Here is a 72089-nt window from a genome sequence, read left to right as displayed (position 1 = left end):
TGCAGGGGAGTTAAAATAATCACGAAGGTGATCTCGTTGAGGCTTTCGAGCCATGGTTCCTCTCTGATAGGTTGGGGAGTTAAAGTTTCGTCAAACCTCCAGTGACCAGGTATGGCCTCATGTGTCACCAAGTGGAAGAGAAATGGAAAATATTGATTTAATTATGAGGTGGTATACGAAAGGTATTTCGTGTGAAATACGTATTATCACTGTAGAAATGAAATGGTATAAAAAGGGTGTTTCATATTAAGAAGCTTTTAAACAAGCAAACCAAATAAAGACAGTATAATATTTGTGAACAATATCTACCTGTTTGCTATATGCCAAAGGCATTCTCCGCAGTACGTCTTGCCCTGTTCAGTCGGTAATTAAAGATGCGCTCGTTATGCTGTCAGATTTCATGCAGGGTATGCTTTCATCATGTAATCCCGCAGAGCGAAGGCGTCATCTCCAAGGAAGAAATAGGAGACTGCAGGTTTTGTTTCTTTTCAGTCTCGTTTGGCAGTCTTTCAGGGGCAGGCAGATTGGCTTCATTCCTATCAGTCATTTGACAGCCAAGACACCACCATCAGACTCTGAACCTGTGGCACTTACATCGACGTAAATGAACTTGTAGTTAGCGTCAACAACTCCTTAAAAATGGCTGAGTAGAATTTCTTCTAGTTTAAGTAATGAGTTCCTCCTTTCGCTGGGTTCTGGATTCTGACATGTTTCCAATCTACTGCTCCAAGGGCGTGTGGGAAATTCCAGCGTTCTTCAAAACCACGAGCTACTTCCTTCCTTTGCTATTGGGTCATGGGTAACTACACGACCTCATCTCCATACGCAGTCACTATGGCGCAGATTGTATTGGAAGCTACTCGGAACTGGAATGCCAGACTTGTAGGATTCTTCAGTTGCAAGGATGCGCAGGCCTGGCTCAATGGGTCTTCTCCAGAATGTAAGTTCATTCGTGATATGGGGTGAGAGCTTTTCTATTATCCTGGTCAAGTTCCGGTACAGTCCTGGAGTTTCACTCGCCAAGTCTCGCATCAGGTTGTTGTAGTAATCTTTCTTCTCTCTTCTTTTTTAAGTAGGGCAACATCTAGCATCTCCTGCTTCGTTTCTTTTGCTTCTTGCGCTTTCGTTCCTGCCGTATTTTCATTATTCTTAACTTCAAGATGGCATAGTAATGATCCACCATGGCCAGTGCAAGTTCACGATCATCATTTAGTGTCTAGTATCAAGTCCAGATATTGCCTAGTCTTCACAACTTCCTGTTTGTCCATCTTGTGCCTCTGTCAGTAGCGCCTGGAATGGGAATGAGTGCAAGCTCTCATCAACGCGGTTTTATATACATTGCAACACGTTCACGAGACAGTTTACGTACGTCGCATATGTCTGATTCTGCATTACGTATGGCATAATTGATTTACGACAGACGAAATTGCATTTACGTCAGTCGCCATCCCCAAATAACCGTTAAAAGTGGGTGTGGCCTAAGTCAACGGCGACATACGCGTTACTGTACCCATTTTTAGCTATATCAGTTTTGTAAATATTTTTTTCTCAACTTTATTTTAAAATAGTTTGGTGTGAATTTTAACGATTTTTATATTACAGTTACAGATTGAAGATGTACAGAACACATGTGCAGAACGTTTCATGTTAATAAACTATGAACTTTTTGATGATGATGTTCGTGGACCCTGCTGTAAGCCCTTTATATATATAATATATATATATATATATATATATATATATATATATATATATATATATATATATATTATCACTTAGACAATTGTTCTGTGCAATATTAGTACAATTGCTAACAGGACCTCATTGAAAGCAGATGGTATCAAGCGGAGATATTAAAATAAAGTTACAAGCTTTCCTGGACTAACAGTCTTCATAGCATATACATATGCACATATGTGCAGAAGCTAGGTACTATGTCGTACCTCTTAAGTAAATGGGGATATAATCTTATCCCCATATACGTACATAAATATACATACATACCGTGGACCCCCAGTATTCGCCGGGGACGCGTACCAGACACCCCTCCCCCCTCCCCCAGGGGATAGCTTTAAAAATGCTTATAACTGTCTATCTTGAAAGTTCAAACACCTTAGTATCCCTAAAAGTACCATCCTACATCAAGTATATATTAAACTATTATCCTATTACTGTATTAATCTTAGAAATAATATTATTAATATTATTTCAAAGTAAATCATGGTAGATCCAAGCCGGTATTCTGCGGCGGGCTGGACTATGGCAGTTGACGTTTTTTATAGTTAAAAATGTATGCATACGCACTGTATGACTTAGTTATGTACGTGTGAAAATAATCCAGTATCCCCTTAAGTATTCAGCCATGCACATTTTCTTTCATACAATTACTATGCAACCTGACCCGTTTTCTTTTTACAGGGGGCAACATTTGTATGTATACATAAATCACAAGAAAAAGAGAGAACAAAAATATGTATGAAGATTAAAAAAAATTGTATACATACTAGCACAACATACGTAAATAGGGTACTCACAAGTGGTAAATGTCGCTTATAGCTTGCTGTCAGTGGACCTCATGCGGTGCACTGTAGGCATTACTTAAGGTTCTTTGCAGCATGCCTTCGGCCCCTAACTGCAACCACTTTCGTTCCTTTTACTGTACTTTCTTTCATAGTCTCTTCATCATGTTAAAGGAAAAAGTTTTGTTGCGGTTTAAAAAAAAAAAAAAAGTTTAGTTGTGGTTAGCCGCCACTTTAATGCAAAATGAGAGCAAGGTGAGATACATTAAGAAGAAGGGAAACGAAATAAGAGTGTAGGCATGAGCTACATACTTTTTTTTTAAAGTTAATTCGTGGGAACCAGCCTGAGAAAAGCCTTTTTTAGGCTCAGTGGTTTGGTTAAACTAATCTTTTATCCTCTCCTATCTTGTCGTAAATCAATATTCTGTTATTTTCATATGTACTGTATAATATGTAACATTAAATATTACTTTTCACCCTCTCCTAATAGTACTTGATTCTTAGGGCAACTGCGAGGTTTTCCTCCTGTTACACCTTTCAAACCTTTTACTGTCAATTTCCATTTCACCGCTGAATGATCTCATTGGTCCCAGTGCTTGCCCTTTGGCCTGAATTCTATATTCAATTCAGTTTGGTGAATTAGCTGGCAGTCCGATGAATGGTGATGAAGATGACTGCACTTCGGGGGAGGGACAACTGAGGCGTTTTGGGAGGCACTTCTTCAGGGGATTCAAGAGGCACTACGTCAGAGGTTTATGGAGGCTTTGGAGGGTCCTTCTTCGTACGTGTGATGAACATCGTAATTGGCAGCTGCTGTCGTTGCTTCTTTATTGTAGTGAGGGCTTGATTATAGGGCTCTAATGCCGTATCAAGGGTATTGAAAACTAAGGAGTGTTCCAATAAGGATCCCATGTTGAAACAAACTTCTGCATATCCTTGATCATTCTCCTAATATGGGACAGACGTTCCAAAGTCAGGCCCTCCTCTTCTTCCTCTCCTGAACCTGGAGTGTCCTCTTCCCTGCTGGCAGATGTCGTCAGGTCTTCCAAATCCTGGTCTATCAGGGGGTCAGAGTGGGCATCAATGATGGTGCTGACTTCATCGTCAGTGAAGTCATCAAAGCCTTCACCAAGAATCCTCACCAACTGGACTGCCTTATTAATGCCGAATGTTGAATTTCCTGAGAGAAGCCTTTATAATTATGCACACAACTTACTCTCGCATGCGTTCAGGGTCTCTTTCTTCATGTCCTTCAGCGACCGGTCGATTACGGACAGACATGTGGTAGTCGTGAATTTACGGTGATAGTCTTTCAGTGTAAATTCACTGTTATGGTCCATTGCATCAAGGTGCTCGAGGGAGTTCCCGGTGTAGCATTCAAGGCACAGCTCATGCCCTGGTCCATAGGCTGGAAGGGAGAGTTGGTGTTGGGAATGGAGGAGCTCGAGCTGGACTCCCTTGTAATAAAGATCGAGAGGGTGGCTATCAGCATTATCCATAATCAGCAACACCTTGAACTCCATGTCTAAGTTGCCCAGGTATTGCCTAACTTGAGAGATGAAGCTTTCATGGAACCAGTACTCATTATGGACTTTGGTGATCCAGGCCTTGGGATTATATGCATCCAGAACACAGGCTGCAGTGCCTTGTTCTTATTCTTGAGTGCCCGAGGGTTTGCAGCCTTGTAAATGAGGCCTGGTTTCAGCATAAAGAAAGCCGCATTAGGAGGGTAACCTTATTCTTTTGTGCCTTGAATCCAAAGGCTTTAGATTCACCCTTCATTAAGTATGTCTGGGAGGGTATCTTCTTCCAGAACAGGCAGTCTCATCCATACTGAACACCTGTTCCGGATGGTAGCCCTTCTCCTGCAGAATCTTCTTGAAGGTCTCGAGATATTTCGTGGCCACCTCTGTGTCGGCAGATGTTGCTTCTTCATGTAGAGAAACAGGCTTTGGGTGGAACCACTTCTGGAATATGTGGAACCATCCTTTGCTCACCTGAAAACCTTCAGGTGCTAATGATGGTCCCGGTTGTGGCTCTTCCTCCACTTCTTCAGGCACAGGTTCATCAGAGCCCAAGAATTCTAATTCCCCTTCTTCATCACCTTCCTGTGCCTCTAAATTGCGGCCTTCCTGTACCTCTATGTCGTCACCTTCCGTAGCAGTCGATAACTGGTGATGAGTTGTCGGACTTTCTTGCGAATGCTGTTGGAACCAAAGGGCATGTTCTTCTTCCAGCAGTTTTTTTTTTATCTAGTACGTCAGCACAGATTCCATACTCATGATTGTTTTATCTCACACTGTCGACACTTCATGGTACCAAAGTATGTAGCTCATGCCTACACTCGTTCTTGTTTCATTTCCCTTCTTCTTAATATATCTCACAATGCTCTCATTTTGCATTGAAATGGCGGCCAACCGCAATAAAACTTTTGTCCTCCTTTAACATATCAATTAAGAACATTCACCTTCTCATCAAGCTTCAGGACTAACCACTTTCTTTTAGGCTTTATGCTAGAAGCCTTAAAAGGAGCAGAGCAATTTTTAGGAGTTCAATTCACACAGATATTTGAGGATACGTAAAACACATCTGTGTAATATCAGTAACTCGCTACGCAGTGAGGCTGATGAAGGAGGGATGCGTTGTACCCACAATCCATCTTCGTGAGATGAGACAGGTTTCAACCAATCAACGCCAAGTGTACAGCCAATGAGTGCCAAGGAAAATTAATTTTGCTCCTGGATCGGCTGCTTTGCAGATGACAGCCAATAGCATTTCGAGTATCATTTCATCTGGGTACTGCGTACTTATATCATCCAAAAATACTTTATGTACGTACTTATATTTAAAAATCATCTTAAAACAAAACACTTAATAAAATGTACAGTATACAGAATATCAATGTACGTATACACATGCGCAATTTATACCCAATTGACCTAATGCCATTCAATGTTCTCTCGTTTGAGTGCACATTATATACTACGAACTAAGAATATTCTTTGAAATCATCCACTAAAATTTCCTCTAAACACTCTGATTCTCCTATGGCTTCTTGCAGAGCCTAAGTGCCAGAGGACCTTACAGTTGAGGACACATGAGGAGAAAGTAGACATGATAGTTATGTTAAGAAAGGGCAAAAGTCATGGAGAAGTAGCAGCCCATTATGTTGTAACCAAAAGCGCAGTTGCCTACATAAAAAACGAGTATGAACAGGTTAAAATATTTGGGGAGGTCATTCTTGGATAACTCACGGCCCTCTTTGCTATCCCACCAACGGACCAGGATTTTGGACAATTTCATGGTCTGTGCAAATTGATCAGGAAAGTAAGGCAGATACAGACAATGATAAATGCATGGGAAAAGAATGAAAAAAGGACCAAAAATTTTACCAATAGTTAATGAGCTTATGCAGCCCTACCATACCACCTTTGTTAACATGTTCAGTTACCTCAAGAAGTTGGTGCCTCCCGAAACCCCTGACAAAGCGCCACCTGAAGAAGGTGAAGAAGCACCCTCAGAGGAGATGTAACTCCTCTACTTTGCTGTGCAGTCATATCTTCATTGTTACTCATCGGACTGCTCAACTAATTCATCATCATCATCTATAATCAACATTCATCACCAATGAGTACCCATATTATTATTATAATATTTAATGTTACACATTATACAGTACATATGAAAGTAACAGAATATTGATTTACGGCATGATAGGATAGGATAAAAGATTAGTTTAACCAGACCTCTGAGCCTTAAAAAGGCTCTTCTCAGGCTGGTTTCCAGGAATTAACTTAAAAAAAAAATACTGGACAAAAAACTAACTTTACTTAGGAACATGATAATTTTGTTAAGTGAGAAATCCACGCCCTCAGCGATAATTCCTGACATTGTTTTATCTCGAAAAAAAAACGTGCCTATGCTGATTCCAATTTGGGCATTCAACGAGTAAGTGCTGTAGAGTCATGGGAACTTGGCCTCCATTACATTTCATTGGGCAAGAATGTGGGGTTGTCATTAGATGACCTTGAGAACAAATTTGCATCCACAAATAGTGGGGACCCACAAATATTTTTAGATACATTCCATGGAAAAACCCACGACTGAGTGAGTCTTCCTGTGAATAATTTTTAGACATGTTCCACAGAAAAAACTGACAATAGGCAAGTCCGCAAATCTTGAGAACATGAATATGGGGGTCCACTGTATATATATATATATGTGTGTGCAACATCGAGTTGATCGTTTTGCTTATAGGTGTTGTTCTATGGGTTAATAAATTGCCCAGGACAAATTGGCTACATGACAACTTAGCCCCTCCACCACTCTACTAGAACAATAGGATAAGTGTCTCAGCTCCTGATTATGCGGTTGGGTGCCTGGCAAACTATTTGTTGCATACGTGGATGATCGCTTTTATGCTTACGAGCACTCTGTTTTGTTTATTTTTGGGGATCAGAGTCATGTCTTAAGGAGTACACTAAGCATGATGATATGAGAGTCACAGTCTCATGAAATTGGGTTAAAAGCCGCTAAATAGTGAAGCAGACCGGCATGAAGTGCCAAACTGTCCAAAGTATCCATTAGTCCAAAACATGTAAAAACTGAATATATTAATTTTGTTGCTTATATTTATCTACAATTTTTTTCATTATGAAGGCATCAAGTTTAAATAAACCAAAACTTAAATTTAGAAAATTTCCATTATTTGACTTGATATTCCTTTTAACTGTGTCATTACATAGGATTAAGGCTCTTGCTTGACTCCAGTTAATAGGATGATCTAAATCTCATATGTACGAATAATGCACTTGATATTTGCCCAGTTCTCACAGAATATTGGTGCTGTTTGAGACGCTGTGAAAGAGATTTACCGGTTTGTCCGTAATAGACTTTATCACACTTTTTGCAAGGAATTTCATATATGCAGACTGGAAGATTATTTTTTTCGGAAAAATTTAATTGTAATCTATGCCCTGAGTATATCAATATTTGTAAGGGTATTGTGTATGGTGCTATGAGCAAGCCTTCTCCCCCTAATGTACCTGTAAGATTTCTCCAGGCTTATAAGAAAATTAAAAAAGACGAAACAGTGCAAGTAACAAAGGCAGATAAGTCTAATGCAGTGGTAATAATGAATAAAAGTGACTATGTAAGTAAAATAATGGCATTGCTAAATGATACTGGTACTTACACGAAACTGAGGTCTGTTCCTACACAGACAGTGAACTCCCATTTTAATAAACAAATTAAATTCATTCTAAAGGGCTTGGACCATTTAATCAAACAGTTTACACCGCAATGCACCGCCCTACCTTATATGTGTAACATAAAGAGGGGGATTTGCTATAATATGTTTTAAATAATATATGATGTGATATGCTATGACGTTTCTTAGAATGTAGAGAATCAGCAATTTAACTTCCCTGGAGACAGAGTGTTCGAGTGACAGCTTAGGAATGCTGACATGTCCTTTTGAGGTGCTGTCTTAAGCAAATCAGTGCCTCGTCCTGTTGCCATGAGAGCTTGATGTGGAGGTGACTTTGAATTACCGAGGGTTATCCAAGTTATTTGGACTTTGAGTTAACATTTCATTTAATCATTCTGTTAAGAATCTGAGTTATTCAGTTAATACTTTGCTTTCAAATATTTTTGAAAATTCACGACTCTGATTTGATGACCTAGATAATGGAGGGGAGGTATGTCGAGAGAGAGAGAGAGAGAGAGAGAGAGAGAGTGTTGTTACCAGTATTGAGAGAGAGAAAGAGAGAGAGAAAGAGAGAGAGAGAGAGAATGAGTTGCCAATTACCAGTTGTCTGCCACTCTGACCTATCGCTACCAAAATGATAAAGAGATTGACGATCTCATTATATGTATGGTTTAGTCAAGACACACAAAATCAATAACCCTATCAGACCAGTCATTAGTTCAGTATACTAAATGGCTTGTAAAAACTCTTACACCTTAGGTAGGAAAAATTTCTAGCACAAATGTAAAAAGCAATGCTGATTTTATAAACAAAGTTTAAATTTGAATTTTGATTTTAATATGGTTAGTTTTGATGTTGTCTCTTTATTTACAAATGTGCCTGTAGATGATCTACTTGAATTTTTAGAGGATGAATTAGAACGTCATTATATTCCCTTAGCTGTAGAAATGTATCAAAGATAGTAAATTTTGTTTTAATGGGGAATTTTTTGTACAAAAGTTTGGCATGGCTATGGGTAATCCCATATCTCCTGTCCTTAGCAATATTTACATGGAATTTTTTTAGACAAAACTCTTACCAAGAATTTTGCCCCAAAAAGTTATATGGTTTAGGTATGTGGATGATATTGTATGTATTTGGCCTGTTCACGAAAATCTCCTGGAATTCCTTAATAATCTCAATAATTTAGTCCCTTCTATAAAATTTACTGTAGAGGAAGAAAGAAATTGTAATTTTAATTTTCTTGATGTAACTGTCCATAGAAATGATAGAAACTTCACCTTTTCAGTCTTTTGGAAATCAGCTAACATTGCCTCTTTGTTCATTACTACTCCAATCACCATCAACATGTTAAATTCTCTGTTTTTTTCTGGGATGTTCCTGAGGGCTTTATGTGTCTGTAGCCCGTAGTTTATTGACGCTGAGATTAAAACTATTTATTATCTTGCATTGAAACTTAAAATACCCAAGGACTTTTGTAGATGTGGCATGGAAAAGAGCTAGAAAACATTTTATTCAGCTGACAAACCTGAATTTAGTAAGCATAACATACTAAAATTACCCTATGATGGAAGGTTTTTAGAAATTCCTAGAATTTTAAAGCTTTTTAACATGAATGTTTTCAGTAATATTAATGTCAAGAGTTTAGTAATAAAAAATTCTTCTGAAGATCTTCCAGGGTGCATATATGAAATTCCTTTCAAAAAGTGTGATAAAAGTCTATTACATACAAACCAGGAAATCTCTTTCACAATGTCTCAAACAACACCAATATTCTGAGAACTGGGCAAATAACGAATGCATTATTTGCACATATGAGAGATTTAGATCATCCTATTAACTGGAGTCAAGCAAGAGCCTTAATCCCATGTAATGACACAGTTAAAAGGAATATCATTGAATCTTGTTTCATCAAGTCAAATAATGGAAATGTTCTAAATATAAGTCTTAGTTTATTTAAACTTGATGCCTTCATAATGAAAAAAGTTGTAGATAAATATAAGCAAAAAAAATTAATATATTCAATTTTTACATGTTTTGGACTATACAGATTACTTTGTAGTTTCTGTTAGGGTTAAATCTATGTTTAGGTTTGTGACCATGTGATATCCGATAGCCCTGGATTATCTCTTCAATTTTTACCTTTTTGACAATTAACCATCTGGTATTCTTGATCTTTTTGTTTACCTGATAACTTTCTCTCCAACTGTATTTCATTTGTTCCTTGACAATGCCATTAGTAAAGACGAAAGTGCTTCGATTTCTGACTATCATTTTCCTGTGTTATTCGCTTATTTAATAAAGTCACATGCATCTACTGTGATTTTTAAACATATATACATATATACTATATATATATATACAAATATACTAAATATAAACACATATGTACTTATATAAATAAGTAAATATAAAGGGCACACATTTTACCTGTATTGTTTAGTACGTAAATATTGATTTCTTTTTCTCGCCTTCCTCCGTCAATCCACCTCAAGTGGGTTATCTAGCCTTCAAGTGAGCCTGTGGATCATACCCAGACTAATAAGCAGCTCCCTTTTCCCTTCCACCCCAATTCCCATCATCTAATGCATCACTGTTCAGGAATAGATGAGTGGAAGAGTAGATATGTAGATTCAATAACTAAATAATTATATCATTATCGGCAATAGTAAATTACATCAGTTTGTTATCATGTGTATGTATATTAAAGGTAAACAGTATAATGATTCAATTCAAAGAAAAAGAAACTAGCAGTAATTAGAATTGTGTATATGTGCTGTAACACAAACTGCACTCCAATGGTCAAAGTCGTCTAGAGCAGTTGCCTTATTGTATATTTTTACTTTTTGCTAACAAACTTAGCTGAATGCTGGGTCCAGTAATACTGGTTAATGGGTTAAAATAATTATTCATATCTGGCCAATTAGCACCCGGAGTGCAACAGTCACTGAAAGAGCAATCCTCGCTCCATCTCGTGCACAGGTCATGACTGTCAGGGTAAGAAATAAAGACAGGTGTTACACTCTCTTACCTTACACAGCCAATGTTTTGTCATTATGCTCCTGAGTAAACATTCTACTTGGTTTTGTTTTTATCAAAATCAAATCCAAAAAAAAAATCTATCCAAATCAGCTAAAAACCGTGTCAACAACACTCCCATTTGTCCTTGCAGACTGTCAAGAGACAAAACTAAATGGAAAACAAGAGAATAGAATATAGAATTTAGGACAAAGGCCAAGTGCTGGGACCTATGAAGACATTCAGCGCTGAAACTGAAAATAACGAGGTTTGAAAGGTGTAACAGGAAGAAACCTCACAGTTCCACTAAGAAACAATACTGTTAGGAGAGGGTGGAAAGTATGATGGAAGACAGACATGAACGGAGGTACAATAATAGGAATGAAAGGGGTTGCAGCTAGGGAACGACAGACATTTAAACCAGCAGTTTGCACCTTTGGTGTTGGGAAGGGAGCTATTACAATAGAGGCGAGATTCATTTCATAAACTAAAAATGTACAATTAACAGTAAAATTCTAACAAACTTAACCATATTTGGAGTATTCCTGAACTCTTTGAATATGAGACAAGCCTTTGATTCAAGTAGCTTGCCAAGCTTAGAACACAATTACATGCCAGAAATATAGCACAGATTACTATAGTTCCTTTGTGCAATTGATTTACCAGGAAATTACTTAAATCACCATCTAAATTCTTGGTATATGGCAAAATATCAGGTTTATAAAAATTCATCTCACATAAATCACCACTTAAATTCTTGGTATATGGCAAAATATCAGGTTTACCAAAATTCATCTCACATAAATCACCATCTAAATTCTTGGTATATGGCAAAATATCAGGTTTATCAAAATTCATCTCAAGTAGTAATAGCAGTTACTCTTACCTAGAAGGACATAAAACCACTGAACCCTTTCCACAAAATTTTAATAAATGTTCATTATTTTTATATTATACAGCCTACAATCTGAACGCCAAGTGTTTTGAAGTTCAGAAAAATACTTGGCAATTGCTTTAACAATAATTCCAGTCGCCCATTCTAACTGTTCTAAATAGAAACGGACCTGAACTTTGAAACAGTTTATATGAACACCTAATCTGTTTGGACCTACTCAGCACCACAGTGCCGTGAATGAACCAGTGAAATGAAAAATAATGGTCTCTCTAAAATCACAGCACTGACACTATTTTTAAGTTCTTTGGGGGGAAAGCTGTTTTACTGCATACCAAACAAGAAGTGCAGTAAACTGTTCATAGACTTAAAAAAGAGACAACAGCTGAAGAAAACATTCCTTGCTTTAGTTTGATTTTAGAATTAATTTCTGTCACACACCAAGACATGTAATCTTCATTACAATTAGGCAGGCCACTGAAAAGAAAACTGCCAAAACCAATGAAGATCAAGAAAAAAATAGTATTTAAAAAAGATAAGAGCTTCTACATACAGTTTTAATGATAAAAACAAGAGGTAGACCACATTATACAAATTAAGAAGAAAAAAGCAGGCTAAGATAGAGGTAGCCAAGGTTTGAGAGCCAACTGAAGCCATTGCTATAAAGATGAGTTTAATAGGTTCTTTGAAAAGGCCCAGCATCTCCAGTGCTAATTAAGCAGCATTCACTGAAGAAAAGTTAATTTTTTTTATCCTAAACTCTTGTTAAAAATATACTACTGAGACTAACCACAAAGCTCAAAATGGCAACTTATGTCACACTGGGAAGAGAAGCACAGGGGAAATTCTATCATACTCCACAAACAGCTCAAGGAAGACCAGAGGGTTACTTTAAGAGGAGGTCCAATATAGTACTGTAAACCTATAATTTTGTAAACCCCCTAAAATCACCAAATGATTATAATACCACTACAGAGTACTGCCAAACTATTAAATTCATTTGTAACATTTCTCAAAGTTTATAACCCCCAATCTGCGATCATAAAGGATGTACAGGCAAAAATCTTGTTTGATATCCAAAAGGAATTTAATTTCTAAAAAATTGGATCTTCTGAAGAACACCTAATTGCTTAAAATTCAAAGCACTAAATATAAAACCTGACTAATATCGAGCAAACAGTTTTATCACTTGCTTGTCTTCTAAATCTTAGTGCCTTGAAACAAATGAAATCACTGCACTGTACAATTTAACATACCTAAATCCTCCAAAGGCCTCATATCACAATCCAAATACATTCATACAGAGCTAACAGTTCCATCTGGTTCTAAGCTCCAAATTCCTTCAGTCATTCAATTCATTTTACTATGCTATCTACCTGAGCTACTAAACAATCAATGACTCTAGCATAACACTTCACCTTCTCTTATAATGTTTCCCAACCTATACCCTTACGTAATACTATAACAGCATTCAAATCTACTTATGACTTCGACTTCCTTCATAAAAATACCTTTCAGTTGAAACAAAGTAACAACTACAGAACACTTGCTGTCTAAAAGATTAGATTGTCTTGACCAATGGTGTATATAAACAGAGCAGAAGTTCATTTTAATGTGTACAGCCATAGTATAAAAGGAGTACTTCGTGCAAAAAGAAGCTTCCAATCTCTACTGTATTATTGAGCATACATACCTTGGTGGCACAGCCTGACAACAGCCACTTAGTATTGGCTTCATACCTTACAAAAATCCATTCTCTGGTCAGAAACACATTTATACATATAAACTTACATTAGACAAGAACGAAATTAAAATGTACACCCAGCAATTAATAGAGTCATGCTCTATCTCTCAGAGCTGTCACTTACAATATAGGAACCATCAGCTATTTCAGGTTAATTTAGTTATCACAAAAATTAAACAGCAGTGGTACCACACAAGAAACATCCTATGTAGATCTATCCTTACTCACAGGGGTAAGTGAAAACTTCAAATGAACACTGGGTTTATTCTCATCATACAGTAGAGATTTCTTGAATTACTGGCTGTACACTTTGATCCAGTTCCGTACAACGACACCTGTGAGTTGTTTAGATTTTCAAGGCAAACTCTATACAAGGTATCATGTATGTATTTCTATTACATTTTATGCATAGGTTAAGTGTTCATAAAGCAGTTCACTAGAAAATAGGCACTATATTAAAAAAATAAAACTGCTTTGGGAATATCTTTACAAAGGTCTCCTTTGAAAAAGTAAGTATGGATGTTAAATGCCTAATCTACCCAACTCAATTAAGGTAATGTACGGAACAAGATCACTAATACAGTAATAAGGAAAATTTGCCAAACCAGTATTTACATCTCCAACCTAAAGAATAATTATTTGTCAATAATGAATTACCAAGCCTTACCAGAGGCAAACTATTTCCAGCAGGATTACAATATACTGTAAGTAAAAATTTTACGAGGCTTTCTCGCTTTTGCTACAGTACACTAAAAAGACAAAATTGCACACCTAGCTGTCTGTTCCAATTTAGGATTTATGGTGAAACTTTGATTATGCCATGTAAAATTAAAATAATGAATCTGTCCTTCAGATTAATCTATCTAAAGCACAAGTTCTTTTTTTATTTAGTGCTAGTGGACCATGTGGAAAATGAAATCATATGGTCAAGCTTTTAGCAACCTGCCTATAAAATTGTTTATATTCTCTTCACACTCACAAATTGACCAATATACAATACAGTTTTGTAAACACTACAAACATGAAATAAATAGATGGCCTTTAGATTTCCACTTTTCAAATCAAATTAAATGTACCAGGTGAGTTAGCCAAGTGCATAATAGAAAATCTGCACAAAAAGAACTGTTCTTAGTAAATAGAAATTCATCCTACAGACTTAGCATTTCTTTTTATTTTCACTGGTTTTAAAAACACTGACAAGTGTAGTAGCATTGTATGTGTCCACAGATTTGCACAAATCAAATTTATTGGGAAGTTAGTAGTATACAGACGTTCTCCCTTTGATGGAATACCATAATATTCAAGTGGAAGGTTGTCAATCTATCCTTATGATCTAGAAAATCATATTTTAAGTTGGTACTTTTCCAATTGCACTAACCACACCCTTTTTCATAGTTCATATTGTCCCTTAGAAAATATAGTAAATATGAGAAATTCCATTTCAAACTATGGGACGTGCCTCAAAGCCAACTTATGTACTGATATAGTCTAAGTTAAGGCCCCTCAGCTGTTGTCACTCAAAGCATCAAAGCGATTAGCAGTACTAAGTTTAGGAGGTGCATGGTCCTCGGCCATAACTCGCGTAGAGCCATGTCTTACACTTTCAAAGCCTTCATTGCTGAAAGAAAAAATTTATATCTTATATTATATAAGGATATTCATCTAATTACATTTTTGACCAAAATAAGTTAAAATAATGAACAATCAGAAACTCTCAAAACTGTATTTACAAAACATTGTTGCAGACCAGAAACTGAATCTTTTATTAAAGACGAAATTAATGTTTTCAACACAAACTCATTGCTTTTACTTAGCCTTTTCATGGTTCATACAACACATCACATGCACAAAAATACTATAATGATCTATTCCTCCAAGTAGGTTAATCAGTATGTATGGTTTCTTAAGGTCTCCAATAGTCTCTGTGCTACGTTGTTTAACACTTGCAATCTTGTTCCTCCCTCTTTCTTTAGATATGACACAGTCGTAATGTTGTCGCATAAGAGAGCTACTTCCCTGTTGCTTACTTGCTCCGAAAAACAACTTAGAACCTCTTCTATTGCTCTCAACTCCCAGAAATTTATGGACTCCTCCAGAGATTCCTCCAGGGTTGCACCCCGACCCCAATCTGAGGCATTTGTGTACAGGTGAATATCTGGAAGAGGGAGATCAATCTTACGCTGATGGTCAGATGATATTCTTCTGACCACCACTGAAGATCCTTCAGGCAAGAATCATCCCAGACCACAACTGCGTTCTCTTCCTAAAAGTCCCAGCGATTCCTGAGACACACCTGCAGAGAATGCATCCAGAGACGAGACCCTAGAACTGGTAGCGAGAGGTAGGACATTCGGTCCAACAAGCTCTTCCACAAACACACTGGTTGAGCCCTGTCCAACAGGAATACTTCTAGATGACTTAGAACCAAAAGAATCAGTTCCTCTGTCAGGAAAACATCAAAGACACGTTTGAATCTCCATTCCCAAATAGGTCTTTACTTGCGCTGGTATTAGATAGCATTTGTCCGAATTACTTCGAATTCCTAAGGTCTGACATAGGTTCAATAAGAGAACCCTTGCCTGAAACACCCCGCCCACAGACGTAGCCTGCACCAACCAATTGTCGAGGTATCTCCTCATTTGAAATCCCCGACAATGCATTACATCCAAAATAGGGGATATTACCCTTGTGAATAACTGAGGTGCTGTGGTCAGACCAAAGCAGAGGGCCTTGGACTGCAACATTCCAGTTGGACCCAAAAAACGAAGGACCCTCCGAGATTCCTGATGAATCGGAACCTGGAGATATGCATCCTTGAGGTCACCTGAAACCATCCAATCGTCTCTCCCAATTAACAACAGCATCAACTGGGAAGTTTCCGTGTGCAACTTTATTGAAACTACAAGCCAGTGAGACCCAAAAGATCTATAATGGGTCTCCAAGGCTCCCCCCTTGCAGCCACGAAGATCTGGAAGTAAAACCCCGGAGACGGAAGAGTGGCTCTATTGCTCCCTTCTCCAAAAGGGCTTGGATCTCCGCAGCTAATGCTATCCCGAGATGGAGGATGGGGAATAACTGGGAAGGCAAACCTGAAAGCTGAACAGAGGAGGACGAGAATGAATCGGAACTCTGTACCCCTTCCTTAAGACTTCCACCACCCAACTCTCTGTGCCCCACTCCTTCCAGATGCTCCAAAAAAGGAGCAAGGCAACTTCCTACTGGTACAGGCGAGGGGAATATCCACTATTTCTGAAAACCCTTCTTGGAAAATGGTTTCAAACTAGGGGCAGAAGCCGAACCCTTAGCAGCAAAACGGAACTTCTCCGGCGATCTTACAGGGGACTTAAAACTCGATCGCTTAGCTGGAGATGGCATCCTGGAACCTTAGGTGATCTTTAACCCTGAGCCGCAACACGAATCATAGCCTGCTGCAACTCTATTACTGAAAACTAAATTAACCATCGAGGAGACATTGTTTCCTCTAAAAAGACTGTTGCAGAGTGCAAAAGGCACCCTCAACAGATCCTCTTATAAATGTCCGGGTAGTGAGGCAGCAGATGATTTAAAAAGTCTCTCCTCTTCTTGCTAAAGAACGTTGTACTGCCAGCCAGAATGTTAGCCTGGTATGCCAACACTATTGTTTGTTTGTATGGTGTTTTTACGTTGCATGGAACCTGGGGTTATTCAGCAACGGCACCAACGGCTTTACGTGACTTCCGAACCACGTCGAGGGTGAACTTCTATCACCAGAAATACACATCTATCACACCTCAATGGAATAGCCGAGAATCGAACTCACGGCCACCGAGGTGGCAGGCCAATACTATACCAATCACGCCACTGAGGCTTGCCAACCCTATTGAAACCAAAGTGATGAAGTTGTCAAACAGTACATGATCGGAAGGATTATATCCATCTCATTTAAGAAACCCCACCACCCCAGACAACATCCACATAGAGTGGGACAAGGACTTCGGATGCCTGCAAAAGGTGTCTTCGAAAATACAAGCCTCACAAGATGTAACTGCTATCAAATGATTCGATGAGGGCACCGGAGAGAAGAACCTCAACAGATTCGTTGAGTGGAACTTTGACGCCGGCAGAAGGGTTACCCACTTCCCCATAGAACCCCTTCTGATTAGGAAGCAACGTTGAATACAGCGCGTTTCAAACGTTGCTTGATTTGGTTGTGTAGGTTCCTCAGGAGCCTAGACTGCAGACAGAGAGGATGGATAAAGTCCACCATCCACCTATACTCGCTTTCATTTGCTGGGGGGGGAGGGGGGGACCACATCTGTACTGTTTCTTCTTCTTAACAGAGCATTCTCTGCCAGACCGGTCCGACCAAACCAGAACAGGAAAAAGAGACCGTTTGGAACATGAAAAAGAGACAGGCTGACCACCCGCAAGAGCTGCACCCGAAACCCAGACCTTGCTAAACCTGGATGCGCGAAACCAACACCTGACATACCTGACCGCATTATATCCGAGCCTACTGCACTCGGTTGCACAAACCCTACACCAACTAAAACCTATGACAAAACTCCTGAACTGGTCACACTCGACTGCGCAAACCCCAAACCACCCAGCGACGATGGCCTAACACCTAGGCTGACCCCACACAGGCAGACAACGCCCACCATTAAGAGCAGGAGAGTATGTAACACCCAACCCACCCAACCCCAGCTGAGCCACCATACCAGGAAGGGTATCCGGAGCTAAAGTCACATTGATTTAGGGAGGGGGAGGAAGTACTCCTGGATAACCCGGAACCACACTCGGAGGAACCACTGGAGCACCTACCGCTGACATTGGACAGGTGGAGAGCATACCAACTGGTACCATATTCAAAGGTGCATCCAAGGACAGGCTACAATCTGTGAAACCAATGGAAACCGAAGAAGGAAAATTACCAGCTACCCTAGTGAAAGGAAAGGCAAAGGACACAATCAGTAATGGTACACTCGACGATGGCGCAGATGAATCGCCAGCTGCCGTAGCACCTGCAAGAAACATGGCAGACACATTACGTCTCAAACCCAGTAAAAGATGAATATGTACTATATGGAGTAGTGAAAGACTCCGCAACCACCTGTGAAACCTCAAGACAGAAGTCTGAGAAACTACAGAACCCATGGAAGATGCTAAAGAACACAGCCCTGTCAAAGGTATACCTTCCCTCAACCCCGAAGAGAGAGAGGGAGCCACCGAAACCCCAACATTGCAGGATTGAACCAATGAAAATTCTGTGCTGTTCTCAGTTAATGGCAAAGAAACAGGATGAGCAAGAGAAGACACAGAAGAGACCTTCCAAGAATGACCGGATAAAGAAGATTGTGTAAAGACATTAGAAGGTTTAGAAGAAACTGGGGGAAAGGCACTCAGCAGCAGCAGCAGAAGAGGCCATAGTTTTTAGGGAAAGAAAATAGACCGACTCTGTTCCCCCTTGATAAACTTGACAAACATCATTAGCAAATTCATGAAAATTCTTCAAGACATGATCATGAATATTGGAAAACCTAAAATTGAAACATTGCCTAATTGGTAATCAATAAACCTGCAACAAATCCAATAAATCTGCGTTATATTGAGCCAAACTGAATGAGCTGAATATAAAATTTAGGTTAAAGGCCAAGCACTGGGACCTATGAGGTCATTCAGTGCTGCAGTGGAAATTGCAGTAAAAGGTTTGAAAGGGGTAACAGGAGGAAAACCTCACAGTTGCATTATGAATCAGTTAGGAGAGGGTGGAAAGTAAAACGAAGAGAGAATAGGAAAGGAGGTACAGTACAAGGAACAAAGTGGTTGCAGCTAGGGGTCGAAGGCATGCTGCAAAGAACCTTAAGTAATGCATATAGTGCACCGCATGAGGTCATCCACTGATAACACTAACCCCCTACGGTGGAGCCAAATTGAAAACCTGATCACCAGAATTACCACCACTGCAAGATGGACCAAACCTATCCAACGAAAGAAAAAGAACCTTCAAAGACGACAAACCCAAAACCACATCCAAATGACCAACCAAACACTTAGAAACTTTCTGTTGCAAAGAACTTGAAGCAGAAAATAAAACTAAAGATGTATCCAAAGACAAAACTATCACACAAAAACCACAACAGAACCCAAACCTGAAGAAACCTGCACCTTCAAATTCTCTTCCTGAACACTACCAAACATATTATCCCTACTCATCTGGGTCTTACCAAATTCTATGTCAACCTTAGAACTTACACCTTGAGAGGGAAGGGGGGAATCTGCTGCTAACACTGTCTGCTCCATGCCAGGGGGGCCGTCAGAACCTACCTTCGAGGCTTGCGGTTCTCCATGACCCCTGGCACCCGCTAGGGCTGGTTCTGGAACAGGCAAGGGGGGGGTGAAAAAGAATGATTGGAATCAACCTTACTACTACCACTATCTCTATTCTTAGTTAAATTACTCATCAGGCTAGAAAATACGCTAGACATACTAGATGATAACATGTCCTCTAACTTCTTGAATAACTCTTGACGCTTCCTTATCTACTGAATGTACCTCTACCACTGATCCTGATCTGCAGTTACTCTTCGAGGCTAAGGATTTTCTGTTTCATATAATTCTCCATTTGATCTACTGACCAAGACATACACTCGTCACATCTCTGACTGACATTACAATGAACCTTCCTACATAAAATACAAAGAGAATGTCGGTAGTGTTTGAGGGCACTCATCCTATGCTTGCAGGACATACAGAACCCATGAGCACCAACATCGCCAGCAGTAGAAGGCTCGATTGTGGAAGCTGTAGACGAAACGGAAGCAAAGGCGTTAGCAGAGGACATTTTATTTTCTAACTTATCCATAGTGAGTCCAAAGTACCGATCCAAAGTAAAAATCGGGAGAGAAATTCTAAAATCCAGTCAATAAAGCGTAGATCCAGGAGAAAAGGCGTTGATAACAGACCAAAGTTGTAATCTGATGTCCAAATTTCAAAAACTCTAAATGGGGGTCAGGCTAAATGACCAAAAGTTCGCCTGATGTAGGACAAATCCTCACAACATGGCGAAAAAATAACAATTGGAGATGTCAGCTGATATTTGCAGCAGTGTTGCCAACAGTAACTCAGGTAACTCATTTGACAAGATTTTACCTGCATCGTTGGTAAAATCTTGTCAAATGGTAAAATGCAGTGGGTAAATTTATGGGGATATAGTTCGGGCTGGTCAGTGACCAGGGCTAATTCAGGTGTTCAGGGAGTGTAAGCAAATTAAAAGCAACCACTTCAATTTATGTAATGTCACTAGGACTGTAATCTAAAAATCATGGATCTTCCATATCTGAAGGCATATCCCTTTATATAGATAGTTGCAATACAGATGCCATTTTCTAAATCACTTTATATACAGATAGTTGCAATACAGATGTCTTTTTCTAAAATTATTAAAAAGCTATGCAGGTCTTGTGAGTGCTACAAGTTATAATTCCTAAAACTCGTGCTTACAAAATACAGTCCTCCCAGCCTTTAATTTATGGGTAGATAGAATGAAATGATGAGGCACTTCACTGATTTCATGAAAAATGTAACAAACTTGCAAGTACTTTCTTATTATCCCAGTGTAAATTGATCAAAATATTTTACAAGTACTACAAGATTAAGACAAATTAAAATTTCCAATACCTATAAAAACATGAAGACCTTAACCTTCAATCCCACAAAAATCCTATACTACTCAATGTCAGCAGCTCTCTGTTGCATCTTACATTGCATGGTTGGTTTCATGAACTTTGTTACAAATGTCACTCAATAAATGTGCTTTTTTGTTTGACTACATATTTAGTTACCTTGTTTGGAACACCAACAATTCCGCGCAAGACAGTTCAGCGCCGACAATTCAGCACATGACAATTCAGCTTACAGATAATTCTGCACATGACAATTCAAGGCAAAGACTATTCAGCACAAAGGCAATTTGCAAAATAAAAAAAAACATTGAAAACAAAAAAAACAGTGATCAAAATAATTTTTTTATTTGTAACATACTGAATTTTAAAAGTATACAAAAATATTTATTGAAATAACGTACTATAAAATATTCCTGTACAAAAATATTCATACTAATTCATTTCTGTAATTCAATGAGGTAGCTTATATTTTGCAGACTCAAATACCTCGCAAATATCATCAGCTGGCACAATAGCTAAGGCTACCAACATCTTACAATGTTTTCAAATATGCTCCTCGCTTATATATAACTATGTAAGATTTAAAGCCTTTATTTTCCGCCATATGCACTGAGCCAGATGAAAAAAGCAACACTTATTTGCGTGCCTTCAAACAAAATTGAAAATGAATTTTGAAAAGCCTTTTCAAAATCACAAACCATAGTATCGGACATCATATCCGGGGTAAACTCAAAATTGTCCTTAATGCCCCTTTCATATGAATCCTGTATTTTATTTTGTAAAAGTACATATATATCACTGGGACAACACATCCTTCACAGGACATATGAATATCATAAAGTTGGTGGAAAAGGCATGGGGCTACTTTAAGGGGGCCGGCCGGAACCCCTATAGTATATGGTGGTATAGGGCGAAAAATGCAGTCATGAAAAAATTCATGGAGCTTCATATGGCAATTGAGAATATGTATACGAAATATTTCGTCAAAATTCCTCTTACTTTCGTAGTTACACGATAATTAGTTAGCGTAACTCAATAAGCCTAAAACATTGATCCATACAAGAAAATGCAATATTTCTTCTATTATCGTAAATTTTGATAATTATTGTCAAAGAAATTGGGAGAAATGGCATCTGTAGACATTGCCCGAGTCGAGAAGGGAGACTTCAGCTCAGCTACCAAGTCCAGTCATGATTTAGTGCGATCACAAACTTCAAGTAGTTTACACGTTCGATTTCACCTCTGACATTCGCTTGCTTTTACGTATGTTTATGTATGTTTTGGCAAGAATTTCATCATGCCAATGAGGAAAAGACAAGGAAAACATCTCGCTAACATACAGACGAAGAAAAATCGCTCAAGTATTATTACACAATATCACAATATACGCGTAGTTAGTGAAGAGAGAGGGGAGGGTTGCGTAGTAACATCCCGTCTTGCCTGACAGCACACGTCACACTGTGCCCAAGGCTACGATCTTTGAGCAAAGAGATCTTCATTTATGATAAATAACAAAGTTTTGGTTTTTTAATACCCAAATTGGAATATGAAATTCATAATAATCATGATTTATTAAATTGTCTTTGTAAAAAGAGAGTACACCTTCGAGTTTCACCTCTGACATTCTCTTGCATTTACGTTTGTTTATCTTTGTTTCGGCAAGAATTTCATCATGCCATAGAGGAAAAAACAAGGAAAACATCTCGCTAACATACAGAAGAAGAATATTTGCTGTAATAAGCCGAGTTAGTGAAGGGGAGAGAGAGAATTGCGTAGGAAGGAGTGCCCCATCTTGCCTCAAGCAGTGCCCCAGGGATCATCATTTATGATTAAATTATGATAAATAAAATAGTTTTGGTTTATTAATACACAAAAAAGAAATATACATTCATAATAACCATTATTTATTAACATTGTCTTTATAGAAATATGAAGGAAAACTTTGAATGCCTGTATCTCAAAACTATACTTATTGACCTTCAAAATCTATCTTCTCACTTAGTTTTAAAGCTATAACATTGGAATTTGGTATATAACTCAGAAAGACATTAAAGAACAATCAAAAAGAGCCCTTTTTTTTTTTTTTTTCGCCTTTTTTTATAAATTTTTTTTCTCCGATTTGTTTATAAGGTTTATTTTTTTACCATATTGAAAAATTCATATCTAGCAAAAAAAAAAAAAAAAAAAAAAAAAAAAAAAAAAAACCATTCGATTGGAGGTCTACATCAGGTCTATATATGGTAGTAATCCCAGGTCTAAACATTAAATATCAAGGGAGGAGATAGAATTTGAAAAATGGTTATTTTTGGGATAAATCACCCTGGCGTCACAAAACCGAAGGTCAGAGGCGAAAATCATATGCGGTTTGGAGATGTCCCAAGTCACCTTATTAAGTGGTATCAATATCCTTAAATGTGCCATCTGCAAGCCAGTTTTTGTATTCTTTGAGAAGATCAATATTCTTTGCAGTCGAAAAAATAAATATTCTGTTGGTATCTTCAGCACCAGATTCATTCAAGACTCTTTTTCATCACGAAGTTTTGTACCTAAACGATAGCAAAATCCATTCAATAGAATGTGATCACGACCTTTCTCTGATAAAATCCACTCCATGGGACTTTTTTTTTTTTAGTTTAGCTCAGCAAATGTGTATAAAACTACGTTCCAGAAAAGGAAATACATCCTGTCCGAGTTTAGAAGAATACTAGTAACAACCATTCGCTTGTTGTTCTAGCATAAATAACCGCAAATTGTTTGATGGTTGAAAGTTTAAACAATCTTTGATTATTACCAGTACACACTTTTAACTGTAAGTAGTTAGTTTTGTTTTTTGTCGCCTAAGAAGAAATAAATTAGTGTAATTTTCAGTATCTTATTTCAATAAATATCATATTTCATTTTTTTTAATTTCAAAAATAATTTACAAATAAAAACTAATTTGATCACTGTTTTCTTAATTTTCTATGCTATAGCTTTATTTTGCCAAATTGTCTTTGTACTGAATAGTCCTTGGGCTGTATCATCATGCGCCGAATTCTCTAAGCTGAATTATCATGTGCTGAATTGTCGGCGCTGAATTGTTGGCCCACGCCTTGTTTAACAGGTACTGTTGCCAACAGTTTCTCAATCTCATTTTGGAGCTGCCAAATGGCTCTTTAACCTGTCATTGCACAAGTTACCATAACAAAATCACCCAGTTCCCATATTAATAATACGGTCAAGTGCTTGGACCTCAGAAATCAAGATATGATGCTACTAATCACTTTAACAATCCTTATTCGGAATGAATTTAAACTTGCTCTGGGACATCATATCCACTTCCAAAGTCATACCTGATGGCAAGGCTTTCATTAAATTTTCCACAGATTGGCTGATACAACTCGGGGAAAATACCCACGGAATTTGCTAACTACTAGGGCATGGTGGAACCATTAACCTTACCAAGCATTCAAAACTAAAGTAGATTAAAATAAGAAAATTTCTTTGTTTTTGCACATAAAACAAGAACTTGCAAAAACATGCTTCTAATGCAGAGCTACTTGGCACTTTCAACCCTGTAAGGTCAATGCACATGTAATGCCGTCAACTCTCGTTATCTGCTCCTAATAGTTTCCGAAATTGGTCGTGGACATCAAAATCGCAGTTATGAAACACAAATTTCGTATAAGAATTAATGGTAAACCAATGTAATATAGACCTAATGCCAAAGTTTTATTCATACATTACCTAAATGCACAGTAATGAACTTGAAATAAATAAAATTTCAAACAAAATATAGTATTTAACCCAAGTTTAATATTTAATAACCTTAAAAGTTTTAAACCGAAACTTACAGCGAGCGATGCTGAGCAGTCAGCTGGCTGCGAGTAGCTGGTGGTAATGGCGGAACATGCACATTGTGGCATACAATGATGTCACACCGTACTGTAACTAATGATAATGATGATGATGATGATGATGACCACTTGGTAGGCATAGCCTAACCTAGACGCTGTTTACGAGTGGCGGTGGCGGAGATGATGGTGAAGGAGGAGAAATGTAGACTAGCCTAGGCTAATCGCATAACTTGCTTTGGATTACGATAATGATGATGATCAATTGCAATGAGGGTTTGTCTCTGTGCAACTGATCATCATCACTGTCGTAAGCCAGAACACAACTTATGCAATCAGGCTGGGCTAGCCTACATTTCTCCTCCTCCTCCAACATCACCTCCACCACCATCACCTCCACCACCACAACTCCAAAAGATCATCTAGGTAGGCTACGTCTAACCGATAAAAATGCAAAAAGCATGCAGGCATGAGAATAAAAAACTACAAATATATTTTCTGTTACAGTACCATCTTTATTAACCTTAACGCCAAAGCTGTAAAAAGAAAAAAATGTCTCCCGTGTGCCGGAGGTGTTTCAGAGTGAGCGCGGAAGCGGAAAAAATATTTTTTTCAAAAAATCACAGCGCGCTTAGTTTTCGAGATTAAGAGTTCATTTATGGCTCCTTTTTTGTCATTGGCTGAAGTTTAGTATGCAACCATCAGAAATGAAAAAAATTATCATTATCATCAGAAATGAAAAAAATTATCATTATCATAGAGTATACATAATGCGATATATGATAGCGCAAAAACAAAATTTCATATATAATTGTATTCTAATCACGCTGTGCGCAAAATGGTTAAAGGTAACAAGTTACTTTTTTTTTTTTTTGTAATGTACACTAAATTTATTTTGGTATATAACACATTGTAAAACGATAAAAGCAACACAGAGAAAATATTATCACAAAATAATACATGAATTCCGTAACGCGCTGACTAAACAAATATTTTTTTCAAACATTCCACCATAATCTAAATTTGTCCTAGAGACTTCCAATTTCTTCAAATGAAGACAAATGATTGAATATTACTATACTGTAAGAGTATTAGCTTACAAATGCAGTTTTCGACCATATCTGACGAGTTAAAGTTGACCGAATGTCGAATTTTTTTATATATATTTTTTTATATGCAATTATTTCGGAAATAAGAAAAGCTACAACCTTCAAATATGTTTCGTTTTATTCTACATGAAATTACGCACATTTTCATATATAAAACTCTATGAAATGCATAATATGAAACGGAGCAAATATTCCGAGAATGGGACTTACGCATTTCGGAGATTTGTGGCGGAGAATCCGAGCGCGGAGGGAAGGAAAATTTTTTTTTTTTTAAATACACCATAAATCTAAATATTGTGCTAGACTTCGAATTTGTTTCAAGATGAATATAAATGACTGAATATTACTAGACTGTAAGAGTTTTAGCTTACAATTGCGTTTTTTCGACCATTTCGGTTTTAGAGTCAAAGTTGACCGAACGTGGTTTTTTTTCTATTTATTGTGATTTATATGCAAATATTTCAAAATGAGAAAAGCTGCAACCTTCAATTATTTTTGGTTGTATTCTACATGAAATTGCGCACATTTTCATATAGTATAAAAACTTTATGTAACGGCTAATTTAAAATGGTGCAAACATTACCACAATCGCACGTATGATTTTTTCGGAAGTTACCGCGCGGACGTAAAGAAAATGTTATTTTTTTCATAAATTCACCATAAATCAAAATATTGTGCTAGAGACTTCCAATTTGTTGCAAAATGAAGGTAAATGATTGAATATTACTAGAATATAAGTGTTTTAGCTTACGATTGCGTTTTTCGACCATTTCGGTAGAGTCAAAGTTGACCGAAGTTGAAAATTTGTCACATCATTTTTTATATGAAATATTTCGTAAGGAAAAGGTTTTTTCATAAATTCTCCATAAATCAAAATATTGTGCTAGAGACTTTCAATTAGTTGCAAAATTAAGGTAAATGATTGAATATTACTAAAATATGATATTGTTAAGATACAATAAAGTTTGTTCACACTTACCTGGCAGATATATACGTATATAGCTGTATTCTCTGAAGTCCGACAGAATTTCTAAAACTTACGACACACGTAGTGGGAGTTAGGGTGGTTAGTACCCATTCCCGTCGCTGGGAGGCGGGTATCAGGAACCATTCCCATTTTCTATCAGATTTCTATCTCCACTGTCTCCTGAGGGGAGGTGGGTGGGTACTAAAAAATATATATATCTGCCAGGTAAGTATGAACAAACTTTATTGTATCTTAACAATATCATTTTGTTCATGAAACTTACCTGTCAGATATATATATAGCTGAATCCCACCTTTGGCGGTGGGAGAGACAGAAAAAGGATTTTAGGAAACATATAAATGTATATGATTGACATCTTGGTTCCTTACCTGTTAGCATAGCTGACTTCGTGATTACTGTCACCCAAGCCTGCTTCTGCTTCACTAGAGTTACCAACAAGGTAGTGACCTGTGTAGTTGGTGCGCTCTAGATGATCTGTCAACGGGACGGGACCACAATGTGACTAGACCATGACCATACTTCTGAGGGCAATGAGGCAAAAACCAACCACCACCTAAGTTAGCCTAACAACAAACAAACTCCCATATTACCGAAGGGCTAAAGGAAGGGACGACTGCTACCTCGGCAGCTGACCCTACAACCATAAACATACAAATTTTAAATTAAAACTCACCTAGCCTTTTGTTTCCTATGGGAAAGGATGAGTGCTACCTCCTGCCCCCAAAATAGTGTCTGCGGCGACGTATGGTCCAGAGATAACAGCTTTCATAGGTCGTTCTCACCTCCCGTAGGTAGTGCGAGGCGAAACACTGAGTTACTCCTCCAAAAAAGTAGCACTTAAAATGTCTTTAAGAGCCATGTTTTTCTGAAAGGCTATTGAGGTCGAAATAGCCCTTACTTCGTGCGCATTCACTTTTAGTATCTTCAAGTCGCTGTCTTTGCAAGAAGCGTGCGCCTCTTTAATGGTGTTTCTTAAAAAGAATGCCAGTGGGCATTCTGGACATGGGCATGTTTGGTCTCTTGACCGAACACCATAAGTTCTCCGCAGAACCTCGGCAAAATCCTTCGTTCTCGAATATACTCTCTAAGAGCCCTAACAGGACACAGGACTCTTTCTGGCTCTTGACCAATGATCTCTGCCATACCCTTGATCTCGAATGTTCTAGGCCACGGATTGGAAGGGTTTTCGTTTTTTGGCCAGAAACGACATACTCAAAGAGCAGACTGCATTATGCCCTTTGAAACCGACGTGTTTGCTGATAGCCTGTATTTCGCTAACTCTCTTCGCCGTCGCCAGAGCAGTTAGGAATACAGTTTTCTTCGTCAAATCTCGTAGAGACGAAGAGGAAAGAGGTTCAAAGCGATTTGACATTAAATATTTTAGGACCACATCCAGGTTCCACGAAGGTAGCTTCGGTAGTGGTACCTTGGTCGTCTCGAAAGATCTCAATAGATCATGGAGATCCTTGTTGTTAGCGAGGTCAAGACCTCTATGGCGAAAAACTACAGATAGGACGCTTCTGTAGCCTTTAACAGTTGACACTGCCAACTTCAGATCTTGTTTCAGATAGCAAGAAGTCGGCGATCTGGCTCACAGAGGTAGTGGTAGAGGAAACTCCTTTTCTCTTACACCAACTTCTAAAGGCTGCCCACTTCGATTGGTAAACCGCGATTGATGATGGTCTCTCGCGGTGGCGATAGCTTTAGCCACTGACTTCGAAAAACCTCTCGCTCTGGCCAACTTTTGGATAGTCTGAACGCAGTCAGACTCAGAGCGGAGAGGTTTTTGTGGTACCTCTCGAAGTGGGGCTGTTTGAGTAGATCTCTCCTTAACGGAAGAGATCTCGGATAATCCTAGGTAGAACATCACCCTCTGTGAACCAGATCGCTGCGGGCCAAAAGGGGGCGATTAAAGTCAACCTCGTCCCCTCCGATGCTGCAAATTTTCTCATCACCTCCCCCAGGATCTTGAAGGGGGGAAAAGCGTAGAGATCCAGGCCCGTCCAATCCCATAGAAGGGCGTCTACTGCTACTGCTCCCAGATCGAGAACCGGGGAGCAATACAGAGGAAGTCTCGCCGTCCTTGATGTTGCAAAGATGTCCACTAAGGGGCATCCCCAAAGACCCCACAGTTCCTGGCATACTTCTTGATTGAGAGTCCACTCTGTCGGCAATAACTGTCCTTGTCGACTGAGGAGATCTGCCCGGACGTTCTCGACTCCGGCAATGAATCTTGTCAATATTGTGACTTCTCTCTCTTTTGCCCAAAGTAGGATCTCTTTCGCTATAGAAAACAGGGAGCGAGAGTGTGTTCCTCCTTGTTTCTTCAAGTATGCCAGGGCTGTGGTGTTGTCCGAGTTGACTTGAACTACACGACGGAGACTTTGTTTTGGAAGAACTGGAGCGCTAATTGAACCGCTGCCAGCTCTTTGAAGTTGATATGCCAGGTTACCTGTTCCCCTCTCCAGGTACCTGACACTTCCTCCCCCTAGAGTTGCTCCCCACCCCGTGGATGACGCGTCGGAGAACAACACTAGGTCGGGGTTCTGAAGCTTGAGGGATATGCCCTCTGACAGCTTCCACGGATCGAGCCACCATCTTAGATGGTTCTTCACCTCTTCCGGAGATGCTTAACTTCATGTCGAAGTTGTCCTTTTCTGTCCATCTGTCGCACAGAAAGAACTGAAGAGGTCGGAGGTGTAGCCTCCCCAGGGAAACAAACTTCTCCAGCGAGGAAATGGTCCCCAGCAGACTCATCCATTCCCTCACCGAGCATGAACTCCATTCCCTAGAAAGGCCGACACTTTTTCTATGCCTTGTTGCTGGCGTTCCTGGGACGGAAAAGCCCGAAAAGCCACTGAATCCATCTGAATCCCCAGATACACGATGGACTGTGTTGGGGTCAGATGTGACTTTTCGAAGTTCACCAGAAGTCCCAGGGACGCAGCTAAAGACAGAGTCGTTTGCAAGTCCTTCAGGCACCGGGTCTGCGAGGATGGCTCGTATGAGCCAAGTCGTCCAGATAGAGCGAGATTCTGATGTTGGAAAGATGAAGCCACCTCGCCACGTTCTTCATTAAGATGGTGAAGATAAAAGGGGCCGTACTCAGTCCGAAACAAAGAGCCCTGAATTGAAAGACCTTCCCTTTCATACGAACCGAGGTACTTCATCGATTGGGGATGTATCGGGACGTGAAAGTAGGCGTCCTGGAGGTCGAGTGATACCATCCAATCTCCGGGTCCTTAAGGCCCCCAGAACTGACTGAGGTGTCTCCATCTTGAACCTCTGCTTCTCTATAAAGAGGTTTAGACGACTTACATCCAAGACGGGCCGCCACCCTCCCGATTGTTTCGGTACAAGAAACAATCTGTTGTAAAAATCCTGGCGTTGCCAGGTCTAAAACCTGTTCCACTGCTCGTTTCTCGAGCATCTGCTCGAGCAGGTCGAAAAGTATCTTTCGCTTTGTTAGCGGATACGATGGGGACAAGTCCCTGGGAGTGGAAGTCAACGGGGGCGGCTTTATGAAAGGGATCTTGTAACCCTTCTCTATGACGTCGAGAGACCAGGTGTCTGCCTCTCTTACTCTCCAGGCTTCTGCAAACAACTGCAGCCTGGCTCCTACCGGTGACTGAAGGCACGTCTCTCACTTCTTGCCCCTAGACTTGGAAGGGGCTCTACCTCTAGGAAGGCTTCTTCCTCGAGGAGACGATCTAGCGGAAGTCCCTCCACGAAAGGGCTTCTGCTTTCTAAACGGTTGGGTTCCTGACGACGTTGAAGGGCCAGCCGGACGTCTCGAAGACTGAGCCAACAGGTCTTGTGTGGCTTTCTCTTGCAGACTAACTGCCAGATCCTTCACCATGCTTGGGGAAGAGATGACTCGAGAAGGAGCATACAAAAGTTCTGTCCTCTGTGCAGGAGAGACAGACTTAGCCGCGAAGTTGCAATAAAGCGACCTTTTCTTAAGAACCCCTGCTGAAAAATGAGAGGCTAACTCCTCTGAGCCATCCCTGACGGCCTTGTCCATGCATGACAATACACTGGACAGCTCCCCCAACAAGCTGATCGAGTCTGGCTTACGAGATTGGTTGTCTAAGGCTCCAAGACACCAGTCTAAGAAGTTGAATACCTCTAAGGACCTAAACAGTCCCTTCAAAAGATGGTCCAGTTCGGAAGTCGTCCAAGATACTTTAGCTGAGGCTAAAAGGGCCCTCCTTGAGGCATCAACCACGCTGGCGAAATCACCTTGAGCAGACGTAGGAACCTTCAATCCTAATTCCTCGCCTGTCTCATACCACATCCCTGCCTTACCGCTAAGTCTAGACGGAGGCAGGGCGAAAGTAGTCCTTCCTTTTGCTTTCCTAGACTCCATCCAGGCGTTAACCTTCCGGAAAGCTCTTCTAGTAGATAACGACGTCTCATCTTCACGAAACCTGGAGACTTGCTTGTCTTCGACGACGAAAACTGAGAAGGAGGAGAAGGAGGAGCAGCAGGCTGAAAAGTATCGCCAAACGAATCACGAAGTAGTCGTGCCAAAACTTGATAATCTGACGAAGCAGACGTAGCAGGTTGATCTTCATCAACATCCTCCGAAGAACCGCTAAGTTCTCCTTCTTCCCTACCCGAGTGCAAGTCCGAAGGAAGAGGCAGAAGTCCTTTAGCTCCCAGTCTCCTATCCGAACGATGAAGAGAAAGACGAGGGTAACGGATCCTTAACAGTCACAGGATCAGGAATCACCTTTAGAGGCGAACGTGCCAAAGTCTCGGGAACAACATCCGAGTGACAGAGAACTTCCACATTCGCGTCCACAGAGCTCTTACTAGAACGTCTACAAGCGTCCATCTGAGCGTCCAACGTAGCGTTCTCTCGAGCGTCCAAATCAGCGTCCAGCGAAGCGTCCAACGGAGCGTCCATCAAAGAGACTCTTCTAACGTCCCGCGAAGCGTCCTTACGAACGTCCCGCGAAGAAACTTGATCAACTGCCCGACTAGCGTATCGTTGAGCGTCAACACTGTCATGTCGAAGAGGGGCCGAACGCATAGAAGTCCGTCCGACAGCTACAAATCCGTCGTCAGCAGAAGCGTCGAAGTCGGAAACGCCTAGCGTCCTCTCTACGGGAAGAGAGAGGAGCATGCAGAGAACTCTCTCTAACCTGGGCGTCTAACGTCACCTCTAGACGAACCCTGGGAGCAAAACGACTTCTAGAGGGCGAAAAATCAGAGACGGGGACGAAAAAGGAGCCGTTGTAGAAGACCTGCTTAGTTCTCTTGATAGGCAGTCTATCGTCTTTCCTTCGACGAGGTACCGTCTCCTTCTGCTTCAGTAAAGCGTCCAGTTGCCGCTGCATCGCAATGATGATCTCCGTCTGAGATGTCTCCTTACGCGGAGACGAGCTGCGCTTGTGAGAAGGAGAGGGGGCGAGGGACGCCTTCTTCCTTCTCCCAGGAACAGCCTTGGCTCTAGAGCGACTGGGGCGCTCGCCGGGCGTCATCGTCGGATGACGTCCTAGACTTCTTCTGGGGCGGAAAAGCTACGCTTTCCGGAGAAGAATGCCACTCAGACAAAGCATGACGTGAAGCGTCAAGCTCTTGAAGAGTCCTCTTCAAAGGTCGCGAATCCGAACGATATTCCCACCCCTTGCGCGGGGAGGACGCGTCGGAAGACGAGAAACATCCTTCAGGATACGTGCTCGAGCACGCTCCTTAGCAGCCTGGGAAGCGTCCACGGAACTGCTGAAGGGACGCCAGATCGGTGGGGGTTCCCCGTAACCCTCCTTCGGCCTTCGACATGCCCTCTCCCTGAGTCCTGGGAGTCCGGCAGAGGTCCCAGCCTAGAGGCGCTATAGGGCCGATCTGACGCCCCCTCCACTTCACTAGGGGCACTATCACTGCACTTATTTTGCCTGTTTTCAAGGGCAAACACTTTAGATTCAAGCGTCTTCAATGAATCCAGAATAAGCGAAAGGGCATTACCCTCCGCAGACACCACTTGAGGGCCCGAAGGCAACACTACGGGGTTAGGAGACACAAAATCTAAAGGAGGGTTAGAAGGGGATACATTAATACCCTGTCTGCTACCCGACTTTACTCCTGGAGGAAGACCTCCTAATCCTATCACGTTCTAACTTATTTACGTAGGATTCATACGTCTTCCATTGTAAATCATCCAAGCTTTCACACTCATTACAGCGCAAATCATATTTACACTCTTGCCCCTACACCCTTTCACAATGTGTGAGGATCAACCAAGGCTTTAGGAAGCCTAACCTTGCATTCCACTTTCGAACACACCCTGGCGCTAGCCGAACTACATCCAGACATATTTAAGGAAAATCTAAGCCAAATTCAAAAAACAGTCCAAATCACGTATGCCAAGCTATCGATCCAATAAAAAACCAAAAAGTCAAGAGGATACTCAAGCAATGAAAAGTTTTCCAAAATCCTGAGGCGGAGGTGTGTAAACAGATGTTTACGACACCGGCGACAGAAGAAATCTGATAGAAAATTGGAATGGTTCCTGATACCGCCTCCCAGCGGCGGGAATGGGTACTAACCACCCTAACTCCCACTACGTGTGTCGTAAGTTTAGAAATTCTGTCGGACTTCAGAGATACAGCTATATATATATCTGACAGGTAAGTTTCATGAACAAAATAAGTGTTTTAGCTTACAATTGCTTTTTTCGACCATTTCGGTAGAGTCAAAGTTGACCAAAGGTTGAAATTTTGGCACTTATCGTTATTTATATGAAAATATCTCAAACTGATAAAAGCTACAATCATGAGTATTTTTTTGTTGTATTCTACATACAAAGCGCACATTTTCATATATAAAACTCCATGTAAACAGCTAATTTAAAATGGTACAAAAATTATGTCAAAGTGACGAAATAATTTTCGAGAGTGTCACAGATACTTTTTTAGTGCGGCAAGAAAGAAATTCGCCCCTTGCGCGCCTGCGTAACGATTGTAAACAAAACACACCTTGATCCGTGTGAACTCCCAGCATCCCCCAAGGCGTGTGATTCAAAAGTTTTAGGCTGGTAGGCCTATAAGTATTTTTCCGCGAATTTTAAAAAAAACTTTTGTAAGTTGACGTAAAATACGTCCAGTCGGCACACGAGAGACAAAAAATGTTGACATAAAATACGTCCAGTCGGCAGTAAAGGGTTAACATTAAAAATGTTAATGAGGTTAAATGAAAGTACATTTGTAGATTTTTATTTTCATGCCTGCACATTTCTTCAATGATGGTGATGATAATGAATGATCATTATTTGATGTCTGAATCAGATTCGTGAGCTCGCAATTCAGGGTGGAGCTCGTCATCAATCCTTGAATTGTTGTCAGAATCCAATTTGTAAGCTAGCAATTTCAAGGAGGAACTCTTTTTCGGAATCCTCGATTCCGTGGAAAACTGTCTTGAGTGTCAAGCTCTCATGCAGTGATTTGATGAATTTTTCCAGGAACGTTAGGTGTGCGTGATGTAGATGGCTTAGATTCTGGTGATGAAAGTTTAGGTTCTGGTGTGGCAAAGGTTTAAAATAAGCTTCAAGTGTGGCGTTGCTTGGCCATTGCTCGAAAATTTCTTTGCAGCTTGTAATAACACTGTAATGACTGGCGTATATTTTTGCTGCACCATGCAAACTTGTTCCTGCTGTGGATCTGTGTCCTCCATTATATGCATAGCTTCATCAATACATGCATTCTTACAATATCCTTTGAAGTCATTTATTTTTGGCTATTTCATGTTCAGCTTCTTCTTCCCTTTCATTCTGAATTTGCAATAGTTCCTCCGTCATTAAATCCTTGCCATGCAATTCCAGCAGGTTGTCAATTTTGTCCTCATCAACTTCGTTGAAGCCAACTTGTCTGGCAGTTTCTACAATTTCCTTCTTGAACCTCACCTCCTCCATCACCATATCAAATACACAAAAGTCTGGAAGTATATCAGGGCATAGTTTCCTCCACGAACCTTGAATGTACTTTTCAGTCACACACTCCCAAGCTTCATGGAATACGTAGATTGCATTCTTGAGGTTGAAGCTGCTCCAGTACTTCCTTACAACATCTTTATCGTCAGCATCTGGGTCACTGTCGATCTATTGAATCATCCATTGCAATGAAATCCAGGGTGTAGTTGTACTTGAACATACGAACGATTCCTTGATCCAAGGTTGGACTAAGGACATGGTGTTTGGGGGAAGGAACATAATGTTGATGTGTTCTGAAGTGACTGGTAATGTCTCATTATGCCCCAAAAAGTTATCACACAAAAGTAAAACCTTGAAGTCGATATTCACCTCCCGACAATAGTTGCGTAGGTCATTCTCTATCCTAAAGGAAGTGTAGTGGCCCCAGATGTAGGAATTCATCCAACCTTTTTTACTATAGTAATAGTAGAGAGGGAGGTTTTCAATGATGACCCCCTTAAAGCAATGTGGCTTCTCAGACTTTCCAGTAATAAGCGGCTTCAGCTTATGTCCAACGAGATCCATGCTAAAGAAGAGGGTGACTTGTTGCTTTGGAGGTTTGACACTAGGCTTCTTTTTCTCTTCTGAGAGGTCCAAGAGATACGTCTTATCGAAAGTCCGGTATGGATATAAAGAAGTTTCATCTAAATTAAAAATCTGTTCTCTCCAGTAACCATTCCTCTAGATGTATTCTTTCAATTTCAAAACGTAATCATAGGTGCTGCTTTATCAGCTGATGCTGCCTCTCCACTAAACTTAACATTATGAAAGCCATGGCAGTCTTAAAATTAGCAAACCAGCTACTGCTTGCCGAGAAAGGCTTAGGATCACTATCATCCTTTGTTACTTGTTCGTAAACCTCCTTAGCCTTTATCTGGATGATGCCCATAGTCATCAGGATGCTGCTTTTATTTTGCTTAATGATCCAGTCATTAAGTATCTCTTTGGTCCTAGTAAGTCCTGGATTCCTTAGTGTGGGTTTTCTTTGCTGCTGAAGATGAACCTTGGGCAATGCTAGCCTTAATTTTATCCTTTGCAGCACAAATGGTCCATAAAGTAGATTCAGACACGCCAGTAGCCTGCATGATATCCGCTGTGCATTGCCCTTGGTTATAACACCGAATTATATCCATCTTTTCTTCTAATGACATCACCTTGCGAGGCCTCTTAGCAATATTAGAGGCAGGAGACTTGGAAGATGAACGTTTTGGAGACATTTTCAAATCAAGTGTGGAAGAACACTGTGTTAACATGAACACTGTGAACACTGTGGTAGCTAGAACACGACTAACTCATGCGATCTGTTATCTGTTATCAAAATACACAGAGCATTACTGGAACTACCAGGCATTTTAACAATTTACACACACAGTTTTGAGCGCAATTTTCGGGGTTTGAACCGCACTGTTCAGCAATTTTTTGCGATGAAAAAACATATAGTCTTGCATTGTTCAGCGATTTTTCACATTTACGATATTTACAGTTTAATTTACCGTTATCACGTTGTACCAAATTCGCGATTAACAAACATGCGGATAACGAGAGTTTACTGTAATCATAGATGAAAATTGATCAAATTATAAAAATCAAAGTGTATACATACTTAAATCTCTTCTTTCCCCATGCACCCATTGGATTAGCAGCCTGAGCATCAGAAAGCGATGGGAATGCCATCTCGTTGTTTATATCAGGTGCCGTTTTGTTTCGCCTAGGAGCTGCAAAGAAATGTAAGTTTTATTGTATATCCATCTTTTTTTATAAAATAAAAATTAATTAGACAAATTTTCAGTTTTCAATTGCAATTTTTAACCAAAATTCCAAGAACTGATGAGTATGAAAGACTTTGAGTTAAAAAGATATATAAAAGTAAATACCAACAAAGCTAAGAAAATCATATACAAAACACCAGATTAATGCACTTTTCTACATTATCAAAGCAGTTTGACAGCTATTACAAACAGTTCCACAAAACCATGTTCCTACAGTCTCTCAGGATTACCCAAAAGATTTAGTCAATTAAGATGAAAATTGTGGCTCTAAAGTTCAAGCTGAACAGCCATGTGGGAAGCACCCATTGTCATCTAGTGTGTGGCTACCATAAACAGTAACTCCTTATAAGAGATCAAGTACAGTGCCCCTTGCAATCCCCCCCCCCCCCCCCCCCCCCGCCCCCCCCCCCCCCCCCCCCCCCCCCCCCCCCCCCCGTTCTACGTTTTCACATTTCCTCGTTCAACTTTGCGACAGATTTTTGTGGAACACATTATTCACTTTTCCACTGGGAACTTTCACCTATTTGCAGGTTTTTTTCTAAGGACCATATCTAAAATTATTACTAATTCGCTTTTTTTTCCTAGAGCAACACTATTTATTTACTAATTACTGTATTTTTTCATATTGAGTTTGTGACAATACTGATTTTAATGATAAAAATGATTTACAGCATACTTATAATATAGTTATGTATCTATTAAGCTTATTCCAGGTTGGGCACCAAACTAATATTGCTGTAAGATTTTTGAAGATAGAGCATATTTATACAATATATTTAAAATATTCAACAATTATTTTTGTTTTATTTCCCAGTAAAAGTAGACTGGAAAATAAAATGAAAATAATTAGCAAATATTTTAAATATTGTACAACATGCTTTACCATAAAACTTTACAGTAATATAATTTCAAATACATCGAGAGAGAGAGCGAGAGAGAGAGAGAGAGAGAGAGAGAGAGAGAGAGAGAGAGAGAGAGAGAGAGAGAGAGAGAGAGAGAGCATATGCTTAGTCTGGGGCTAACCTGGAATAAGCTTCATAGAACATTCAACGTTATAAGTACACTGTAAATTATTTTTATCGTAAAAAATCTGTATTTAGTTACGAGCACAATATGAAAAAATACAGTAATTTGTAAATAAACAGTGTTATTAAAAAAAAAAGTGAATTACTTATAATCTTAAAAGGCTTAATACTTCAATGCTATGAGAGGAAACAGCTTATGTAACTTGATCAGTTGTCAAATGCTCTGTAAGACAGATATTAATTTGTTTTATTATGATAATTTAAGGTATATTTTTGTATGAACTATCAAATTAAGCAGTGAAATGTTAAAATAGATAGTTATAAGCATTATAGTTTATGGGGTACTGGGTATTTGGCAGTTATAAGCATTTTTAGAGGGGATTTTTGCATTTCCACAACAGGTTCTGGAACCTATTCCATGTAAAAGTGGGGGAGCACTGTAGTTTAACAAGAACAATAAATCATGAAGACAACCTGTCACTAAATTGATGTATGGTAAAACTGTAAATTATATTGTTATGTTACAATAAAGTTTCATACATACTTACCTGGCAGATATATACATAGCTAAGACTCCGTCGTCCCCGACAGAAATTCAAATTTCGCGCCACTCGCTACAGGTAGGTCAGGTGATCTACGGGCCTGCCCTGGGCGGCAGGACTAGGAACCATCCCCGTTTTCTATCATATTTTCTCTCCTTCCACCTGTCTCCTGCGGGGAGGCTGGGTGGGCCTTTAATTGTATATATCTGCCAGGTAAGTATGTATGAAACTTTATTGTAACATAACAATATCATTTTCATACAATCAACTTACCTGTCAGATATATACATAGCTGATTGGCACCCTTCGTCTGGAGGGTAAGAGACAGCTACTATATGGAATAGACAGGTAAACAACCTATGTTGTAGGAATAAATAAAACCTTGGTTCCTACCTGATAGGTGGTAGACTTCGTGGGTGTTTGCCCAGTAGTCTGCATCACCTCAGAAACTTTAGCGAGATATATGATCTATGGCCAAGAGTTCTTGTGGGTCTGCCGATGGGGTCTTATCCGCTTACTCGGCAGAGCCTGAAAGGACTTTGTCAATGGGTGCTGATCCACTTATATGACAATACACCTTATGAAGGAGCACACAACCAATCCCGACCACCTGATCCTAACCATATGTTAGAACTAAGGATTGTTCCGAGTTATCCCCGAACTCTTCACAACAACCGTAACTCAAAACCACTACGCACACATACATAATTTCTAAAAAAAAATTATACTCATCTAATTATATATGACAAGATTCTCTTACTGACAACATAGACGGCCGCCCGCCATGCTAAACCAGGTCCTCCATTGTTCCGAAGAGACTCCAGACCATATCTAAAAAGAAGAAAAGTATACTTTTTAAGGTTTGGTGTCGGCTCCCGTACCCAGAATCGTATCCGCCGATACGAAAGGACCAGAGAAAAACACTTCTCATATGTCACACGCAACGTCTTTCAAGTAATGAGATGCAAATACTGAGTTGCATCTCCAAAATGTCGTATCTATGATGTTTTTAAGCGACATATTCTTATGAAACGAGAGAGACGTCGCTACTGCTCTCACTTCATGAGCTTTACTTTCAACAGTCGCAACTGTTCGTCAGAACAGACCTCTATGGAGCGTCTGTTCAATGACGTTCCTCACAAAGAATGCCAGAGCATTCTTGGACATCAGTCTTGTGGGGTGTTTCTTTTACTGCGCACCCAAAGACCTTGTCTAGAGCTCCCATCTGATGCTTTCTCTGAATGTAGAACTTTAGAGCTCTTACAGGGCATAGAGATCTTTTCTGCTTCTCTTCCTACGAGACTCGATATGCCTTTGACTTCGAATGACTTAGGCCAGGGATTCGAGGGATTCTCATTCTTAGCTAAAAACAGGGTCTTAAACGAGCAAAATAGCTGAGTCTCCCTTGAAACCTACTTTATCCTGCAGAGCATGTAATTCACTAACTCTCTTTGCCGTAGCTAAAGATAATAGGAATAGGCATTTCGGGTAATGTCCTCTAAACGATGCCCGATGAGGAGGTTCGAATCTTTCAGATGAAAAAAACTTGAGAACCACGTCTAGGTTTCCAGTTCGGAGGGACCGGTTCCTTCGACTTTGAAGTCTCAAAGGACCTTATGAGAGCGTGGAGATCTGTTATTTCTGCCAGATCTAATCCTCTATTCCTGAAGACTGCCGAGAGCATACTTCGTATCCCTTTATTGTGGATGGCAGCTAGATGAGTTGCTCTCTCTAGGAATAGAAGGAAATCAGCAATTTCCGCTATAGAGTAGTGGAGGAGGACAAATTCTTAGTTCTACACCACCTTCTAAAAACCTCCCACTTCGACTGATATACTTTCGTAGTGGAGGTTCTCTGCGTGCTCTCGCGATCGCGCTTGCAACTTCGCGAGAAAAGCCTCTCGCTCTGACAAGTCTTTCGATAGTCGAAAAGGCAGTCAGAGCGACGAGCGGAGAGGTTTTGATGGTACCTCTTGAAGTGTTGGTCTGAGAAGATCCATCCTTCTTGGTAGGGATCTGGGAAAGTCTACGATCCACTCTACCACCTCGTGAACCATTCCTGGGCCGGCCAAAAGGGGGCTAATTAACGTCATCCTCGTCTCCTTTGACGCCACAAACTTTTTTAGTACTAGTCCCAGGATTTTGAATGGAGGAAAAAGCATAGACGTCTACGCGAGGGACGCCAATCTAGCAGGAAGGCGTCTACCATAAGAGCTCTTGGGTCTTCCACGACCGCGCAAAAGACTGCCAGCCTTTTGGAGATGAATGTGGCGAAGAGATCCACATGAGGTGTCCCCCACAGCGACCAGAGATCTTGACACATCCTCGTGTAGGGTCCACTCTGTATGAAGGACCTGGTTCCTCCTGCTGAGCTGTCCGCCCTCACATTCTTTACTCCCTGACGAACCTTGTCATCAGGGAGATGTTCCTGTGAGACGTCCAAAGCAAAAGGTCTCTCGTCAGCTCGTAAAGGAACGAGGAGTGAGTCCCTCCCTGTTTTCGAATGTAGGCAAGTGCGGTGGTGTTGTCCACGTTTACTTGCACTACTTTGTTCGACACCAGAGGTTCTAGACTCTTCAAAGCCAGATGCACGGCGAAGAGCTCTTTGCAGTTTATGTGCCAAGACACCTGCACTGGTTCCCAGGTGCCTGACACCTCCTCGAGCCTAATGTTGCTCCCCAACCTTTCTCCGACGCGTCGGAGTACAACACTACATCTGGGTTCTGGGTTCTTAGAGAGATCCCTTTGTTCTCTTTCAGAGGGGGCAACCACCATTCCAGGTGCGGTCTTATCTCCACTGGAATGGGAAAGGCGTCCGAAAGTTGTCCAGTTTTCCAACTCCAAGACTTCTTGAGGAAGAATTGAAGCAGACGTAAATGAAGTCTTCCTAGCGGGAAGAACTGTTCGAGCGAGGAAAGGGTCCCTAGAAGGCTCAACCATTCCCTCGCCGACGTCTGTTCCTTCCTTAAGAAGAGAGAGACTATCTGCAAACCTTTTGCGATTCTCTCTTGCGAAGGAAATACTCGAAAACCCCGAGAATCCATCTGAATCCCCAGATAGACTAAGTTCTGTCTGGGGTCAGCTGCGACTTCTCGAGGTTCACGAGCAATCCCAACGCTTTGATCAGTTCTAAAGTTAACGTCAGGTCCTCCAAGCACTGTCTCTCTGATCTGGCACTGATGAGCCAGTCGTCCAGATACAGAGATATTTACTCCTTTGAGGTGAAGAAACCTCGCCACAATTTTTCATCATGGCTTGTGAAGACCTGAGGAGCTGTGGACAGGTCGAAACACAAGGCTCTGAACTGAAAGATCCTTCCCCCGTCATGAACGGAGGTACTTCTTCGATGAAGGGTGGATCGGGACGTGAAAAACATAGGCGTCCTGGAGATCTAAAGACACCATCCAATCTCCCTGTCGTAATGACGCCATGACTGAAGCAGAAGTCTCCATGGAGAACTTCTCCTTCTGAACAAATCTGTTCAGAGAGCTGACGTCCAGTACTGGTCTCCAGCCTCCCGAGGCTTTCGCCACCAGAAAAAAAAGGCGATTGTTAAAACCCGGGGAGTGTGAATCCCGTACCAATTCCTAATCCGCTCTCTTGTCCCACATTTGTTCCACCATCGATCGAAGAGTATCCCTCAGCACAGGATCCTTGTACTTGGCTGTTAGTTCCCGTGGTATTGACGTTAGGGGAGGAGTGTTCAGGAAAGGGATACGATATCCCTTCCTTATTACAGACAACGATGACGCTTCTGCATTTATCAGTGTCCAGGCTTCCACAAATCCCAGGAGCCTGGCACCTACTGGTGCTTGGAGGAGAGAATCTTCATTTTCCCTTTAGATAGAGGCGCATATAGAAGTGCTGCTCTCTGAGCATGTGAGACTGCCTTTGTTAAGAAGGCGCCATATACAGTCCTTTTCTTTAAAAGACCTGCCCCAAACAAAGAGGAGATTTCAAAAGATCCATCCTGTACCGCCTTGTCAATACAAGACAATATGCATAACAGGGCTTCAGGTTCGATTCCTTCCGAATCATGGGCTTTCTTGGACATCACCCCAAGGGACCAATCTAAGAAGTTAAAAACTTCCAATACACGAAAGCGTCCCTTGAGGAGATGATCCAGTTCCGAAATTCCCCACGTAATCCGTGCAGAATTGAGACTTTGACGCCTTGAAGCGTCAACCAAAGTCGAAAAACTGTTTCGGTTGTAGAAGGGAGAGCAATACCCATATTTTCTCCCGTCCGATACCAAATGCCTCTTTTCCCAGCTAATCTTGCTGGAGGCCTGCAGAAGACTGTCCTCACTAAGTCTTTCTTAGACTTCATCCATGAGTCTAAGGAATGTAATGTTCTCTTCATCTATATGGTGGGTTTCATTTTAAGAAAAGACGAAGGCTTCTTCGTCTTAGCCCTGGAAAAGAGCGAGCGGAGGAAGGAGGAGAGCGGCAGGCGTCAACTCGTCTCCGTACTCCTCAAGAAGTAGGGTAGTCAACACCTTATAGTTAGACAGACCCTCTCTTCCACTATATTCGTCATCCGAGTTTTCCTCTAACTCGGGATCTAAAAGCGTCTCCGCTCTCCTTCCCGAACATTCTTCTTCTTGCGGAGACAAACTCCTAACAGGAGAGGGGCTAAGGGAATGATAATCCTTCCTCTTTCCCGCTCTAATAATCTTGGAAGGCGTCATAAGCTTCGGCTTCTCTAGAATTTTAGAAGACTCTTCATGCTTACATGACGCTTCCCGTTCGCCAAGCGTCATGGATGACGTCTTTTGCTGACGTCTCGATGACGCTTCGCTCTTGGAAGACGCTCCGCTCTCCAAAGGCGTCCTAACTTGGCGTCATAATATTGGACGGAGCGTCATGTCTATGCTCCGTTTCAATGACGCTTCGCGTCTAAAAGACGTCTTACGTCTCTCTGGCGTTACGAAACTCTCGTAAGCACCTGTTCTCGCTCTCGCACTAGACGCTTCTGTAAGACGTTTAGCCGTTTCCCGTCTGTATGACGCTTTGTCGTTGAACAGGTAGAGAGGACGAGACTTCTTGATTGGAAGCGCAACGTCCTTCCTACGAGGCGCTAAAACTCCCACCAAGAGGCCAGTTGTTCTTGTACTGCCATGATAATCTTCCTTGAAGCTTCTCCCACGTCAACTGCATGACGCCTTTCGTCATCAATCGAGGGAGAAGTAGGAAAGGGTTCTTCTGCGTCCTCGTCGGGTGACGCTGACGCCACCTTCGCCTTCAATTAATAGAAGAGGGGAGCGTCATCTGAGAAACGCTCTGGACTAGAATCCCTGTCAGGCGTCATATGACGCTTCAGCGGTCTCGACAAGTTCGATTCCTTCCACCCCTCGTTTAGGTGAGGGAGAGGGAGACGGACAGAAACACTCGCAAGGACGCTTTTTCTATAGCGCCCTTGAGCCGCCTGCAACGAAGCAGAGCTAGCTGAAGGGACGTCTGACCGTTGGGATTCCCCACAACCTCCTTAAGGCTTTCGACTTTTCCTTCTCCTCTGGGCTCGTGAGCTTGGAAAGGGTCTAGGCCTGGGAGCGTCGCAGGGACGATCAAACGCCCCCTCCACCACACTGGGAGAACTCACTTCACTGTAATGCTCACTTTCACTAGCCTTACCTTTGAAGTCAGCCATCTTGGACTTCATGTCTCTAATTGTAGCTTTCAGATTGGCGATTTCCGATGCCGAATCCGAAAAAGCACTCTGAGAATGAGATACATAGGGAGAATCTACATCAGTAGGATTAGAATTATCAGTGAAAGGCTCAATAGGCCTTGAACTCACACCTTTCAATCGTCTAATTCTATCCCTCTCTAACTTCTTCAAATAAGAAGTCAAAGTCTTCCACTCTTCTGCATTCAATCCCTCGCATTCCTTACAAGTATTAATAGCAGAACACTGAAACCCCCTACATTTACGGCATACCGTGTGAGGATCATCCTCACCCTGCAGCCTACATTCACACACATTCTCACACTCACATTAGAATCAGACATACTGAGAAAAATAAAATCCAAAAAGCAATTCCAAAACCAGTCCACAGTAGCGAATGCCAAAAACACGATCCAGATACGTCACCAAAAAGCCGAAAAAACGATGATCAAAGGATGAAATGAATCTAAGTCAGGAGGTAATAACAACAATGTTGATACCACCGGCGACAGAGAAAATATGATAGAAAACGGGGATGGTTCCTAGTCCTGCCGCCCAGGGCAGGCCGGTAGATCACCTGACCTACCTGTAGTGAGTGGCGCGAAATTTGAATTTCTGTCGGGGACGACGGAGTCTTAGCTATGTATATATCTGACAGGTAAGTTGATTGTATGAAAATTAATATTTATAGATGAGTAAATCATTGATATAAGCATTTTAGGGGGTGTATATACTTAAGAGTATCAGTTGTAAAAGGGTACTAATCTAAGATGTCTTAGGATGCTTTGGAATGATGGTTTGAGGTGTATTTTTGTTTGTAATATTAAATTGTTTTATTATGATAATTTAAGGTATATTTTTGTATGAACTATCAAATTAAGCAGTGAAATGTTAAAATAGATAGTTATAAGCATTATAGTTTATGGGGTACTGGGTATTTGGCAGTTATAAGCATTTTTAGAGGGGATTTTTGCATTTCCACAACAGGTTCTGGAACCTATTTCCATGTAAAAGTGGGGGAGCACTGTAGTTTAACAAGAACAATAAATCATGAAGACAACCTGTCACTAAATTGATGTATGGTAAACTGTAAAATTAAGGTTTTATATATACTTATCCAGTAATTACATAGTGATTAGTTTTCCACATATGGCAGCCAAAATTCAAATTTCACAGGTAGTGCTTGATTGCACAGTGTAGTTATGCAGTGCTGCCCTTACCTGCAGATTAGGAATGACTTAGCTAATCACCTCTTTCTGTTTTATGCATAATGCCCATCAGAGAGGATGAGGGAGGGGTCCAATCTTGTAATTACTGGGTAAGTAATATATATAAACTCATTTTATTATAAAAATTACTATATAAGTGACTTACCCAGTAATTAAGTAGTTGATTCCAAATTGAAAGGGAGGTGGGATCATGCACATATTCTACTCCAAAACATTGGGTCATGTCATGAATTTGAAATAAAAAAAAAGTTGCTAGCATTGAAAACAATGCTTGTCTTTCTTATCAGCTAAGAGAGGGGGACTTTGCAACGAGGGAAATACTCCTATGGCTAGCACAGCATGCTAGGTGCCCACCCTTGCCCTGGCTGCAGCACCAAATAATAACGAGACAACACTGACACCTACACTGAAATAAAGTCTCAACCATCCACCGAGTGGTGGGTGCTCCAGGTACGTTGTAACCCCTGGCTCTCCAAACTCAACACCTTACTGAAAAGGTGAAGAGTTAGTAGGAGAACATCTTGTGCTTCCTTCCGCAAAGCCCTGCCAGTCACTAAAAATGGTCTTGAGGTATTGGAAAATTTCAAATCTGTTTAAACTTTCATAAAGATAGTAAGAGGAAAAGATCACTTATACTTCTGGTAGGTCGATAGTAGAATGGACGTAAAGAGCATATGGCATCTGAAAACTAAGGAGGTAGAGATGCTATTCTGATGTCCTTAGCACTCCCAAAAAACAAGTAAAAAATGAAGTCCATACAAGATAGACGATATGTTTAGACAGAGAAAGAGACGGATTCTGCCATAACTCCCTTGGTTATGGATGGGCCTCTGATTTCGGTTAAGCTCAGGGAATTCCTGAAAAATTCCAACTAGACAGAGAGCTCTTTATACTACTTCCCATCAGGGGAGTGCTACTGGGCACTTGCAGCAAGAGCTGGAGCCAGACTGTAGCTGGTGCCAGATGAGAACGGTGGGCTCAGGAACTGGTGGCCACTCGGAGCATGAGGTGGCATCAGGCTGTGGCTTGTGCCAGAGGCAGTGGATGCCAGGCGAGCAAGGAGTTTGGGAGCTGGCGGACGCTTGTAGCATGAGCTTGGTGCCAGGCGAGCTAGGAGCTCAAGAGCTAGCTCGCACTCGGAGCATGAGTTGGTGCCAGGCTGTGGTGCTTCCTCCCCCAACACCAAGCCAGCCACAGAGAAGGGACCCAACATACTGCAATTTTCATAAATACTAGTTTCCACTTCCTTTGGATAATGTGATGCAAAGACAGACTTACACCTCCAAAAGGTTTGCAATATTGTGGAGACAAGTTACGTTTAAAAGCCATAGAAGTGGTTACAACTCTAATTTCATGAGCTCTTACTTTACATAAAGGGAAATTATCCTCTCCAAGAGAGGAATGAGCTTCTGTAATGAAGTTTCTAAGAAAGAATGCCAGGGCATTCTTTGACAGAGGTCATACAGGATTCTTCACAGAACACCATAAAGAAGCTGTACAGGATTCTTCACAGAACACCATAAAGAAGCTGAAGGTCAACGTACTCTGCTGTCCTGTGGAGGTAATACTTGAAAACTCTCACAGGACATAATACTCTCTCTTGATCACTTTAACCTAAAACATTAGACAAGCTCTTAATCATAAGAGAGGCCAAGAATTGGAAATGGACTACTTTGGCTAGAAATCCCAAACAAAATGAACAAACAGCATTCCCTTGAAAGGAAATCACTTCCTTCTCTAATGCGTGGATCTCACTTATCCTTTTTGCTGTGGCTAAGGTCACTAGAAAAAGTTTTCCAAATTAAATCTCGGATTAAAACTCACAGGTTCGAACTTGCCAGCCATTTCAGAACCACATCCAAGTTCCAAAGTACCACTGCTACTTATTTCTGTCTTGTGGTGTCAAAAGATTTAATTAAATCTGATAAGTCCTGATTGGAAGATAAATGCATTTCCTTGTGACAGAAGACAGGACTTAACATAGTTCTATAAGCCCTGATAGTTGAAGTAGCCAGAACTTTATTAATTTTCAAATATAGCAGAAAATCTGCTATCTTCACCATAGATATTTGAGAAGACGATACTCTGTTCTCTCTGCACCATGCTCAAGAGATGGACCACTTCGTTTGATATACTTCATCAGGGGGAGCATTGCTGAAACTGGTGACAGATCTGCAGATGAATCTACTTCCAGATCGAGACCTAGAGATGGGTCTTTGTCGACTGCCACAAAAGGGCTGCATCTGACGGGGAGAAAATGTCCTGGGCGGTAGTGTCGACACTTCCTTAGGACGCCTGGAGGATCGCGACAGAAGATACTGTGTACTCTTCTTCTGAAGATCTGAAGAAATCCCCAGAAACATGTCTTGCCAGAAAAGATGTTGATGGTACAACAGTGAGAAAACAAGGACCAATTTCTGAGAAGAGGTCATGCCCTTAGAAGTGTGGAAATACGAAAGTTCCCTCTTTTTCAGTAAACCCCTAGTACATAGGGAAGCCAACTCTTGCGAGCTATCCCTAACTCCTTTATCTATACAGGACAGTACCCCTAACCAGCCCAAGGAATTTGTCAGTAAGGACTGGGCATTCCTTAACCTTATGAGCGAGAGCTCCTACTGCCCAGTCAAGAAAACTAAGTACCTCGAACACTTTGAAGACGCTCTTGAAAAGGTGCTAACTCCAAAGAGTAAACATAATCTTCTCTGCATTTAAAGCAATCTCCAAGATTAATCAGCCTGGGAGGAGGCAGAAACTCCCAGAGAAGGAGCTGGTGGAGTAAAACTGGTGTCTTCTCTTAGACAATCTGGAAGGAGGGAAGCAAAAGATGGCTTTACCAGATCCCTCTTTTCTGAAAGCCAACAGTCAATCTCACTCAGGGCTTTCTTGGCGGACAAAGAAAGGGCTAATTTAGGCAGCATTGCAGGATCTACTGGTTGAGCTTCCATGAGAAAAGCAGAAGCTGGAGCAAAGATGAGTAAGCCAAAGGACGAGTATCTTGAGGGAGCCCATCATCTTCCTCTTCAGCTGAGGAAATTGCAGACATTGCTGCTAAGTCCAAGAGTTGAGGAGAGGACAGAGTCTTCTTAAGCAAGTTCAAAATGTTATCTAGCTTGCTCTGAATAAGATCTACCACATGAGGTACTTGCATACCCACAGGAGGAGCTGTCTGAAGCGGAAGTGTGAGACAAGTAGAAGTAGAAGGTTGGAAGATAACTGGTGGAGCTCCCATTACTGAAGCGATATGCAAAGATTCTTCTTCAAAATCCAAATGAGCGGAGGCAAGAGGGTGCATGGGCGCTCCAACAACAATGAGCGTCCCAAGTTTGGCAAGCAATCTTGTGGTAATACGTGCTCATACACTGCTTGAAAATTATTCAAGTCAACTTACGACACTGAAAGACACTCGGGCACCAGATGAGACCCGGGTGTCTGTGAGCGCTCAGGCAGAGTCCACACAAGATGAGGCGTGCTTACAAGAAGACAGACACTTGGAAGCCAAATTCTAACGCTCTGCAACTGGAAAACCAGACAAATACTGTTCCGGGCTATCTCAGTGACTGCACGAAGGACGAGGGCTATGAATTGGATCCCTGTTCTCCTTACACAGTACTGAAGGGGATTGGGATACTTCTGTTACGTGCCTTTTCAGTGGGCGTAAAGCATCCAAAAAACGCCACTGACATCTGGGAGAGAACTCATCCGAACTCGATGAAAAACTATGTACATCTAGCTATACACCTTTCCAATGGCACTTAGCGGCAACCTGGGAACTAGCAACAAGTTCAGCATAGGCGACTACCCTTATGCAGACCCCACCGACCTAAATTTGGCTACCAATTTGACTTCTCCCAGGTTTAGGGGTGTGTCACTGACCTTTGCCTAGGAGAATTGGTGGGCTGGGAAGCCACCTCCTCAAGCACTGCATCTGCACTAGGTGCTCAACTAACACAGAACTAACATTGTGAGCCATCAAATGCTCCAAAGCACACTAAGGACCTTCACTGATGTGGCTAACTGTGAAAGTTTCAGCAATTGACACAAATCTCTCGTCAATTCTACTCTCAAGACTGGCAATGGTGTTGGGTTCAGAAGTGAGGGAGCTGGGTAAAGGAGCGGATGCAGACAGACAACCGGGAACAGGGTCAAATTAAAGGTTCATCATCACTGACATCATCCTCCTTGAGGGATTCTTGGCTAGCTAATGACTTACTAATCCATCTAACAGATGCCTTTCTTTCCCTACCCCTTTCCAATTTACTTAAATGTGACTAACTTTTTCCATTTCTTAAGAGTCCTAGTCCTTACACTCACTACATCTTACAAAGCTGTACAATCCAAAAATACTTTACCAAACACGATGAAAGTCAACCAAAAGATTTAATTTTAAAACCAAGCTGGAGCTAACAACTAGCATAGCCATCAGCCAGCAGAAACAAATTGAAGCCAATTTTGCTAGTTGTTTCTCTCTTTCTCCAAAAGTCACCTAGCCACTAGAAAATAGCGTGACCCGCAAATTTCAAAATTCTAGATAAATTAGATAAAATTTGAATTGAAACTGCCGTACATGGAAAACTAATAGGTATGTAATTACTGAGTAAGTCACTTATATGAAACAGTGTACAGCTTCAAGTAAAGGAGAGATAACTCACTAGATTTTGGCAATGGTGAAGCAGAAGTATTGCGCATATGTGGTGGCACATAAGATGAATTGATAGTTGGCCTTCCTTTTTCCTCAGGTTCTATCGTAGTAACCTGCTGGAGAAACAAATACTAACTTCAACACAAGAACCTTCAGCTGATAAAATCCTCAACTCTTAATATGATCATTAGTGAAAATAAGATATGAATCTTGATTATTTGGATTTAGAAACAAAAGCTTTACACATAAAGGTAAATCTTACAGGTGCAGGTGCAGGTTGTTGCATACTTTCTGTCTTCCAAACACCATCTCTCTTGTCCCCATGTTCGCCCTTCTCACCATCATCATCTGCTGAGCCACCACCAAGATCTTCTTCATCTTCTATTTGTAATTTGTTTATTTTCAAATTTGTTAAATCTTTGTCTTTGTCATCTTCGAAATCATTCCATTCCTCCTCTTCCTGTAAATAATTCTAGAATAAATATGTTAATGTTGATGAATGAAAAGCATCACAAAACACGTTAAAAGAAATGTACATAGTATTTACAAAACCTTAAGTGCTTCCCAAATTTATCTTCAATAATAATTACAGCACAGGGAATTTCAAGTACAACATTGCATACCCCAGCACACTCAAACTCCGAAACCATGTTAAACAAAGTATGGACACAATTTACATGAGACTCTTTACACAGACAGAACATGAAAATTCCCATTAAAACAACATTTGCGACCATTTTCCATCAAAAACAAATTATGACAGATTTTAAATAACACATAAGCCTGTATACTTCTATAGATTCTGGGCCTTACAATTTCATAAAAAAAGAAAACAAAACCAGCTGTTTGCAAAAACTAATATAAATAAATGTTAATCCCTGTATTTTCCCATAAAAAACAGGTTGGTTTTAAAATAGTACTTTACTTACACTGACTGAAGCATCCAAAATATTATTTTATCAGTATCAACAGGTCTTCCCATCCAAAATGTCTGGTGCAATCAATTATATCACTGCACCGTTCCAGATGTACATGTGGTTGGAATAATGAAGCATCCACTCTAGTTTTGGGTTAATCTTTTGTTATATTTGAAAGTTGCTCTTAGCTACGAAAGTGCAGCCTAATTAGTTATTTAATAGAAACAATGTAACCTATTCAGTTATTTACTATTTTTCAAGGGAACTGTTCATTCTGAAGCTGGTGAATTATGGTTCTCCTGGTAATTTTAAAGTGACTGACAAGTCTGTTATTAATTTTCATATTTAATACTTGGTTAACCATTTACAATCTCCCCCCACCCTCAAAAACCTAGTGAGGGAATCCAAGTGACCTTAAAGGTTAGGTTAATGCAATGTTGAACCCGTTGTCCTAATTCAGATTAAGTAAGGAAGGCTTAGTACTGTTTAAACCTATTTTCCATTTATGCTCATTCCATTCCTAAACCAAAAACCCATTTCCCTAGGCCTAGGGACCTAACATATATATTTTTTTTTAAATATGGAGGAGCTTCAAATGGATTATTGCAACATTTCCAATGGAAACACACATTTCACCAGTTTGAGAATGAACAGTAATATTCCAAATAGTACAGTATTTACCCCATTTATGGAGTGTCAAGCACAGGCTTTTGAGAATGGGTGTCATGTAGAAGATAGCCAATGGCTATACCGAATATCAGCAATAATAGCAGCGATCCCCAGTTATCGGCACTGAAAATTCAGTTATCGTCGTCGCAAGACAAGCGCTGTAAAACCAGATGGCTGATAACCAAGGCCACCGATAACCGGGGGACTGCATGAACAGCATGATGTTGAGCCTCCAATCAACAAAAGGCATAAAATAAAAGTTCTTCAGAATGTTCTAAAACTTATGAAAATGAACTGGCCTAGTCAATTACTCAGAGTAGGCGATTTCACTTTCACACACACTTACAATTTCTCCTAATCTTGCCACTAATCTCAACATGCAAATTAGATGGCTTTTTAAATCAAACCCACTGAAGCAGAGGTTAACTTTGGTCATCCCCCAGCCATATTTTCAGCCATCATAATTGAATGTTTTATATTGTTTGTTTGTATGATGTTTTTACGTTACATGGAACCAGTGGTTATTCAGCAAAGGGACCAACGGCTTTACGTGACTTCCGAACCATGTCGAGAGTGAACTTCTACCATCAGAAATACACATCTCAAACTCCCCAATGGAATGCCCGAGAATCGAACTCGCGGTCACTGAGATAGCAGTCCAAGACCATACTGATCACGCCACTGAGGCGCTAAATGTTTTATATGCTTGTGAGATCTATGCCTATAATCACCCATCTTTAATTCTGTGACATATCTTGTGAACAATTTATGCAACTCCACAACCCCAAGTTGGAGGATGTATTTTTCTCCAAGGCTGATGAATAAATGAGCAAGTTTTTTATATAGAAAACCTTGATACTAGGCCATTTCAGTGGTAGGCACAACACGTGTAAAGAAGGCAGCATGTGTTACATGTACCCTGACAGTCAAGCCTCACATGAAAAGAAATATGTTGTTTGTTCTTAGAGAAGGAATGTGTGGTTAAGAGAGTTTCCATTCAGTAACAGTCTAGATTACATGTCTGCTATTCATGCTATCAGGGGGGGAAGCAAAGTCTCTCAATACCCTCTTTCCCAAGCCAGGACATGGCATGGCCCTGCAAGTTTAAGGAAAGTTTGGTTAGAAGGGATCCTTGCTGAAATGTCTGCCTCTGAGGATAATTTCATGTTGACTGAGATAGGAGCCAAGGCTTATGCTTGTGTCAGTGAGTTCTTGCTTGTATAATGGTAGAACAAGAGCTGTTTTGAGAAGAAATGGAACATAGATGTGCAGAAGCTACATCTGGTAATGAAATCCTCCAAACAACGTGTAAAATAAAAGTTATTAGTGCGCCTTAAACTCTCAACAATAACTGTATTTGGTTAATTATTCAGAATTTTTTTTTTTTTTGGGGGGGGGGGGGGGGGGGGGCCATGGTCAGTAATTTTTCTTTCAGCGCTAACATGAACCATCAGATGGCCAAAGTAGGGAAATGGAAGGAGTCATATGCTTCTTATCTGTAAAGTAAAAGGATACTCAGCAGCCAGACATCTGGGTTAAGAGACAATGTAAACTCATGCTACACTGTCTTGTAGGAATATAAAGAACCTGTAATTGTCAGACAAAAAAACCTGCATTACTTCCACTTTCCCCTTGTAAGCATGAGGAAGGGACTTGCTTCCATATAGTTTGTATTGTGTGGTAATAAAAAAAAAAATGAAATGGACTCTCCACCTGTATCTGACCAGTTCTAGCGCATGGTCTATTAATTCTCTCCACTACCAGCTGGTAGAGGAGAAAGAGAAAGGAAGGAGATCAGTCATCAAATCCACTCCCACTTTCAAAACCAACATGGCAGCAGACTGTTTACTTGCAAAAGGAGCAAAATTTTATAGCTTTGATAGGTTAAAGGAACCAGTTTAAGAGTATGAATGCATGAATTTTGTCCAGTTATACAAAAGACTCTAGAACCATTGCAGCTTACGCAAAATGTGTTCCTGGAAAGAATCTTCTCAAAACAGCAAACCAAGCCTAGCAGTATGCAGAGGTAGATTTCTGCGAGGGAGACTTTGAAGACAGACGGTCGATTGCATGTGACTCTTGTTTGAGTTAGTACCATTTCAGTTGTTGTGGAATGGCTACTGTACCAGGAACCAAATTTTGGTTCTGCAGACCTTGCTCTTAACACACTATATGCCTAATAGGATGAGATTTCCTTTGTTATACAAAAGTGCTTTCTCTCTTTATCCTTGACCAGTGATACAGTTATCTGGTACGTACGCTATATTCTAGAACAATTTAATTTTTTTATAGCTATACGTATGTTTTTCCATTTGGCTGGTCCATCCTCAAGATGTGACATACACTGTTACCTCAAACAAGTTCCAGACCAGAATTCTGTTTGTGTGAGGTTACCGCTTGCCGTGTCAATAGCACAAAACAATAATGTACAGAAACGAATTCCAGACTAACTCTCCCTTTAACGGTGCGGTAGGTCCAGAATTCCAGATCCACAGCCACTGTGATAATAATATACAAAATAATAATAACAATAATAATAAACTGTAGGATATGAGGGTATACTCATTTGCTAAGGAAACTAATATCAGAAATGTTCAAAGCACTTACTGAACCATAGGAAAATTATATTTTACGTCAAGAATGCAATTAGGCTAAACGACCGGACGGCGACATGTTCACGACAACACGATTAAATCTTTAAGCATACCATTCAAAAGATTGAAGTTCAACAAAATGAGATAGTGAAAACTCCTTACGAACTAAACTGAGTAAGTGAAGTCCTCGTAACATATGTGTTCAGGGCAGTTTTTAAATCCAACATGGCGTCTCTTTGGGACTAGAACAATTCCTCACTCACATGGCAGCCACGTCATTCCCAGAGCTCTATTAGAGCTCATTTGAACAATATTTGCGTATATATATAAAGTTTATTGATATTACTGAACGTTGTAATTGTAATCCTTGGCCGCAGTTCAAATGGCAACATCGTTTAACATTGTTGTAGAAAGTGTACCAGTGTCTATAGGCACAAATGTTTTGGGGATTTAGCACAAGAAACGGGAAGCTTGTTTACACAAGTGACTCCGCAAACATCAAGATGGCGTCAATCTTCTACGTGGAAGGTGTTTTAAGTAAAAATTTTGAAGGCAGCATGGAGGTAAGTTAGCAATGAGCATGGCTAGACTTCATTACCCTCTGTTTAATAGGAAATTATGGCATTAATTTGTGACTTGGGAGAAAAAACTTACTTTGAGAGGAAAATAGAGGTCTTGAGGTTTTGCTTTGATGGATGCTAGGCTAGCTCTTGACTGATATTTATCCTGGGTCATTGACTGGGTTAAAGTACTTTTTTGGGAAGGTGGCAGCTTTGTTGCCATTTGGTTGTTCACCCTATGGTCTAAAGTAAAATAATAAGTAGTACTACTGACCATAAGGTACACACCTCAAATGTGATAGCCTGTGGTAAGAGGTAAGCTCGCACAACCATCATTCTACAACTCGCCTGACTTACCTCATGATAAGCCTTCAATAGGTGTAGCCTACCCTTGCTTTCTAATCAAGGGGTAGCTAAAGCCTTTCGTAACCTTACTAAACGAGATTACGTTTGGTTTACAACTGGCCCACGACTATGACGATTTTGGGTAAAAATGAAGACTACTAATGCACCCCTCTGGTTTGTCAAATATCAGTTTAGGTAAACAACCACCTTGAGTCCATCTTACTCAGGCAGATCACCCTTATTCACTTTATATTTAATTGGTGAAACAAGAATACAATTACATCTTTAAGCATACCATTCAAAAGATTGAAGTTTCGTCAACATCATGTGATATATGAAAGCGCCATACAAACTAAAATAAGCATGTGAGGTCTTCCTAAAATATGTTTTCAAGGCAGTTTTTAAATCCAATATGGCGTCTTTCGCATCCGGTTCCTTTCATCTCCAGCATCGACACCACATCCTTCACAGCCTTCCCAGGGATCATTTGAACAATATTAGCGTATATGTGTAATGTTTATTGATATTACTCAAGATTGCAATAGTAATAAGCACAATAAAGCAATATTTTGTTGCCTATATTAGTTTAAGTATGAGATGTCCTATTCCCATTGTCATGGTTTGAACTAAAATTCATTTTTACCTGTAATCTGTGGTTTTATCCTTACTGCCATCACAAATGAAACTCCACAGTGCTTATTTGATTGTAATGATACACATTTTGTTCTTAATTCACTCCCAATTGCACTTGAAATACATTGAGTGTGTTGACAGGGAAGCCATGGCGGGAACAATTTTTGTCTTAATGCACAGCACAGGGTGCCCAAAAAGGCCCAGTATACCATTACAAGTACATACTTATTGCTCAGAAACCATATAACATAGTATTGCAGTTTTTTGTAAATGAAGATTGAATGTAAACTTGAATGTAGAACAATCTACAAAAAGTGCATTACTCAATGTTATATGGTTTCTGAGCGAAACTTGAATGGTACTGGGACTTTGACACCCTGTACTTACATCTGGCTGCCAAAAGCACCGGCAAGCAGACAACAGATTAGTAAATTGTTTATAACAAAAATTTTATCATTTTTTTATCGCACTTTTCATTGATTCAAGTCTATATTAATATTTTGCATGCTGGAAATGGCAACAATAAATTTCATTGTTGCCAATTTAGTGGAATTTCACACATACACCAATGCATTTACAAACTGTTTCCATGATTTCTAGTTGTCATAGTAATGCAATAATGATAAAATTGCTCTAATATGTATATATACTACCAATAGATACGGTAAATTCCCAGTAATTCTCCAGAAGCAATCCGCAGTGGCCTAGACTATGGCAATTGACGTTTTCCTGTTATTTTACTTACTGAACAAGAATTTAAAGTAATATTTATTCGGACGACTGTAATTGACCCCCAGGGGCCAGTACTAAACACGGTGAAATACATTGGACACCCCTATCCCTAGTGGATGTCGTATCCGTGGTTACGGCCCTTGCAGTTCTTGCAGAACTATTCTTTAGAATTACCCTGCAAGAAACATAACCGTGGATACGACATCCATTATAGGGATTGGGGCGTCCAATGTATTTCGCCGTGTTTAGTACTGGCCCCTGGGGGTTAATTACAGTCGTCCGAATAAATATTACTTAAAATTCTTGTTCAGTAGGTAAAACTACATTGAAAAACTGCAACTGCCATAGTCTGGGCTGCCATAGATAGGTACCCTAGATCTACCAATTATCCAGCGCACTCTTCTTCTTTCCTCCCAAAATCGCGAGTTTCCTTGGACTCAAGGGCGATCGTCATCACCGTTAAAGATTGTTGTGAAAAAAGTGTACCAGCGTCTATGGGTACAAGTGGTGCGCGGATCAAGCACAGGAAATGGAAGTTTATTGTCACAAGTAACTGCAAACATCAAGATGGCATCAATCTTCTACACGTAAGGTGTTTTAAGTAAAAATTTTGAAAGTGTCATGGAGGCAAGTTTTCAATGAGGATGGCTAGACATTCATTAACCTCTGTTTAATCTTAAATTATGACATTATTTTGTACTTTGTGAGAAAACTCTTATTTTGAGAGGAAAGTAGAGGTCTTGGAGTGTTGCTTCCATGACTAATGACTCATGACTGGTGCCCATCTCCGGTGTCATGATGTGTTAAAAGTACTTTTTCCGGAAGGTGGGTCAACGAGAGAGCAAGACTGGCTGAGGTAGGCCACTTGGTTGTTTACCTTATGTGTAAAATTGAAGTCCTGTTTAGTAGTACCAGCACCTTGGAGATGAACCTAAAAACATAAACAGAAGACTGTAAATAGTACCATACAAAACAAAAGGTATAAATAAAAACATTTAACAAACAGTAATAAGCATTACAGTGGCCGACTGGTGAGACCCAAGACGCAGTTTTAGTCTTCAATATTTAATGAATGAAGAGCTGGGAGACAGAGGTAGGAGTGAGTACTACTACCTACTCCTGTGAAAACTTGGCAATCCTAACTTTCCTTAAATGTTATGTCCTGACCTAACCTGACCCTACCTCCCTAACCTGACTTAGGGTGCTCCTTGGATCGCCCCACAATACCTAGTAGCCTAGTAACTTGTATTTTAGGTGTGGAAGTTTTCACTAGGGAGGCGAAAATAACACCAACGCCTATCCTTGTCTCCTAACTCTGCATACTACCCTTCAGATTTACCCTACACTGACCTCGCAGAATGTTCTGGAGCCATCGAACACCTGCCGGGCATTCAGGCTGCCTAGCTAAGGTGAGCCACGAGCCAGTAAATAGGTCTGCAACCTTAGCCTTGCCTACACAATGGGCTAGCCCTGCCAGACCTCCAATACCCTTCGAAATTTGACGTCGAAGTCTCACGTGAAAACCAACCACGTGCAGAAGTCATAGGTTATAGGTTACCTTTTGCGGGGGATCTTCTACCACGGGCGAATCCTCCGAAGGCTCTTCTAATTTCCTGACGGGCTCGACTTTGGACTTGAGGACTTGGATTTGGTCCTTTTTCTCAGACTCCTCGAGCCTTCTCGCGATTTCATCGGAGGTGGTGAACTTTTTCCCTTTGACCTTTTTCTTGTCCTTTTTGGCGAAGAAACTGTCTAAATCCGACATGGTTTAGTTCGACCAGATGTGAGTGAGAGAAATAAAGGGCGAAATCACATGGACCTAAACATCACCAAGAACGAAGACGATCGGGGAAGTAAGACCACCCTTTCAATGGTGTTGGATGCTTCACAAGTAAACAAATGACCATCGGATCGTCGTTACGAATACGCAATCGTTCATAAGATCAGACACCTCATGCATCTATGATCCTATATGGAAGGTGTTTCAATCTTCGTATGATTTAATGTTGTAAAAGAAAATGGGGATATTATTTTGCCGGGTTTATAACCATTCTTTCCGTCGAATAAACACAATACATTTCACAGTATGACGAAATTTTCTCTGCGGCTGATTCTAGGGGTAAATATTTAAATGTGTTAAAGCAAAATGCAAACCAACAACAAAAGATATATATACTTATCATTTTTGTAAGCTAATTAGCATATGAATTACATTTAGAAATCAAATATTTGTAATGGTAATACTTGAGAAATAGCAATATGGCCAGATGTTTCCGTTCATAAGTAAGTTTTAAATCTCATCTTTCGTAAGACCGAGATTAGCAGATGGTGTATGAACCCTAGGTCGTGTGTCGCCCTTACACCATGACCTTTGCTGGAGCAAAAACCAAGTTTTTGTTACTAGTTTTTGTAGATAATATTAGCATCTAAGTCATTCTCGAACCTTGTTATTTTAACATTTTTTTTACATTCGAATGTCACTGACATATTGCATGTGAACAGAGATGAAAAAATTGTGTAGGATGAACTTTTTGCTCTCTCTCTCTCTCTCTCTCTCTCTCTCTCTCTCTCTCTCTCTCTCTCTCTCTCTCTCTCTCTCTCTCTCTCTCTCTCTCTCTCTCTCTCCAATTTTTATTGCTCCATTTGCCAATGCACCAGGGCTTTTAAATTTCCAAGTTCTTGAAATTGTAAAGGTAAAATGAGCTTGATGTCTATCTAAATGTAATCAAGAATGCTATTTTTGAGTCTCTTTGCTTATTCCTTGCTCCGTAATTATTTAGCACACAAATTTCTTTTTCTTTCTAATCTTCAGGTAGAGGCAAAACACTGACGGAAGATGGAAGGAGTTTGTGGTTTTTTTGTGTGGTGCTAAAATAGTCAGTACTTATAGTTTTCTTGTTTTTTTAAGCTGAGTTGCAGTCAAAGTTTGTCACTCGATGTCTGGGCACATTCGAGCGTTTAATCCAAAAACTATCAGATGACCGGTAGGTACCTCGATCGTTCCACGCGGATTCCGAGTGGACGCTCTATCGCCACGTCACGTTCTGAGAATAACTCGGAGATCGTGTCCATGAGTTATGTCCGTTATGTGTTCTCCATTTGCACTTCCTCTTCAGCCATCGTTTATAAAACCAAATCTTGACTAATTCACTCTCAGCGAGAAAGTCACAGTATTCTGGGACCTATGTCCGTTCGATGCGTGACGTTCTCAGATTTCCTTGGTTAAGGAATCAAATCATTACTTAACATAGACTTGCAATTTAACATCACAATCATTTTCATGATATGAAATGAGATGACACATGCTTTCCTTCCCCCTGAGAAAGTCAAATTTACATCTACCCCAAACTCATTTACGTAAATAACTTGGCGATGCAAATGGCGCAAAATGAGAACAAATATTTTTAAAAAATGAACAAATGCACAACTTTTGCGGCAAGGTCATCGCCACTGCCATGCAAAGACACTTCCTTCTCAAGGTCTTAGGTCTTGCCTCCCGAACAAAGCTCACCCGGTAACATGCTTCTGCTCTCCTGTCAAGGTTAAGTACCAAGATGGAGAAGAAAATAAAATAACAGAGGCATTAATTTCAGGAGCGAGTGTACCCATCGTATCAAAGATATTTCTTCATTTGATTTGCAGATACAAATATTGAAAGTAATGAAGGAAAATAAGGAAATCTGTTCTTGAGACGTTTAGGTTACCTGCTACAATACAACAATACAATACCCAATCCAAAATTCTGCGCACGACTTTTTCTTATGCAGTTGTGAAACACTGTCATAAATATTTGAGCATATTTGTCGTCTCTGAGCCATTATACACTGCTTTATACACACACACCATAATATATATATATATATATATATATATATATATATATATATATATATATATATATATAATGGTGTGTGTGTATAAAGTAGTGTGTGTGTGTGTGTATACACATATGTGTGTGTATGTATGTTATGCATGTATGTATGTCTAATATATATAATTAATGAACCAGTATCTCAAATTGGTACAGTTTGTAACTCACCGTTAAGACTGACGTTTTTCTAATTGTCATTCATTGTGACGTTCGCTAACAGAAAGCTTGATGAATACTTATTGTTTAGAGCGCTATGAATTGCATAACGTTGTACAGAATGTTAATTTTATAGTATGGAATGATATGCTAACAATGCAGTAATAGCTTTGCCAGATAACCTTGCCGTGGCATCTCTCGAGCTGTGAATGATTATTCCTTAACGACATGTTTTATCTAAATCTTTATTTTGCATTCCGAATGGGAAGATAGGATATACAGTTAGGTACGAAACCTTGTTATTATCACAAAATACGATGGGAACAGTTAACTGAAAATATTGAGTTTATGCGCAGGCAACAAACTGCCGTCGCAGAACTGGTTTGGTTGTTCCTGCAGAAAATAAATAAATAAAAATAAAATAATAATAATAAAATAAAAATAATCCTGTTAATCTTCCCTTACAAAGATCTATCAAAACGTAGTTCATATTTATGTAGGTAGACAGAATCATAACGAATGACCGACCTCTGTCTCATGGTATTTCCCAAAGCGCAAAAGTGGAAGGTTCATTTCCGTCGGACTTGATGACCTGTAAAGATTCCGCTCAGTTTCTGTTACTGAAATTTTTTTTACCTATTTATTTAAAGTAAGGCAAGGTGTTCTGGAGCCTTTGTTTTAAGTAAAGAGGTTCGCCTAGTAACTAACGGATAACTGTCTGACATTTGTATATTGACACAAGAGAGAGAGAGAGAGAGAGAGAGAGAGGTTATCTGCTTTTGCTTGTTATATGCTATAAATACACAAGCGTTTCGGTACATTGTAGTTAGTCTACCTTGGTCTTCTGACTTTAGGTGCTGATGTACTTGACTGGAAACAGAGGGAAAAGACACTTTTATCGTTATTTGTAGTAAATTATCATGCTTTACTTCATCTTCTTCCGAACATTTATATTTTATTGGAGCTTATCTCATCAAAGGACGCAAAATAATGCAAAATTACTTTATTTAGAGGGGTAGCTGTCCAGCAACGCTTCTAATTCATCGGTTAATTCAGTTTTTAGCTAACTAAGTAATCTTATTTGTTTATCTATCAATTTCCCCTTTATTAAAGCATGTAAACTGTACGTAATATGGAGATTTCTGTTCGTGAGTATGTATGTTTTGTGTTGGGGAAAATATATAGCGTTTGAATTGCTTGATGAAATATGCATGCATGATGTTTTGGTCGATAAAGCATACTGGAGGCTGCTGATCCCTGGAACGCTTGGGCGAGAATACAAAGTGACTGCCATGATAAGGGTCTAGATCATATGCCTTCCTCAGTTTGCGCAAGTTTCTCAACCTTTATGCTCAGTGTTCGTTCTGTAGTAGATTGCGTTATCGTCTTTCCCGAAAAAAAAGGATAGATGTACATCAACTATACACTGTCCCTGTTTCTCTTGGAGGGGTGGCCCTTGTCCGGGATCCGAACTGCAACCGAGTACCGAACCTTCCCTGAATAAGCAGGACGCCATATCTGAAAAACTAACCATAGAATCTTCTAGAAAATGATCTCATGATGTTTCGCACACCCAAATTACTGACGGAGTTTATTGGTGAACTAACCGAACCCAACCTAACCTAACCTACCCTAGGAGCATGGAAAAGGAAAAAAAAAAAAAAATACCGGGTCTGGTACAATACAATAGTAGATTCACATCAACCGTGCATTTGACGTCAAGGCCAGTCCCTTACGACGCTCCTGAATGGTTGTTGATAAACCAATCACAGGGCTGGAAACTCAGTCTCTCGAGAGAGTTCACATAGGCAGTATCTGTGTTCCGAGCTCTCCCGAGGGATACTTTTGAAAGGAGAGGTGAACATACATCCTACCTACGTGAACTCTCTCGAGAGACTGAGAGTTTCCAGCCCTGTCATTGGCTTATCAACAGCCAATCAGGAGCGTCGTAAGAGACTGGCCTAGACATCAAATGCACGGTTGATGTGAATCTACAATAGTATATATACATCTCTGGAATAGGGAGGGAGGGATGCGAACTCCGGTCAGATCTCCGCGATGAGCGAGCACATCACTGACAACTAGAAAATCATAATTACGATGTCAACAAGGTTTACTCATCGTAAGGAAAACAACACGTTTACGGTTCAATGACAAAGGTTTGATAAAGATGAATGGTTGAAATCAGTAGGCAACTGAAGGCCACGTGTCATAATGACATTTCCTGCATGACCTTGAACAAAAAGAGCACAAGCAATGTCTTGATTTACACTTTGAAGGACAGAGTACTCTATTGCCGCACGGAAAATCTCTGAAATCCTAAATATGAAAATGCCGGATTCTCATTTGTACCTCTGTTGTTTTCTGGGAATGACTTGTGAAAAAGTCCGGTGAAGTCACACTGAAGGTCCTTTAGGATTACGAATATTTTTGTCTCATTACGTCGTTTTCAGTATCTTTTTCTTTTTATCTATATTTTCTCACACTTCTGTTTTCCATTCTGGGTCTTGGTTAAAAAAAAAAAGGGGGGGGGGGGGTAGGGGTGGCGGTGCAGGGGGGGGGGGGGGGCTCCAAGTGCTGAAACCTGTACGTCACGCAGCACCTTGAAAAGAACTTGGTGATTCAACTTCCCCATCACTTTTCATCTGCTGAATGGTCTCCTTGCTCCTTGTCTCCATTATGCTTATAGACTTCCTTCCCCCGAGAGGCGTGTCCCTCGCTTCCTTTCTAGTTAGATCTTTCTTCCTTCTCATATTTCGTCTCCCATGTTTACTGCGTCCTACATTTTAGCTCTAGGCCTTGGAAGTTTTTGGTTGTTCTTGTGCTGACCATTAACGCTGAATAAGAAAGGTGACCATCGAGATTAATTATTATTTTCTTTCACATTTCTTACAAACATATGTTTTGTCTTTGGTAGGAATAACGACCTTCACAAAATTTCTCATCGATGATTTTGGGAAGAAAACGGACAGAGACCACTTTGTCAGTCAAACTTGTACATTTAACTTGCATAGGATTAAGTATTATGTGAAATGAACGACTGAAAAATTTACTGAAGAGGAATCCACTTCCATTACATTTTTCTCAAAACATAAACGTCACTTTAATTTCTTCATACGAATTTTTAGCCTCGCCTTTGTCCTGGGTGTCCTGAATAATTGGGTTTCATGTAACTTTAGTCATGGAGCCTGGTAGGGTCCCGTATGCACTAAGATGTACCCTAAATTTGACTTCAGATCTCGTTAAAGGGTTGTTTGGACATATAAAAAAAAACTTGGTCACATGTTCCACAACTGACCTATTTTCCGCCATTTTGAAATCCAAGATGGCCGCCTGACAAAAATGATAAGTTAATAAATGACCAGAATATACTCAATATGCATATCATTTCAAAGGTATTGAATAGGAGAATACATAATAGGATGGTTTGACATAAATGTTTTTCAGATAAGGGTATAGATAAAAAAATTAAATTAAAAGAAATTTATTCATACATAAATGTTTAGCTATGTCTCCCAATACTCTGCGGTAGTAAAATTAAGCAAATAAATCAAACACTTGTGTAACGAACTATTAATTGTTTGGAAAAGAAATCACACTCTCAAACCTATATTTCACATTCCACCATTAAATCATCTTCACTGTCTTTCGAATCGTTATGACTCTTTTCTTATAGTATTATGTGAATTGGTACACTGCCCACTTACATCACTCTTACAGAATTCACAGCATTTGACCTATAGCATTTTTTACAGGTGCATGGAAATGGAAAATCGGGGGGTTGATTTGGCTCAGAAACAATAAGTGGTACCAGGAAGCCATCTTTCAAAATGTAACCAAAATCTAGTGGATTAAGTATATCTGTGGCAGCTTGTGCGGCATTTGTCCAGTGATAACATTGCAAAAAAGCTCTCTTCACATGAAGCTGTATGCTAATTGAAGTTGAAACAAGTCTTTCAAAATTGTTTTTAATGCTTTTATGATGCCACAGGAAATATCGCAGCTCACTGAATGTATCTGTGTTGACCTCACCAGTGGCTCGGGCAAGAAACTGCTCTGCTTTGATTTCTATGTTATGAGAAAGTTCTTTATTTTTTTCCAAAATCCTTGATTAACTCTTTTCCACTTTGCTCTGCTGCCTTGAATACAGCAAGTTTCGATGAAACCTTACTGGTCGTGTCACAACCACTAAGTGCATGGACAGCTGGAAGTACAGAAACTAGTGCTCCTGACATTGTCAGTACTAAATCATGGACTGGCAATGCCCTTTTGGTGTTGTCTTGTCCACAAAGGATCCATAGCTCTTCTAGACGACTGAATTTCCAAGTTTCTGAAGTGGTACAGTAGACTTACTAAAACATCTGTATCTGATAAAACCACTAAGACTCTTGAATAATCACGTGCAAGTGGCATGGTTGATCTGTAACGTGCAAGTGGCATGGTTGATCTGTATCAACATTCTATTATCAGTCTCTTCGTGTTAACAATGAAGTGTCGGTACATCCACAAGAGTTTGAGAGCCGATTCTCAGGCACTTATTAAAGTCATCTTCATGAGAACCTCCAAAGTATATATGTATGGACATACTTTCTGTACCTTGAGTCACTTTCTCAATTAAGCACTTGATGAAAAATTCTCGCAGCCTTACCTTGTTTTTGGTTGATAACCAGAACCTTTCCATATCTACTGGAAGTGAAGTGGAGTGTCACTGCGATTGACAGATCAACTTTTCTTCTCTGCATTCTTTCACAGTCTTTTATACTATCTAGGTCATAAATATCAAAGACAATATAAATTCATTTGCAAGAGGCTGACATGCAAGAAAATATTTTCCACAAGTGAGCTGCCATATCACCAAATATTTTCAGCTTCAACTGTGTCATTGATAATCTTCTAGCATATGCCATGAAATCAAAGAGAAAGGTACTTTCTGTGGAGCTGGTTCTTTAAGTCTTTTTTTTCAATTACATATGTAAGCTCTGATTTGAGGGACTTTTGCAAATAGCCATCCTTAATTAGGTAATACGAGGTGGATGTTATTTCATAAGGCAGAAGCTGTGATATATCATAGCCTCTAGCTCTAGCAATGTCAATAGTGTGGAAGGCATTATTCGGGTTTTTCTGTTTATCAGCAGGGGAATCCTTGCATATGTTATCCTTCTTACTCGTCTTTTTAATTGGATCAAACACTTTTCTTTATCTCTAAACCTTGTTTTGACAAATTCCTTGTATGTTTGCTGTCCATGACTAATACAGTTTAAAAGATACTTGCTTTTCTCATCACTAGACTCTTATCCATTGACAAGATTTCTCATCTTTTTGTTGTATAACAGATCAAAAGGGTTGTCTCTTTCCTGAAAATATGCAAGCATTTACTGAATGCAAATCACATCGCGCTTGGTTGTGGCTGTTGAAAAGACACTCATCTTCATCATTCAGGCCATAAAACTCTCGAAGAAAGGCCGATATCTGGAATTTTTCTTGCCTAGTAAGATGATGCTGAGCTACTGCCTCTTTCCCTCTTGTAAGTCCTGCAATGCCCCCATGGCCTTTAGCAGGTTTATTGTACATCTGCTCAAGCGCCTGGTCCATTGGGGCACACTACTGACTTTATGAGTAGAATGTTTCACAACAAAATGGCCTTTAAGAAACTCTGCATGGATTGAAGGAAATTTGTGTGGCAGCTGCAAACAGTCTTCATAAAATACTGTTCCCCATCGTGAATAGTGTGTCTTGTCGAAAGGAAAGAACAGTGGTACCTAATGATCGCTGAACAGCTGACAAATGTAATTCCCAGTTTCCTTCCCTATGTGAACGAGTCAGGTCTCTTGGCAGAGGGAACAGGTAGGTTGGAAATGTACTCCAGTATTTAAAGATATCACTTTGATCTTCTCCTTTTGCAACAAATTTATCAAACGTGGGTATTATTTCACGTTAAAGTTTCTTACCTTTTCCAAGGATACTCTGAGACTCTCTTGAATTTTTTCCACTACAATAAAGTTGTAGCAGTGCTATTTCTGAAAAGAGTTTGGTGAGATTTTGAGTTACCCTGGTGTTGAAGGAATTGTTTCCAGAGAAGTTGATGCATAACTTTGGCAATTAGAGATAATCCTCTTAGAGCATGCGAATAATGGCTGCCCTTTAAAATACTCTGGACTGTCTTTGGGCCAAATATTTCATTCTCTGTGAACACTTGTTCCACACTACTGTCTTCAAGATACTTGCCAATGCAAGATATTACTACTTTGGCCATATGAAAACCACGAAGGCCTAGAAATATATTGCTAAACTTTTTTGGCTGCAAAAGTTGAAGCTCCTTTGCAATCCTGTATACATACTCATAGACAGACAAAAAAAAAACAATAAAAACAGATAGATGTGATAATACTCAAATCATCTTATTATGTATTCTCCTATTCAAAACGTTTGAAATTATATGCATATTGAGTATATTCTGGTCATTTATTGACTTTTATCATTTTTGCCAAGCAGCCATCTTGGATTTCAAAATGGCGGAAAATAGGCCAGTTGTGGAACATGAGACCAAGTTTTTTTTTTGTGTCCAAACAACCCTTAAACAAGATCTGAAGTCAAATTTAGGGTACATCTTAGTGCATACGGGACCCTACCAGGCTCCTAGACTACTTCGGTTGATGAGAAAAATGTATTCACCACTGCTGGCAGAAAGAAGCGATTAACTAATGATTAACTGTATCACGTATCACAGTTAACGCCATTTAAAACAATTTATTGCATGTCATGTACTACACGCTTTTATATTATTAATTAAGCCTAATTTATGGCTGATTTATATTTATTATCATATAAATTGTGGACGAGCGGAAGTTCTGATGGACCGCTTTTTTTATTTTTGCCTGGAAAAACTTTGAGAATCTCTTCTCAAAAGGTTCTAAACTTCTCACAACCTCACCATAATTACTTAAATACTTGGAAAATGAGATATAGAGACCGTCTCTATAAGAATACAATGCAATTGTACTTCTAGCCAGGCTTGCTTTTCTTTGTTTGCAGTAGCGGTATAGACAAACAAGTATTCCGGCTGGTATGGATACTGTTATTAATTTTGTCAGGGAAAAAATAAATTAGGTAATTTATTAGACAAGAAAATGTGACGGATGCACAACAATATTCAGTTCTTTCAAAGGCTTTTCTCTGATTAAAAGGAAGCGACAAAATATCAGCAATATTTTATGCAAAATACAAAATTTATATGTTGATTAGTTTTTGCAACGCTACTCCCCGACTATGTGAAACTACGGGTACGTCCCTGGAGATGATAAGGAAACGCAGTACTGTATGAGAATTCGTGCATTCTTCTTGTTTCAGAATGTTCGAATAAACATACCAAATTTGTAACTAATTTGTATTTTCATAACTAACAAACCTGAGGTCTTAACATTAGGATTTACTAGCGCCAAGCTGGAAACCGGTAGAATTAAAATTACACTTGTGAGATCCAGGGACTAATGGCATCTATACAGTCACGGGGCATGTATACCCAGAATGCCCACGGCTACCTGTGACCCATCAGTTATATTTCTAACCCAGTTTTAGACTGCTAAAGGGGTGGTTCGAGGTGGGCCTTTAACTGTTAAGACCTCAGGTTTGTTAGTTATGAAAAAATACAAATTAGTTACAAATTTGGTATTTGTTCATACACGAAACAAACCTTCGGTCTTAACATTAGGATAGACTTACTATTGGAGGGAGGTAAGTCTCTACAACTGACTGGGAGTTTGCCACCTTATCCATTTCCGAATATATAGGGAAATTCTAGAGAATGGACAATGAACCTAGGCCACCAAAGATATAAGCGGATCTATTGGTTTGCCTCCCACGGGTGTAGATACCATTCTACTGTTTACTCTTGTCCCTTGCGACTGGATCCACCTTCACCCCTCTTTTCCTTATTATCCAGAGGGGTGTGTTGCTACTTGAAAAGTATATCATCAGCTAAGATAGCTCACAGTATGGCTGACCATCTCACCTGCATCTAGTCCGTTCCAGCACATGACGGTACTCTCCTTCATATTGCCCGTAGTTAAAGGAGTAGAAGAAAAGTAGTAAAGAAAAAAGACCAGTCATCCCATTCATTCTACTTTCATACCTTCATCTTAGACTAGACACAAACTGACCCGCCAGGGGCACTGGATGAACTATATTCACTTGTTGGGCCGCCACCACTGGACCCAAGGAAAAGGTGTCCAAGGATCTATGGGCAACATCTTTCAAATAAAATGAGGTGAAAGTTGTTTGGCGCTTCCACACGCCAGCTTTCAGAATTTTATCCACAGACATGTTCTTCTTAATGCCAGGGAAGCACTCACACCCCTGATGTCATGAGCTCTAGCTCCCACCTGGCTATCTGACCCTCTGTCTTCTGCAGTATAAGCATTTCTGATCGTCTCCCTTAGCCAAAATGATATTGTATTCTTGGACACTTCCTTCTTGTTCCGTCCTGTACTTACGAAAACAACCTCTGGCACCACGGCCTGAGGTGCCTTGTTCTCTTTAAGTACTCCCTTAGTGCCCTGACGGGGCACAGGAGCATTTCAGCTTTGTCGTGTCTACAAAGTCTGCCAAGGAAGGTATGGTAAAGGAGTCGAATCTGCCGTCTACTATTGTGGATTTTGGGTCTTTGCCACGAATTCTGGGACAAACTCACACACCATTGATCTCCAACCTCTCGAGTGCTTTATGAGATATGAGAGGCCATGTAGCTCCCCCACCCTTTTGGTTGAAGCCAGGGCAATAAGAAGACTGTCTTCAGGGTCAGGCTCCTATCCGTGGACTGCCTTAGTGGTTCGTAAGGGGTTTTGTCAGACTACTCAGTACCTTGGTCAGATCCCAATCAATCCTGGGGCTTTTAGCTCCTTTGGTGGGCATGACTGTTCAAAGCTCCTCATCAGCATGGCCAACTCCCCATGAAGACGATATGTCCACTCATTCGTAAGACTGGGAGGCTAGAGCAAGCCCTGTACCCCTTCACTGCAGATACAGACATATGTTTTTCTGTTCTGAGATATATCAGAAAGTCTGCTAACTGCTGAATAGTGGTACCGAGTGGAGACACGTTCCCCCTACGACACCAATCACAGTATGCTGACCACTTCCCTTGGTATACTGTCGCAGATGATTTTCTGATATTACCTGCCATCTGAGTTTTGCTGCTTTCTGCGAAACCCTCGCTCTCGGAGGAGATACTTGACAGTCTCCACCCGTGAAGCGATAGGGGACTTCACCGACTGGTGGTACCTCTCCACGTGAGGCTGGCACAGAAGGTTGCTCCATTGGAGGTAACTCTCTTGGCACATCTACTAGGAGTTCCAGGTAGGTCTGGAAACCACTCTGCTTTCGGCCATAACGGGGCTACCAGGGTCATCTTGAGGTTCTGAGACCGCATTACCCTGTTCAGACCTGACGGATTAGACAAAATGGAGGAAATGCGTACACGTCCAGATTGTCCCAGGGGTGTTGTAGCGCATCTTCTGCTACTGCCTCTGCGTCCGGGACTACTGAAACAATACACTTCCAACTTTTTGTTGTACTGGTTGCGAATAGGTCTATGATGCGGTCCTTCCCACAACATGAGCATCCTGTCCACTACCTGTTGGGGTAGGGACCACTCCGTTCCCAGAATCTGATCCCTGCGGCTCAACTTGTCGGCCACTATGTTTCTTTTTCCCGGAATATACCTGGCCTTGATGTCTACCAGGTTCTCTATAGCCCACTGGTGAAGTTGAACTGTCATCACATGTAACTGCGAGAAACTAGGCCTCCTTGCGTGTTTATATAAGCTACTACTGTGGTGTGTCTGACATCAATACCACTGAGTGTCCCTTTACTCTCTCCCTGAATTCTTGTAGAGCCAGGAAAGCTGCTTTCAAACTCCAGCACGTTTATATGGAGTTCTCTGTCCTTGCAACTCCATTTTGCTGACACCATCAACTCCTCCATATGGGCTCCCAGCCTTCTAGTGACGCATCCGAGAACAGCAAGAGGTCTGGGGAGGATTGTTGAAGGGGGACACCCACTGTCAGATTGTCGTCGTCCACCCACCACAGCAAGTCTTTCCTCACTTCTGCCGACAAGGGAATTTGCTCGTACGGTGATCTACTGTTGGTGACCAAAACTCCTTCATCCTCCATTGTAGGGACCGAAGGTGTAGCCTTCCTTGTGGTACTAGCTTCTCCAGGGAGGTTAGGATTCCCAGCACCACCTGCCACTGTCTTGCTGGCTGTTGTCTGGCTTTCCCAGAAAGGCATTCACCACTTGTTTGCATTTCTGTACTCTTTGGTCTGTCGGGAATACTTTGGCTTGTTGTTGTGTCTATCACCATCCCAGATATTCCAAACGTTGACTTGGATCTAGCTGCGACTTCTGCTGATTCACCACAATACCTAGGCTGTGACAAAGCTGCAGGAGGGCCGCCCTGTCCCTGAGTAATTTCTCCCTGGACTTTGCTATCACCAGCCAATCGTCCAGATATCTTATCAGCCTGATCCCCTGAGCATGCGCCCACGCCGACACGAGGGTGAACACTCTTGTAAAAACTTGAGGAGACGTTGTCAATCCGAAGCACAGGACCTTGAACTCGAAAGCTTTCCCTGCAAGACTGAAGCGAGAAATTTCCTTGAAGACTGATGGACTGGTATCTGAAAGTATGCGTCCTTTAGATCAACTGTCAGCATAAAGTCTCCGATTCTGACTGCTTGTAGAACCGTTTTCGGAGTTTCCATCTTGAAACTGGTTTTCCTTATAAACAGATTCAGCGTTGACAGGTCTATTACTGTCCTCCACTCCCCGTTGGCTTGGGTACCAGGAAAATCCTGCTGTAGAAGCCTTTTGTCGGACTGCATACTTGTTGCACAGCTCCTTTTTCCATCATCTTCTTCACTTCGTCCTGCAGAATAGTGGCCTTCTGAGATTTGTGGGCATAAGTGACGTGGGGTAATGGTTGATCTGTCAGGGGCGGGGTTACCTCGAACGGAATCAAATACCCGATCCTGAGAAACATCCACCACCCACTGCTCTGCCCCTAGTTCCTGCCACACCTTCCAGTGATTTGCCAGGCAACCCCCCACTGGTGTGGCCGAGTGATGGGAGGCGCCCATCCTATCTTCTTGAGCCTCTCCCCCTTCCTCTATTGCCCCTTCCTCTGTTGTTTCTATTGTGAAAGGGCCGATGAGTTATCCTCTTTGGGGAAGAGGGTCTTGTGACTCTATTAGGGATGCTATGTTCACTGGTTTCTTTCGAGACATCTGCTGATGTCTTCCCTCCAAAGGAATAGTTTGACTGTTAGAGGTTTTCCTAACTGCCTGTTGCACCAACCTATCGTTAGTGTCCATCCTTCTTCTATCTATCGCTTCTTCCAGTATGCCTCTGGCAACAGTAGTTGCGATTCCAAGATATCCCCATTCCTCATTGCTAACAGGGAATCCAAATCCACATTGCGGCTTAGTCTAGCCAATGCTGCATCTCTCCTCATTAGCAGGATATTTGCCCAAACATTGGCACTTACGTTTGTCAGGTACGCAATCGCCTTGGGACCTGACTGTAGTAATCTAATGAACAATGGTTCATCCACTACTGTTCCTTGTTGCTTCCGAGGATGCAATTTCGCCACTGCTGTTGACCAAAGGTCTAACCAGGACGCAGCCTGAAAGACAGAAGAAGCTGTTGCTTCTAACGTGGCAGCCTCTTGGTACGTCATCGAAGGGCACTCCATTTTAACCTGATCCAAGGTTAATCCAGGCCTTAACCTTACAACATTAGG

At 40.6% G+C, this 72089-nt stretch overlaps 1 protein-coding gene across 6 annotated transcripts; it reads right to left on the bottom strand.

The window, feature by feature from the left end:
• Positions 1-11656: 11656 nt before the first annotated feature.
• LOC135206706 (protein CDV3 homolog) lies at positions 11657-58130 on the bottom strand. Of its 6 annotated transcripts, none has more exons than XM_064238129.1 (6): positions 57824-58130; positions 57143-57196; positions 50078-50287; positions 49826-49928; positions 36549-36660; positions 11657-15000 (listed from the first exon to the last, which is right to left on the bottom strand). In XM_064238129.1, exons 1-6 carry the CDS (start codon positions 58028-58030, stop codon positions 14886-14888), a joined length of 801 nt encoding a protein of 266 aa, XP_064094199.1. In that variant the 5' UTR covers positions 58031-58130; the 3' UTR covers positions 11657-14885. The 6 variants fall into 6 exon arrangements, with proteins under 6 accessions (XP_064094199.1, XP_064094198.1, XP_064094200.1 ...); XM_064238128.1 differs by having other exon boundaries at positions 49826-49931; positions 57824-58128; XM_064238130.1 differs by having other exon boundaries at positions 49826-49931; positions 50078-50275; positions 57824-58128.
• Positions 58131-72089: the final 13959 nt, after the last annotated feature.

Source organism: Macrobrachium nipponense, chromosome 31 (genome assembly GCF_015104395.2).
Source record: "Macrobrachium nipponense isolate FS-2020 chromosome 31, ASM1510439v2, whole genome shotgun sequence".
NCBI lineage: Eukaryota > Metazoa > Arthropoda > Malacostraca > Decapoda > Palaemonidae > Macrobrachium > Macrobrachium nipponense.
The sequence above is the reverse complement of the archived record's forward strand: the minus strand, read 5'-3'. Positions and strand labels throughout refer to the sequence as shown.

Excerpts from the sequence above, each read along its gene's own strand:
- LOC135206706 (XM_064238128.1), bottom strand. The coding sequence starts at position 58,030 with ATGTCGGATTTAGACAGTTTCTTCGCCAAAAAGGACAAGAAAAAGGTC. Across the intron at positions 36,661-49,825 it reads TTCACCATTGCCAAAATCTA|CTCCTAGGCGAAACAAAACG; the intron begins GTGAGTTATCTC and ends ATTTCTTTGCAG. Across the intron at positions 15,001-36,548 it reads TGGGGAAAGAAGAGATTTAA|CAATGAAGGCTTTGAAAGTG; the intron begins GTATGTATACAC and ends TTTTTCTTTCAG.